Source organism: Trachurus trachurus (assembly GCF_905171665.1).
Source record: "Trachurus trachurus genome assembly, chromosome: 5".
Taxonomy (NCBI): Eukaryota; Metazoa; Chordata; class Actinopteri; order Carangiformes; family Carangidae; genus Trachurus; species Trachurus trachurus.
The window spans coordinates 25,620,856-25,681,803 of record NC_139896.1 but is presented as its reverse complement, the minus strand read 5'-3'; the positions used below and the strand labels follow the sequence as shown (position 1 = coordinate 25,681,803).

The window sequence follows — 60,948 nt, the reverse complement described above, 5'->3', positions numbered from 1 at the left end:
TGTTGCCTTCTGGCTGTTATTTTTGCTAAAGCACAATCATCTAACTCCACTGTACACGCAACTACTGTCCCAAACATGACTGTGGACACAACCCCATTTAACAGCACAACCTGGGTAAATGAAACGTTCACCGACACCACAGGACACCTCCAGACTTCTCAGTCAACAACCATCTTGACTCCCCTAACAAACAGTAGCTCACTGACAACTACCACACCACCACCACCCACTCACTCTTCATCATTTACAGCGGTGACAATTACAACGATCCAAACCACAGCAGGTTACATAAGCACACCTGATACTTCAGCAATTACAACTGCAAATTCACCTCACACTGACAATACAACTTTAGATTCAGCGGACACAATCACACAAGGTAAGTATCAGGAGACATGTTTTCACTTAAATTCTATGAATAATTACAAAATGCTCCTTTCATGATTTTACTTACCTAACCTGTGTCAATTACTCCCTTTCCCTTGTGCTAGCAGGTTTTGGACTGAACATTTCAGAAAAGAACATGACTATTGTCTTCAGTGTTGCACTGGGAGTGTTCGTGGTGGTGTTGGTTATGTTGCTGTTTTACAGATGCAAAGCGAAAATCCAATTCTTGCATCAGCCTCTCAACAACACTAACGACACGGGTAAGCTCCCCCTCCTTTTCATCATACAATCAATACAATCTGTTTTGCTTATAATTAGCAGTAAAAAAAACCCAAAAACCTATCTGATTCCAACAGATGCATTCGGGGCAGATGATGATACGCTCATAATTTCTGGAGGACTTTATGACGGCCATCCAATCTATGATAATGTACCTACACCCCCAGAGGACCAATCTCAATTTCGCCTTGAGTTCCTTCATTGAGGAGAGACACTTAACCACACTTTGAGATGTCACCTTTAATACAACAGACACGGACACAGACATTTTTCCTCATCAACCAATTAGCACAGCAGAAACACTGCAATTTCACATTGCAATTTAGGCCTTTTATGAGAGAAGCTAATGGCATTCAGGAAGAGAAAATGATGATGGAAAGAACATTCAAATGAGGGAAAAACGTATTGATTTGAACATTACCTTTATGCATATTAGTGCCAATACTAGAATAGATAAATATTGTAAGAGAATAATAAATAACAACTTCACTTTTCCAAACCCAACAATATGAACTTGTGCAAAATAAATTATATTTCATGTGCATATCAACTGAGATAAATTATTTCATTTAAGAGAATTTTATGTTACAGCACTGAGAGTGACTCCACTCAAAACCATTTCCAAATGCCATGCTTACTTGCTTAAAAGCTAAAATGTGAACACTTACATTTAACTGTAAATTTGCTTGTCATTAACATTTCTGATTAATTCAACAAGAAAATAATATATAATTACTATTATCAGTAATTACTATTACTATGGTCAATATTGGACTGAGATGAGTGTGAACTTCTTAACCTGTGTTATTATTGTTGGCAGTGTTTATCTGACCTGTAACAGCAATACTTAAGCAAAGATCTTCTCATTGTTCATCTTCTTTTTCTTGTCACTGCCAGTGACTGCAGTCCAACCCGCATCTCTCATCCTTTTCATTGCAGCTAGCTTCAACGCGTTCCCTGGTGATTTATGACTGACAGGGCTCTGGATCTGAGGAAAATGAAGATCTGGTTTAAATAAAAACTGCATGTCTTATTTCATCTATATCAGTGCATAGAATACATGACGATAACTGTTAAACAGCATCACTCCACTGTGGCACTTTGTTACCTTCTTGAGGGTGCTGCGTTTGCAGTGAGGGATGGTGGATGTAGGTGTAGTTACAAAGGTCTGACAAAAAGACAAACAAAGAAAATCACATCAGCTCTTCTGTTATTACACAAAGAATCACATAAAATTCATAAAATCAACAGGCTGACTCCTGACGAATAAACTATCAACCAATAAAAACACTTCTCACCAATAGGTCATTTTGATCAGAGCTGTCAGACTTAGGGTCAAACTCAAAAGTGCCTTTCCCCCAGCCTGCTGCTTTTTCAGTGGAAGGTGGTGTCCTTATTCTATAGGACTGGAAGTGAATTCAAAGAGTAAATGTCAGCAAAAGCCATTCATATTTTTATTCATTTGGGTAAATGTCAGAATGATACTGTATATTACTTTGATCTTTGATGTTCCGCCAGCCCGGTTTGTCATACTTGGGGTTTTCACGTCTTTTGTGTTAACATCCTATGATGTAAAGTCAGCATCAGTTTTAATGAGTATCACTGCTACAGTAAAGAGTGAGACACACTGTTGATTTAACACTGTAAACTGTAGTTCTCTTTATGAACAGATTCAAGTGTCATCTACCTTGGTCTTTGGTGTTGTTCCACATGATGTTCTGAGGGATTCAGTGTCAGACTCCTGAACCACAGATGACATAAAATGTAATGATGGTCCCAATGATAGGTGAGTTAATATACAGTGCGCATGGAAATACCAGTTACAACTTCTTAAAAATGCAAAATCTAAAAACATTTTAGGAGATTAAACTCACAGCATTCTTCATGACTGCATCACTTCCTCTGTCTTTGAGGTAGGAGGGAGTTCTCCTGGTCTTAAAGTCAAATATGTGTCTCTTTGAGGCACTCTCTTTTGGGGTATCTGAGACTCGTCTTTGTTCACACTTTGAAGCAAGTGACTAGAATAATAAAAAAAAAAGACTTTGTGGTTAAATGATAAAATGATCAGTGGTACCATATGTATAGATGTACAGATATTGTACCTGCTTGTTCTCTGCTTCTGCCAGTTGAGTTATTTTCATTGATGACATGTCTTTCTTTAAATCAGTGACCTCTTTCTGTAGTTTTTCCTAATATCAACGAAAAGTGTTCTCAAAAAATGTCTCTCAAAAGTTAAAGCACACTCTGTTTCGGTAAAGAGCCAAAAATAAAACTGTAATGGATTCAAACTAGGACATACATTCTTTGTTGTTTCAGTCTTCAGATGTTTCTTCAACTCATCATTTTCCATCTTGTGTTTTGTGAGATCCAACTCCTGATTTTATGGATTTAAATATGGCAAATAAAGGGAAATTGTGATATAACTGTTTCATTATCTAAATTGTTAACAGACTGCAATACATGTCCATCTATTTTTAAACAGCATACCAGTGATTTCTTCTGGGTTACAGCGTCCACCTCTTTCTTCTTATTCTCATCAAGCTCTGCATCCTTTTCTTCAACCATGCGGTCATACTGGCTCTGGCAAAGACAAGTTAAGCTCCTCCCTTGACTGACAAGTCATGCTATACAAAACCATTTTTGACAGAATATACATTGTAATGACCTTACCTTATGTTTCTCCATCAGTGCAACCATATCTGCTATCTTGTGCTGACACTTAAGTTCTGCATCATCCTTGTTCTTGATGGCCTCTGCTGATGATAATCTGAGCCTTTGTATCTGTGAGGCAAGATGATTTTATTATTGTATTTTATTGTAGGAGGGTAAAAATCTGACAAATAACTTTTTAACGGTAATAACTGTATTATTTATGAAACCTCATTCTCAAGCTCTGCAGCCAAGGTTGATTTGTGCTCAAAATCCTTCAGCAGTTTCTGATGGACTTCCTCACTGACTTTTTCAAGGTTTTGGGACTCATCATGAAGACAGCTTATCTAAAGATAAAGAATAGGGTATGACTTATTGAATTGACTTTTAAAGGTTTTATAATGATATTACAAAGCAAAAGATAAAATACATAGCCATACCACATTTTCAAGTCGACTGGATTTTGCAGTCTCCTTTGTTATTTGTTTCTTCAGCATTTTAATCTGAAAATATACAAGTGAACTATTGAGCTAAACAACAAATCCATCTCATCATGTATTGTATAGCTATAATTCATAGTGTCATCAAACACCTCTTTCTGGTATTTCTCTTGGGCTTCAAGTTTCATTTCAACTTTTTTCCTGAGATTGCCCAGCTGAAAACCAAGACATTTCTAGTTAGTTCCAGAAAATGGTCAAACAATAATAACAGCATTTTCCATTTTCAGCCTTTAAATCACCTTTGTTTCAAGGATTTTGATCTGTTTTTCTTTTCCTATGATTTTCTCCTGGAGATGTTGACACTAAAAAGCACAAAAAGCACAAAGAAACCATAGTAAACTACTTTCAAATGAGGCATATTTATGAAGTACTGTGTGTCTCTGGTAATTGGTTTGCTTGGCATTCCTACGTTCTTGTCAATTTTCTTCTGCAGAGTCTCAGTTTCTTGACATTTCCCTTGGACGTTGGTTTTGATGCAGTTTATTTCCTCTCTATTAAATGGAAATATACAAATCAAATCAAACTAGACACACAAACTACACACTATCAAAGATACGAACGATCTTTAAAGGGATAGTTCGGCTTTTTGAAGTGGGGTTGTATGAGCTACAAATGCTCATTAAGTACACTAGATGAAGTAGAAAGGTCTCTGCTCTCCCCCACTGAGAAAAACCAGCACATCGCGCTGCACTGTGACACAGGCAAATACACTGTTGTCAATGGGGGTCGATTAATCAGTGTATTTGGTACTGGTACTGGTGTGTTATTTTGAGACGGGACTTCTCGTAGGCGGCGGAAATAAGCTGATTAATTGTCCCTCATTGACAACAGTGTACTGCCTGTCTCAGTGAAGTGCAATGCGCCAGTGTTTCTCAGTCTGGGAAAGCAGAGACCTTTCTACTGCATATAGGACACTTAATGGGCATTTGTAGCTCATACAGTACAACCGTATTTCAAAAAAGCTGAACTATCCCTTTAAGTCCCTAACAGAAACTAACCGAAAATGTTGGTTTTCTTCTTTGAGACTTTGATTTTCTCTTGCAAGCTTCACAACTTTCTCCTCACTGACCTGGTCAAAATAGAGGTCAGAATTTGTCGTTCATATGTACAGTAAGTTAATGACTAAATGAAACAAACTGACGCAGAAGGAAAACAGCTACTATACACATTAAAATGGTGTCATGAAAATCCCATTTGATTGGGTAATTCAGACCTTAATATCTGCCTCAATAGCTTTCACATGAGAGGCTCCACTCTCAAACTGCTGTTGAATGGCCATCTTCTCAGACTGAAGTTCATTAAAGTTGGATAATAGCCCTTCATACTTTACTCTTTAAAATGACAAAAATTAAACATTAAGATATGAACACTTGAATATAATACTCCATAAGCCAATACCGTGAAATGGCCCACTATTAAGAACTCACTTATGCAACGTAATGTCTTTCCTCAGTTGCTCCATTTCAAAGGTGTGTTCTTCATTTTTCTTTATTTCAGTAAACAACTGTCCCTGCAGCTCCTGCACTTTATTCTGAGGGCAAAAAGGAACATCATATCACTGAATATTTTCCTGTATAAAACAAATTCCCCAAACAAGATTTCCACAGTAGGATAAGAGATAATGAGTTGAGCAAGAAAATAAAAACCATGTCAAAAACCTCAGTTATGGTTGACTTCTCCTTTAAATCGTCTTGTGCCTTTTCAGCAGCTTCACAAGCCTTCTTCAGTAGCTCATTTTCAGCAAAGATCATCTCTGTTTCATTCTGCAAAAAGGATACATATTGATATATGTTTTTATCAGGTCTCTGTATTGGCCCATCAAATAATGATCAAGTATTAATTTGTATCACCTTGAATACATTGACCTCTTCGGCTTTCCTTGAAAGCTTGGCTGTGAGTTCCTCTACTGTGACGTCAGTTATATCAATTTTACCCTTCATGGACTCAATGGATTTTAATTTCATATCCTGGAAACACAGCAATGTACAGAGATAAGATTACAACCAATGTGATGTTTCGATAACAATCTTTATTAAATTAAAACACTTTACCAGTTCATCCTCAAGGATTCTGATATGGTCATCTTTCTTTGCACTCTGCTCCATGGTCTCTCCTTTTTAAGTAAAACATTTTCCTTTAGCTTGACAGAGCATCAAATAAAAATATCTACATATTTCACACAGTGAGACTTACTTAAAAGTGTATCTTTCCTTTCAAGTTCCTCGTTGTTTGTAATGAGTTTATCCTCCAGTTCTTTGGTACTTGAATGGAAACAATAATCAATGAAAAGTAGAATGACAGGGAAAATATATGAAAATGAATATTCATATTAATACCTTTGTATCTGTATGGATAATGAGTTCTGTAGCTCTTTAATTGTTGTCTGAATCTGCTCCAGCTTCTCTGCTTGTTGAGTTTTTATTCTGCTGAGCTCCTGCAAGCTTAAGTCTTTGCTCTGGATGATCTGTGCATATTCTTCTTCACTTTGTTTCAGAGCTGCAGCAATAGCATCGCGATTTTTCTTTGAGGGAGTGATAATGTTTCAGTCAGAACAGATAGAACACACCAGAGCCCAGCTTCACAAAACTGATGGGAAATGTACTCACCTGAGCTTCTTCACAGCTCTGCTCACTGGTCTGCAGTTTTTTAAGAAGGGATTTTTCTTCAGCTTTAGAGCTTTGGAGAACTTCATACTGTTGATCTGTAAAGATAGTTAATATATGATATAACCTTGGTACCACTCAAAGCATGATTAAATCAGAATTAGAAAGCTTTACTTATCCCCGAAGAGCAATTCAGTTTCCACAGTCACTGACTTAACATGCACAAACATACATTCTTTGTGTATGTAGTGCAATAAGTGACAAATGGGGAGTTTCGGTAACGCAGCATGCAGGAAGAAAAGTAAAATATGCAAATAAGCTAGAATCAGCACACTATATTAAAACAAAGAGGAAAAACCACCAATTCCAAAACAGAATTTAAGGATCTTAACATGTACAAACGACCTAATTTTAAAACTAATGTGAGCTTACTTGTGGTCTCTTCGAGTTGGCTGCAATGCTTTTGGGTTTCATTGAGGTCAAGCAGGATCTTTTGTAGTTCACTGTCCTTATTCCTAAATTTCTGCTGAAGCTCTGCAACCTGTGAACACAGCACCGTGTCTAAGGTTTTGCAAAAATCTATAGTTACATGTTGCGAGTTCCCAAATAAACTGATCCTTTTACTAACCTCCTCCTCCTTCATGTTATATTCTTGAAGATATTTCCCTTTTAGTTCGTCAAGTTGCAGCAAGCCTTCTTTTACTGGAAATAGGCAAAAACAAGTTTGTCAGTCTCCTAATAACTCATCCAAGGTCATTTCAGGGCAGATGTTGCCCTTCATGTTATTTTTCATGGGTTACTGTGGCATATAGCCAAATAAACACACAGGAAAAATATACCTTTCTGCATCTCTTCTTTGTCAGATTCCACTTGGATACAAAGGCTTTCAAATGCTGCAGTCAGTTTCTACAGAAAAAACGATTCTTGTAAACTAAAAATTAAAACTCATGTCCCACACATTTAGTCGCTCCTGCCCAACAAATAATTATCACTAAAATGGATTTCATTTTGACAAATATAGGGGTGTTTTACCTGAATTGTCTCACAATTTTCCACAAAGAGGTGATGTGTTTCCTCTCTTTCAGATTCAACTACAAAATGTAAAACTTAGAAATAAAATTTGCTGCAATATTCTCTGTATTTTAATGTGGCTGACATTTAAATGTGGAGAAAAAACTGAAAGCACTTTTTACTTACACAGCTGCATTTTCTCAGCTGACCGCTCAAAAGTATCTTTGAGGATGTTACACAAATTCCTGGTTGCATTGTTTCTGCATTGAAATGTGGAATTTCACATCAGGAATATTATATAAACAAAACATGTAAATAAACAAAATGTTTATAGGAACTGTATGTAAGAAATGTACAACAATGAATCATAAAATCACTCACTATGTCACCAGAGACTACGGGGAAATACTTATCTAACTGACAACAATACTACAGCCAGAAAAATTAAACATTTTATTTGCAGCCACAAATCATGTTTATGTTTTGATTTTGTATTTTAGCCTGTTGCACCACCCACCGCTCTCTCCCAATCACAGCGTCAGTGGCATTTTTGGCCTCTTGCCAGTTAGGCAGCAGGCTACCAACTGAGCTGCAGCTACGGCTGGGAGATAAAACAATCTCCAATTCAGATTGCGATAAAACTTTTGATCGATTCTCATTATCGGCTATGGTCACATTTCCTTGATATCACACGGGAGAAATAAGCGGCTTGTCACTCTGCGGTTTGATACACCGCCTCCTGTCATGATAGTTGATAGATATTTTACTCTGATAATAGATGTACTAGCGGTGCTGTTGCTTCATGCCTCTCACTGCAGGTAGTAACTAATGCAGCCTACATATAGAGAGGCATGGTCATCTAAACTGTGAGACTGTAGAGACTGTGTGAGTGAGTCTAAAGGTATCATATAGCCACAAAGCTGAAGCAGAGCAGTGGTTAGCATGTGGCTATCTGGCAACCACGAGTCTGGGGGCGAGGGGAGGGGACAACGCGCTGCAGTGTTTTGATTTGAGTGTTTTGGCCACAGTCCTACATACAGTTCCTTTAAAATTATCTGAATGTTTAACATGATAAAACCCAATATGTCACATTCATCTAGCTGTTACAGAGCATGTCTATTGTGTCTTTCAAACAAAACCCATACTTGTTCCTCAAATCCTCATTTTCACTGATTTGTTCCTCCAGCTTAATGCTGAGACTTTCATTTCCAAACTGTAAAAAACAGAACAAACAAGAGATAACACTTAATATCAAACACTGTTGGAGTATGCAGTCCTTGATTATCCACAATCTCTGTATGTGGTTTGGGAGAGACGGGGGGGGGGGGGGGGGGGGGGGGGGGGGGACTTGCCAATGAGGTACACACCTGTAACTCTTGAATGGCTTTTCGCTGTGTTTCTATTGTCCTTTTGTTTTCATGGAGTCTTCTTTCCTTTTGCACAGTATCAGAGTCAACTCTGACCTTCCAACACTTAATTTTCTCAACTTCATCAAACAGCTTGGAACAAAGCTGTCCAGGATTGCAATTATTCTGGGGAATAGAAACAATGATGGGAAGCAAACTGAGGAACTTTACAATAAACATGCCCCAAAGGTCAAGTGCATTCTATTCATACTTCACATTTTTGTACAATGAAAATATTACCTCATATTTTTCCATTGGTGGCACAACTTTTATCTTGGAAAGGTCTATGGAGGTCAGACAATATTGAATGTATAATAGCATGTATGATAACTGCCAGTCCTTTGTGTTGAAATTATATAGCAAGGGTTATTTAATAGAAAATACCTTGACAGGTTGACTTACTTGGTGTAACCATGCTTGAAGTCGGGAAAGGCATGTTTTTCCCTTTGTCAAAACACCTACTGTAGCCCTAGGGGAAAACATCAATTACACTTAGTCATCATAGGCATTAATGATTGCTGCCTCTCAGACAACAGCTGCCTCCATTCATTAACACTTTCAGCTTACAGCATGGAAAACAATGCCCACAAGAGCACATAGTGTATGTGTAAAACTTTCATCGCTGATATAAAAAAAAAAAACTGGCTAATTATTATGCTGAAGGACTGTGTCAGTGCTGAGCTAGCATCAAAATGAGTGAGTCACTGAATTTATTCATGAATGTTTACTATTGGTTAACTATTAGCTAACATAACTTACCTGCTGCAGTGGATTCATGAAGTCACCACAGCTCTCAACGACCTCCTGAGGTCTAACAGCAGACATCTGACCGTTGCTCATCCTGGGGGGCACCCACAGTTTGAAGTTCAACTCTCGGTCTCTCTCCATCACGAAATGACCAGATTGCATCTAGACAGGTTTTATTACCTAATGTAAAGTAACGTTACAGCTGTGGTGAAAGAAGCACACCAATCCCTCACGTAGGAAACAGTTACTGTGATTGTGAATACTGATGCATCTATGGGCACACTGCTTTTCTGAACGATTGAACTTGTTATTACCGGTGCATGTTTTAATGTAAAATAACGTTAACTTAACGGTTGTCCGTTGTGTGCACATAATGCTAACGTTACTTTACACCACTAACGTTAATCACTTAAGTTAACGTTAACTTAGACTTTATCAAAGGAAAATATTTCTAACAGGTAATATCAAACAATCTTCACAATATTTAACTTAATTTCACCCAAAGACCTGACGTTACCTGAACCAAAGGCTAGGTGGACTGATTAGCTTGCAAACAATTAGCCTATTCATCTGAATTGATGTTTAACTGTTAACGTTACTCACTGTTTAACTGTTACTCACTAGCTTACTGCTAATTAGCAATGGAACAATTACAAAAAGGTACCTGAACAAAAATATTAAACAAAAAGCTATCATGGCATTATTTTCATGAAAAAAAGAGTATAATTTTACCTGTCATTGGTTAGGAGGTTTAATGTGAAAATGTTTAGTAAGAAGTTACCTGTTTTTAATTTGACGACGCCGTTCACTTGACAGTTTATGACGCCTTTCACCTGCTCGACGGTTTATTGACAGTTATTTTCAAATTTTGCTAACGGTCACTGACGGTTAGTAAACTACGCTGTCGGACAACAGCTGACGTAATCACGCGTATCATGAATGAATGCGTGTACACACACACACACACACACACACACACACACACACACACACACACACACACACACACACACACACACACACACACACACACACACACACACACACACACACACACACACACACACACACACAATACAGTAAATGTGAAGGAAAAAAGAAAAAGAGGTTCCGAAATGAATCTGACCATGGTTCCATTTAAAACGTAATGTGCTTATGAAGATCCATCCATTTTAGATGCTGAATGAAATGAAAACATGTGCAATCCAGGTACCAGAGCAGATCTTTTTTGTGTTCTTCAATGGAGAGAATACCTTTAGATTCAATTTTGAAGTGTTAGCTTGTAAATTAAAGTCCAGGATGATGCCCAGACCCATTTCACAGCACTGCAACTACTTAGTCCAGGCAATTTAGCTCATTTTTGGACCCAAAAATAGAACTAATTGTCACAGAAGGTTTTTCACCATACATCATTTCTATGAGGTGTCTAGAACAACATACTAAAAGTTTGCATCATTATTTACTGTATAAAGTCTATGGTGCCTAGCCTACAACACCCCGATGGGGCTATTTTTTTTTTCCTTTACTCCTATCACAATGAAACTTTACATGATGAAAGTATCCATGAAATGTAAAATTTTCTGTATTACAAGTTTCTTTGACAATTAATTTGAATATGCAAATGAGCCTTACACTAATCATGCCCAAAATACACTCGAATTTTACCCCTACCACAATGAAACTTTACACAATGAAAGTAGACATTAAAAGTAACATTTTTTGTATTACAAGTTTCTTGGAAAATGAATTTGAATATGCAAATGAGCAATACACTAATGGAATATGCCCAAAATACACCCGAATAGGCTTATTTTCTTCCTTTACGCCTACCACAATCACACTTCACACAATAAAAGTATACATGAAAAGTAACATTTCTGTATCTCAAGTTTCTTGGAAAATTAATTTTAAATATGTAAATGAGCTCAACACTAATTGACTTATGGTCAAGAAGCCATAAAGCCGCAGGCAGCAAAAACAGGGGCCAAATAACATAGTTCTTAGTCCCGCTCATATGTTGTTGAACATAACAGCATATTTAATATAACATCACACACAGTCGTTGAAACGACTTTGATGAATTCTGATGTTCTCTGCAAACTGGGAGGAAAGTCGTTAGGTAAGGCTTGTTCGCTAATAATAATAAAAAAAGAATTTAGAATTCAATTCAATTCAAAAAACTTTATTCATCCCCAAGGGGCAATTAAAAAGCATGCTGAGCAGTTCAGGTAAGATCACAATAAACAGCAAACACTCACACACACACACACACACACACACACACACACACACACACACACACACACACACACACACACACACACACACACACACACACACACACACACACAAGAATGAGATAAATAAATAAATAATAAATAATGCAACTTTAAAGTGCAGTGCATTCATGTCCTTCAGGCCAATCAAGTCCAGTCCAACCTTCCACACAACTTAGGAGGTGAGTGGTGGGTGGAGGGTGATGGATGGTTGGGTGGGGCTGGGTTGAAGTGACTGGATGGGGATGGGCTGGGGGCATTGGGTGGGGCTGGGATTGGGTGGGGCTCCACACAGTTCTTGGGCCAGCGATGGCTGCGAGTTGAGCAGGAGGACAGCTCTGGGCACAAAGGTCGCCCTCCTTCTCTGAGTCCTGCAGCCCGGGCATCGGAGACGACGCCCAGAGGGGAGCCACTCAAATGTGGAGAGAAAGCAACTGGAGACAAGACTGTGCAATTAATTCTTAAGGTCAATATAGGTCTTTTAAGTGTGGGAAGTGACATGTGTGTATGCATAAGTCAAGTGTGGCAAGTGACAGCACTCAGTGCATATGGTTAACTTATTGAATGGACATGAATGTGTTAGTTATTTGGCCCCTGTTGCTGCTTGTGGCTTTATGGCTTCTTGACCATAAGTCAATTAGTGTTGAGCTCATTTACATATTTAAAATTAATTTTCCAAGAAACTTGAGATACAGAAATGTTACTTTTCATGTATACTTTTATTGTGTGAAGTGTGATTGTGGTAGGAGTAAAGGAAGAAAATAAGCCTATTCGGGTGTATTTTGGGCATATTCCATTAGTGTATTGCTCATTTGCATATTCAAATTCATTTTCAAAGAAACTCGTAATACAAAAAATGTTACTTTTAATGTCTATTTTCATTGTGTAAAGTTCCATTGTGGTAGGAGTAAAGGAAAAAAAGAAGCCTATTCGGGTGTTTTTTGGGCATATTTGATTAGTGTAAGGCTCATTTGCATATTCAAATTCATTTTCAAAGAAACTTGTAATACAAAAAATGTTACATTTCATGGATTCTTTCATTGTGTAAAGTTTCATTGTGATAGGAGTAAAGGGAAAAAATAGCCCCATTGGGGTGTATTCAGCACCATAGACTTTATACAGTAAATAATGATGCGAATTAAACATATTTCCCCAACTAGGATTTCTTAGGACTTTGTTCTAGACACCTCATAGAAATGATGTATGGTGAAAAACCTTCTGTGACAATTAGTCTGTCGTAAAACGCTATTTTGCCTGGACTATACTAGGCTACTGCTAAATCCTAAAACTAAAAAGCATGTTACATCCTTATTTCATAGTAGCCTACATATTTTTTCTTTAATCTATTAAATGTGACACTGAAAAAAATCTTCTGATTCATGTGGAAAAGCTGCAGCTATAGCTATCTCAGTCAGTCTAATGAGAAAGGTCAGGGTTTGGGCTGCTGTCTGAAGGTCACCGTCTATAAAGTGCAGTAGGCCTATATTACACTCTGCAGCATTGCAAAATGAAATTGACATTGTAATGTTCAACCAACCAATGGAAATCCTGTCAAGTCTGAATGGCGAAAGCATACTTTGATGAAATGATCGACTCGAAGGCATTTATGAAGTAGGCTAACAAGTGTCACCCAATTTGAGCAGTAAAGAACCCTAAAATGTGCAGTGCTTGGAAAAAAATATGTTTGTGAGTCTCTGAACTAACATTTTTCCTAATCAAAGTTTCATGTGACGAATAGAATACAGAGAACTTTTACATTCTTTTCAGATGAAAGTTTATTTGATTTTCTGACATTTTGTATACAGTAACTTACTATTAGGCTATGTGAATACATTTGCTATGGAACATGTTTTAATGCCCTCATTATTATTGATCATTCCAGTTATTCATCAGCAGGAATGGTCTAGGAAACCATGTTCAAAACAGAAAAATTAGTATGGGTATATTTGTGTGAACATACAAAGTGACAGTAGCACCAAGAGTGTTTTCAAACCTTCAAAAACTGCACTGTGCTATCAGGTCCACATGAACAAATAAACAACAAAATATTATAAATGTGTTGAGAGGTTGTGCGATAAGTAAAGGAAGTAAATACTATGATTAAGTAGCCTACTTTCACAGAGATTGTTTGAATGCAGTCTCTTACGAAATAAAACCCTGTGCTGCACATGTTCCCAGGTGAAAAATAACATCCATTACCTCAAGGCATGTTTTAGAAAACTAGTAGGCTATACTACATGTAATGTGTTGTGGTGCAGTTACAGAAGAGGTTTAGTAATACCATGTGAGAGAAAAAAAACACATTACCCTAATATATTTTATAGTGACATTAAAGACTAACCAAACTTGCATAGTTTACCAAACACAGTCCCTATAAGAATGTTAGAGGTATTTTATGTGGATTGATCATTAGAGTTTAAAGGGCTTTAATAGATGTGTTAATATTTTACATTGAATTGCAAACAAGGCTTTAAAAACAGTGCATTGTGGAACAGACCCACCCGAGGCACATGAATAAGACAGGCAAATGTTTATCTGTACTGTTTCACACAAGCATGTTTTTCTTAAACATACACCTCACAGAAAACCAAAATAAGAACCAAAATGGGTCTCAACATAGTCCTACAGAATTTTAGACCGTGTCTTCTGTGGACCTAGCCTCTGCCACCTCCTTGGCAGCGTTGTCCCTGTTGGACTTCTGTTCTCTGCCTCCCACCCTGGCCCTCCGCTCCTCCTCTTTTTTCTCTTTGGCCAGCAGTCGATAGTTAAGTCCCATCCCTATAAACAGGATGACACTGGACACGACGAGGAGGATCCCACAGCCCTGGTATGTGTACTTGTAATCATGATAGATGTCCTTGAACTTCCCTGTGAAAACAAAAAGAGTCACATGTCAGAATTATTAACCATCCTTCACTATCATCTTTCCACTGTGGTTAACAACGCATACATAGCTAAATTAATAGTGTTGATGATCAACTTGGAAGTTTACTCACCGAGCAAAGGGGGCCCCAGCAATACAGGACCACACTCCACAATAGTGACCAGCCCAACGGCACTAGAGAAACGCTGAGCACCCACCAGGTCCATTAAGGTCTCAAAAAGCACTGAGCTCAGCCAGCCAAATGCAAACCCAAAGAACATGGCATAAATAACAAAGCCTTTGTAGTCCATGGACCTGGGAGCAAAAATGTGGCACACACCATTGTACAGCACAGAGGCAGCGAAGAAGTACTGTATTCTGGGCCGCACCCATTTGGTGTTCGCCACAATGCCCATAGAAGGCCGGGCAACCATGTCAACAAAAGCAAGCACAGACAATAAGAAGGCTGCCTTTTCCTTTGGGATATCTCTGCTCTTTGCAAAATTGCTGAGGAACACAAGTGGTGCAAAGAGACCGAAAAACATGATAACATTACCAAAGATATACAGCATAAAGCCACGGTGCTTGAACAAGGAGAGGTCAATGAAGCTGTTAATGGTCTGCGACACTGTCCTCCTCTCTGTGGTCCTCTCGACAGGTTTGGGTTTTGGCCCTATGGGCCGCATCAGAGAACCAGCTACACAGCAATTGAAGAGCAGGCCACCGAGTATCAGGAAACTCCCTCTCCAGCCAAAACGGTCATAGAGCCACGTGTTTAAAGGAGCCAGGGTGGAAAGAAAGACGGGGCTGCCAGCCATGGCAATTCCATTGGCAATGGGTCGCCTCTTGTAGAAGTACTTTCCAATCATGGTGAGGGCGGGGTTCAGGTTGAAGCTTAATCCCAAACCTAAATTAATCAATTCAAAAATAATTGCGTTAATGTTGTATGAGCAAAAAAAATAAGAAATTATTTCTTTGTGTTTTTGTTTTCTAAGAACATAAGATAGCAATGGTGCACAGGAAAACAAATAGATGAGTCGTGACCAAATTTAAGAATACAGAAAGTTAAAATTAGGTACCTCCCACCACACCAATACAAAAGTACAGTGCTTTAACAGAATTGCAGAAAGACGCAGCTATAAGGCCCAATCCAGACAGGCATCCTCCTGCCATCATAACAGGACGACTCCCATACTTGTTAACCAGGATGCTGCTGATAGGACCTGAAAAACAAAACAAAACAAAAAAATAAAACAAAAACAAAAACAAACAAAAAAACAATGCAGCAGCAGATACAGACATACAGTAAAAAAAAAAAAAAAAAAAAAAAAAAGCTCAGGGATGGTGATTTCTGTTAATTCATCAATGTACATTTGTATATTCAACCACCAGAGGGCTCTGGTGCCACAGCTGTGGCCCAGCAAATTCCAACAACTTCTGCAATCATTTTTGTCAGTGCTGCACTGCAGTAGATGTGTTCTCATGCCATTAATAATGTGATCTGTCAGAAAAAGCATGAAAGCTGTAATTAAATAATCATTTATTTGGTTCAGAGATTCATAAAAGTTGACAGAGGAATAGTTTGTTTGAATTCTTTTTAAATGGACTCTCAGTTTAGACAAGAGGGTTGTGGTCGTATTGTGTGTGCATGTGCATGTGTGTTGTGGAGTGAAGGGTGGGGGTTAATATAACAACTGAAATCTTCTTTTCTGCAGGTCTTTTTTTGTGCAGTTGTGGCACCTTGTACACTGGTTCCAAAGAAATAGTGAATCAGACTGAATCAGGCAATAGTAAATCAACTTATTAATATGTATGCACCTTGGATTCAACATCAATTCAAGAAAATCACTATGTATTTGTAAACAAATGCCTAAAATGCAGGGAGGGTTCAGGTTGCAAAACACCATCTCCATCCATGGTTTATAACAACTGGCCTAAATGAGTATGAGGATCCACATGGAAGACACTTCTGCCTCCCTGCCAAATCTCTGTACTATCCAATGAAGCTAAATAGAAACTGACAGTTTTTGTTTAGAGGTTGTCCAGACTCATTTGCCGGCACGCTGCAAGACAAAGGGTTTTTAAATTGTAATACAGGGAGTCTCCACACTAACAATGAGTTCTTTCCTTCCGCCCGTTGCAGGGAGAGTTGCGTAGGATAAAAAAGGTTGGAGACAAACCAATGTAGAATATTATGAATGTAATGAATCAAAAATTGAAGGAGTACAGAGGTACGCAACAGTAGGTTGTTAATGAACTCCCCCTGCCGATGTGCTCAGAATGTCTAATGCACAGACAGAGACACAGTCAGCTGTCGTCTACCCACAACACTTTTTCATCACTTTCACCTACCATCTATTCATCTGTGCATCTGTGTATGTTTACATCTAATCATTTGCTTTCATGTCAAACCTGAACTTTAACAGTCCACAGTAGCTCACAGCTTGTTAGGAGAGGTGTGTGTCACCTTTACAGCCAGGAACAAAAGGTGGTAAACCCACACATTGTACAGTCATTATTAACTCTAATTATACATATTACATAACACTATACAAATCGCACAGTAGCTGCATCTTCTACAGCTAGCATGCCATTGTGCGCCTTATAGGGAATGTAATGCTCAACAATAAGCAGCATTGATTACTTTACAGGGGACACGGTACTTCCTTTGTACAGTAATGAGGACTTAACTTAGGTGTAATGTTTTGCTTGCTTTTTTACAAGCAGTTGGTGAACAGTAGATTTATGAAATCGTATCTGCTTGTGCAGAATATACTGCATGTAGCAAAAATATATTATGAATGTAATTTCTGATGTAAAATGTTTACCACTATGCTGTAGATGCAGTGCCAGCCTGAAAAGAAAATACTTTTGTCCACTTTTATTTGCTTGCTTCTATACCCTGCAAATAAATTTACGACTCATGGCAGAATAGAGGATTTGATATAACCTGTTTCTATGTGGTGTTACAGTTCCCATCTCACATCACTCTGGCACACTAAAGCAACTTTCTTGGAAGTTGTCTGAGATTAGAAAAAGATGCCTGTGTCATCATTTTTACAGTTTATCACACATTAGAGCTAAGAGGAGTGCAGTGTTTTGATTTCAGCGTGGATGGTCTTGAGGGACGGGAAGAACTGCTTTGAACTCTGTTCGCTCCGTCTTGAATATCACGCGCAAGAATAGAGGCCTATCATCTGTTGGCTGCCCAGACCTGTGTGACATCACCCAGTGTCTCAGTCATTTCATCAATGCAGGAACACAACCAAACCCCTGGTGGTCTTTCACTCCCAAAGCGCAGGGGAAAACAATCAGGGGGGCACACAGGGCTAAAAACCATTCATGTGCTTCAGAGACATCTTGTATTCCACTCCTATAAACACTTCAGTACAGGAGCAACAGTGTTCAGTATGAAACAATTGATTTAAGATGAACTACACAGTAGTTCTTCAAATCTACGGTATCTTTGAGGACAAACCAAGGCTAACAGGCTGCACTGCACATATCTTTACTAGAGCTAAATGCTTTAAAGGGACAACGAGGAGTTTCTATTCGGTTATAAAAAAGTCTCACGTTAATGTGGATGAATCTCCGCTACCCACACTTGTTAATGGGCCCATTTTCGATAAATATATCGTTCTGTCTCTATCGTTATTTTGTTATTATTAGTGGTGGCGGAGATGCTGGTCGAGCCGACCAGCGTTTTTTACTTTCGGTTTCGCAACGAGTCATGAGAATAACGCAGCTGAATCGCCGTTTATGGTCGGAACTAGGACGGTATGTGAACCTCTTTGAACCTCTGACTTTAATTCTTGATGAATGAAAACACGAGTCTGTCTTGCGCCGGTCAAAAGAATTTTACGGTGCGCGCGGAGGCTCATAAATGTAGTGTGAAAATGCTTCGCTTTTCCAAAACTCCTCGTTGTCCCTTTAACTGAACAAGGCAAGAATAAACATTTTACAAATGTGATAAGAGCCAGAAACTGATTCAATCCATAAATCCTCTTGACATGATGCATTCTAGATTGTAGCTCACCTCCGCCGTACATGCATGCTAACATGATGGAGGAGATCCAGGACACCTCACTGCTGGTCACATTGAAGATCGCCTCAATCTCTTTAAAGAAGACTGTGATGGACTTCGCAAATGCATAAGAGAAGCCGATAGAGATGAAAGCTCCGGCCACAACCATCCAACCCCAGCCACCTTCAGGTGGGGTGTAACCTTGAGGACCACCGACGGCAGGCGCCATCTTTGCTCACAGGTTTCCTCTTCAACCTCGAGACCTTATATTAAGACGAGGACCTGTTCAGAAGAGAAGCAAAAAGTTAATTTTTGATTAGCTGTTGACAGGTGAGACTTTTCTGGGTTCTTTCAAATTCCTGTTTATCATTTATGAGCCAGAAGAACTTGGGAGAACATGTTGATTGACTGAGAGATGAATATTTAATAAATGCTTGAATTGTAGTAAAACAAAAAAAGTTGAATAAAAATAAAATAATAAAATCTAGTATCAAATATATCATATCATCTGCTGTTTGCTAGGTGGCACTCATTTATGGCCATTTTGACTTGAACTTGCCGTTTTATTTTCAGCTGACATCAACATCTTTGAACATTTTTGTGTGACCTCCATGGATGTAAAATGTCAGCAACACATAATCCTGTTAGAACCTTTGCATCATGGGATTTTTGAGGAAGGGTGGATTGGGGCGTTAGGGGTAGTGAGGGGCTTAACATTACTGAAGGCTCTGTGGCTGCCTGGGGATGTTTTGAAGGCCCCCCGCCCCATTTGGAAGTACAGTAACAGCTGTTATTAGGGTTAACGATCTGTTGTGTAACAGTGCATAGCCAACTTGGAAAGATATACAAAATGCATCCAAATCCATCTAAAACAGATTTCCTGCACTTTGACACCTCCTCACCTCTTAGAGAAGTCAGAAAACGCCCTGCACAGGTTAATGGTTGGCTGTTTATTTGAAATTTTATGAATACATCATGTAGTCTGAAGTTTTGTTGTTGCTCACAGACCATATTTAAGGTCAAACTATACAATATCTGTTTTGGTTGATCCGAAACAATCTGAATGAATAACACGGTCTTAAATATCTAATGCCATCTGTTGATTTTACTCACAGGCTACAGTGTTAAACTTTCACAGCTCTATTATCTGGTTTCATTGTAATGTTGCCTAAGGATTAATGATCATGATTTCAACAGCGATTTCATATTATCTCAAAATGGGGACTATTGTAACAAACTGTGATCTAATGCTCAGACTTGATTATGTGCTCAGTAAACCTGTTCAACATATCTCTTTGAGTAGCTCTGAGTCGCCATCCTTCAATTACTATTTTAATCAAAATACAAGATGATATTTTAGTACAGGGGCACATTTACATTCATGACAACCCAAAGACATGTTTCAGAACAACAGGGACACAGAGCATTGCCGTAACCATGGTTATTGGAGCAGAGTCCTTCAGCGAATCTATCGGATGGGCCTGTGAATTTGTTTTCCATGTTCCCAAAATAAGTGTATTTTTGTGTCTCAGTGCTGGGAGGAGAACATGTGTAGCTCACCATGGCAGCACTACTTAGTAACAACATACATAAAATGTCAGCTTACTCAGAAATGTAAACCATTGTCTTTGTAGAGAGGTAGGCCTACTGATGCAGATTCTTGTGCTACAGGAAGATTTAAATGATGAAATGATTTTGAGGGAGACTACATGTATCTAATTTGTCAATACAAAAGCGTATTTAAAGAGTAGGCTACATTTGTTATGAATATCCATGAATTTTATGACATTTTTGACATGAAGTAATTGATACAAGTTTCAAAAAAGAAATAGGCGGTGTGTGGATGTTCTCTGTTGCTCTGAGACTGTGACTTCATATCTCCTTAACACCTGCATGCTCATCTTTGAACTTTCAAAAAATGTTATAAATGAACTCAGGCTGTGATGTACTGCTCAGAAGCCTGTTTGTCAAATTGACTTTCAGACTTTTTATGAGGCTTTTACTTCATTTTAAACCATTTATGAAGGTGGGAATGTGGGAAGATGCAGTTGAACTGTTGCTGCAGGTTTTCAATTGCAAATTTGCTACAGCCCTGTTCAGAGCAGAGGCGTGCATCAAAGCTAAGGACAAAATACTCAGCTCATGTCAAATAGACTATGGGAGACACAATGTGCATAAAATTTGTTACAGCGAAAGTGCAAGCCTTATCAGCTATTAATTACACAATTATGGCCATGTTTCAGATCTTTTTAACTAGCAGTAAGTGCTTGTCACGTCTGAAGTGTTTATGCTTCCTGATTCAATAATGGTTTATGATTAAGGATTCAATTTCTGGCCTTGCTTTGCTTTGAATGGCTCTCTGCATGTAGGGTGAATTCAGGTATATTGGGACAATTTTTGTAAATTCATTTTCTGAGCCATTTTTTGTCATCAAGATTAATAAATAACCCAACAAATGAGATATGTCTGTATTCCTCTAGGTGTCTACATTCTTTATGTGAAACAATTATGTGCTAAAATTCTTTTGTGAGAGCACAGCACTCTATTTTAAAGGTTTTGACACAAAACTATTTTTTCGCAACTTGTTTGGTAAATTGGGACAGTAGGTTTGGTAATTTGGGACACAGGCTTGTGCAATGGGATTTTGCATGGAGCTGCAATTACATTAAAAAAGACATGAATAGATTGCTTATTTATGTATATTAGGCATATAGCCTATTATTTTTATGTTGTGTATTGTTTATAATCGCGTGATTTGTAACCAAATCAACCAAATATACTAATTATTTCAACAAACAGCAGATTTAATAGCCTAAAACATATTGTGAGCAGACTATTGACCTCAGGAGAAGCAAGCATGTTTTTAAAAATACATTTATTTTTATATTTTGTTAAATATAAATATATAAAATAAAGATAACTCATGACATAATAAGAGATAAAACAATCTGACCTATTTTTGAACGTCACGTCACATATTCAACATTAACCGCTGATTTGATATTCTGAAATGTACAAAGGTACTTGTTTTCCCTATATGTGTAAGAATTTCTCACTTTTAAGCATGTAAGATATGACTACACTATTGAAATATTTCAATATAAACCCAGAAACACTGTCCCAAATAACCTGAACATGCTGTCCCAAATTACCATACCACTATTGGTAATTTGGGACAGCAAGAAAATGTCCAAATTAAGAAAATGTTACATCCTCACAAACCAATGTTTGTTTATTTTAGTGCACCAATGCATCACACATCTTAATATAACTTTCATACCTACAGTAAATTAGTCATACAAATGTAATAGCCTTATATTAAATTCCAACAAAAGCACATGCCGTTTTGCTTACCTCCTGATATTTGGGGTCAGCGTCCTGTTTGATGCTGACCACACACCCCTGTGTGATGTCACCCAAAATATTTAATGTGACTTTTAATGTAGACATCCAAAGGAATGTATCAGCACCTTTAACTTTGCCATAGCCCATTCAAGGCAAGTGGAAGCATTGTTTTTCCTTATCTGTCCCAAATTACCTGATGTCCCAATATACCTGAATTCACCCTATTCGCTGAGCTCCCACCTGCCAATCTTGCACAGTCTCACTTTAAAGGTGATGAATATGAGTCCATCTATAGAGTCAAACAACTTACTGTATTGTTTACACAGGGGGAGAATATCCGCAGAGAACATCGAAGCCCATGAATACAGGTTGAATTTACACTACTCAATAGCTTAGGGCCGAGATTGCAACTGGTTGATGATATAGTGTTTTTCAGCCAAGGTGGACTTGATTTGGTTGATGAATTGGATTAGAGCTCTTATTGGATAAGCCATTTGGGTACAGCAGGTAGTGAATATTTAATGTGTTAAAGAACTTTTGTTATTGAGCTGGGATTTTAGCTGCTGCTACGCAGCTATAAAATTACCTCCTGCATTATTCTACAAATACAATAGGTAATGGAAACAGGAATTTGTGTCTGTTTTTTTTCAATTCATTCTGACATTATGGGTAAGACTACTTGGAATAATAAGATAGTACCTGCTTGGCTGCAACAACAATATATTTACATATGGGAAATAGTAAAACAAGTTAAAATTATAACTGCTGCACAGCAATGGTCGGGCCGGCCAATTTTAGGCAAAATTAGGCAATTTGAAAGTGAAAGTTCCAAAGCTTGTAGCACATATGGTTGATCTGAAGTTTTGAAATTTAATGGTCTTGCTGTAGCACCACCATCAGGACTATTGTCTTGTGTTTCCAGTTGAGGACATCGGGCATGGGATTGGACCTTTGTGAAAAGTTTGGATAGATTTCTCATATGGAAATGTGCACAAGCTGAGGCTTGAACTCACAATTTTCAACACCAACAACCATCCATAATTGGCAAGGGGCAATGTCACATGTAGCTTCACAAATTGACTAAGTCAGTCAGACACCAGACAGCAGTGTGTAAAGGCAGATTTCAAACAGCTGTCCGAAAATACACAAATTGCATCTAGACAGCATGGAGATGTTGGAAATGTGATTTTAACAATGATTTATTGGCTCCATAAATTAAAAACCTATGTTTAAAATGCCATTTTTGCATTGACTCCTATTGTTTGCATTAGAGCGAAACAAAAAAAAAATGCTGTAAAAAATTCAGTTTTTCAGATAAAATTCTGATATTTTCCAAATATTTTCCATCTACCATTGACAAAATGTTGTCCTTTTTTAAATGAAGTTTGAAAATGTGTTTCGCAAGAATTTGCAAGTATACAGTATGTCTACTCTACAATACCGTTTATAGTCAAACATTTTGATGCACTGTACGCTCAATTTTCCATTAATCAAAAATATGTGGATCGTTTGTGTAGAACAGTCTGAAGATGCGTGATGTGTGTTTTCTACATTGAATTTATCAGCGATGTGAATTAAGGGGGTCGAAATGGCTGATGGTAAGGTGTACGAGTAAAGAAAGGTAAAAATATCAGCAACAATGGGCTGTCATGGTGATGGTTAAAGGCATATTGGAGGAACATACCTAAACAATAGTGATTTTTGAGACAGCACATCACGTAACAACTGACAGGATTATGTAATCATTTTATGTATTTTGGAGTTTTCATTTAAACCAACAGATAGGGACGTTTACTATATTGAGAAAATAAGATCAGTACTAATCTCTGTGATACAGGGCTGTCTAGTTAACCTAGCCTAGCATTTATAGACTGGAAAAAACAAGCGGTCTGACTCTATTTAAGTTAAAAATTACAACATACAGCAACAGTTAATTTATCATTATGGGATGGTATGTAAGCGATTTCTTAGCAGTGTCCCAGTGCTAATTCCACTGACGCCGCAGACACACTATTCTTGTAGATCTCAGAAAACGAGGTGTGTATTTCCTACACTGAACTACAATCATTTATTTTGTCAGTCAACTTTTTTCATGTGTTCAGTCTAGTTTTATTATCGCTGTTTTAACTTTGCTTGGAGTTTAAACTTAAGATTTTCATGCAATGTAATGTTTGTATTCAACTTTATTAGACTGGTTAGATTTGTCTCTTCTGCTGTAGTACCATAATCAGTGCAGCCCAGACAGTGGCTGCAGTGCGGCATTAGGTCTTACAAATCACCAGTGTCTATAGGCTGGAGACCTCATTCGCCTAATTAATGTGGCTTTAGCTTTTATTGTTTTTATCCTGTCTGATATTTGGAATTCATCCTTCTTGAAGACTAGAGGAACTTTTTTTTTTTTTTTTTTTTTTTTAACAGTAGGTACTTTTAATTGATTGCAGTGTTGTTAAATGTAGACTACGTGTGTATGGTAAACGTGGTATTTGCAGGACACAGTTATGGACCTGTTGCCACGTTTGATCAATAGAAGGTGAATACTCTGGATTTCACTTTCACCAATTCCACTTTCAAAATGTTTGCACAAATTCAAAAGGTGTGCACAGTTATGAGTAAGGTCAGTTGAAAGAGTTTCATTATCCTAAAATAGTCACCACACATCCACAAGGTGGCCTCTCAAATAGGACAGTATGCTGGGGAAATGTACTGTACTGTACTGGCAGCACAGACATCGTTGACAGTATTTTACAGGCTGAAAAATTCAGTGGGTGACATTAGATGATGAATGCACGAACCGGTTAAGACAGACAGGACTCCAGATAAAATGACAGAAGTACATAAGTAATGAATATAACACATAATTTCATAGTAAGGATTGATTGCTTGGCTCGAAGATGGTGTGAAAAATATCAAATGAAAAGTGCAGAGCTGATTCTCTGAAACCAAGTAGGAGAATGACATAAGTGGACAACGCTGACCCTCACCTCTGACTGACACTGTACAGGTCTAAATAAAAATGGTCCAAGTGGGCGGCCTCAAAGTGCCACTTGACGGCCACACACACAGCAGCAGTAGCAGGGTGGGCTCAGTATAGGGACAATTGGATTTAAAGTCAATGCATAAAGTATAAAGGCTGAATCTTCCTCAGAATGAATTTGACTAATGTGGGTCACCATCAAGGACCTGGGTTTGTTTGGCCGTTGTTGGACTTGATGAACATTAGAAGAGGGGGGCTAAACAGCTGGACAGGTATGCTGCGTTCAAGGGTCCCATCTACACAGGTTTTCTAGAAAACAATCCTTCTTAAATGTATTCCTATTTCTATTAAAATATTGGTTAAATTCTCACAACATACCAAACTACGTAGCTTATATTTTACATAATTTTTTCTTTTTTTTTCCTGCTTCTGGCAAAAGTGTTTCCATTCTGCTCTGAGCCTCTCATGACCTCAGGTTGCTAATACCACTTACAAGATCTGGTGAATTTGTCTGATTAATTATAGATTCAAATACTGTGTTAAATATTTGCTCAGGGAAATTGCACACTCACATAATAAGTACTGAAAAAGCAATACATCTTTCATGAACATCCAGCATGGCTTGTGCAGGCAATTAGTTTTAAAGTGATGTCTGGCAAATGTTGAATGTGAATAGTATCTTTGTCAAGCATCTTACCTTGGCAGGAGCTCTCGAACAAGGCCAGATGAGCTCTGCAGATAAACGATGGTTTCTGAGGCACGTTAACACACAGCTGACATCACTGAATAGAGCCACTCAATATGCATGAAATAAAAGAAAAATCACTGCTTATGTTTCACAGATACTCCAGAAGTGATCTGTGGGTCTATATCCACTGTGACAGTCCAGACGTTGCTAGTGGCCCCTCCGCTTCAGACCTCATCTGTTCCCCGTGACTAAAGCAAAGTTGAAAAGTTGAGTTCATTCAGTGCCAGGATCAAACTGCTGGACGATCTGGACACTATGGAGCTAAATGGTGAGGTCAGGCAAGTTCTTATTGGCTGTGGGAGGCTTAGTGCCGTGCCCCTACAATACTTTCTCCACCCCTCTGTCATGTGCTGAGAGCCACAGGGTTACAGTTTCACTCCTAGGCCCTTAAGTATGAGTGACCTAAAAGGATATCAAATAATATCTGCACTCTAAGAGATAAGATGCTTTCTGGGATGCTGATATCCTGTATTGGCTGATTTATCTGTGTTATTCAATTGAATATTGAAGTTGCAGCTATAAGAAATCCGGTTTGCTTTAGACAACAGGCATTGTCTACTTCAACAACCTGGAGGAAAGATTTTTGAAGCCTTCAGGGGTCAGTCCCAGTTGAGCCTTTCTCCTAAACTCCCCGAGGAGCTATAAATGATTCTGTGTATGGGCTTGGGACAGGAAAGGTCTGAGTACAGGAGGTTATTGAAACAGTGTGTACTTGCAAAGTGCCTTCAAATTCTTGACATGCTTGATACATTATTTCTCTTTGTTACGCTGTTTTATGCTGTTCCTCTCATTTCTTCACAGCAATAAGAACTTTTATTGCTTCTCAAACGGAGGATGTAATAAAGCAACACCTACGATTCATTGTTTTCTCCTGGGCTTGCATTTTTATACAAGTGTGAAGAATGGAAATGGATTTTTTTGGGGAAAAAAAGCTTTCATATTTGCAGATACACACTCACTCAAACACTCACACGCACATGTACAGTTTATAGAAACATGAATACAACTCTACACCCCTATGCGCCTTCCTTATTTTTTTAGCAACATTGGAGACATGCAGAGTCCACCATCACTGTTCAGACTTAAACATCTCAACAGCTACTGGATGGATTAGATGGTACTAAGGATCAAAGATATTTACACTCTTTACACAAATATAATGACTTTGTGGATTCTCTGAGTGGTGCCACCACCAGGTCAAATATTTCACTTATTCAAAAATGAGATGTCATATCTTCAAGATCAACTGGCACAAAAATGTCTTTAGACAGTTATGATTCCAAACCAATTTAATCTAACGACTCTGGTGATCCCCTGACTTTTCACTACCACCATGAGTTTAACATTTTTATCTCAACAACTCCTGGATGGATTGCCATGAAGTCTGGTGCAGACATTCACGGCTCACAGGAGGAAGACTTGTGATAACTTTGGTCAATTATACTGCAGGTTTCTGCTAGACTAGAGACTTCACAAAGTCAGGCACAATAATAGATAAATAGGTTAAACTACTCCAAGGCAAGTCTAATAAAGACGGAGCTTGACCTGCATTCTATATCTGAAGTTCAGGGGCAATACAGTTGTTGACTTCTTGAGTTACTGTGACATTTGTGCTTTAAAGCTGGAGAGGACTCCAGTTTCGCTGTCAGATTAAACCACATCACTGCAGCACGCCTCTCTCTTGTTTCTCTGATTGTATCTTTTGTGTGAGCTGCCAGGGTTTGTACAGCCTGAGCCTTGCTGTTTCTATCTTTGTCCTCCTATGAAATCCCTCTGAAGAAATAACACTTGCGGGTCATGCAGCCTACCGGCGGAGGTGTACGTACATTCCTGCTTTATCGGTGTAATCACTCTGAGAGAGCCAAACCCCAAATCAACGACTCAGGAACTATGACATCATCCCCTCTCCTATCCCATCCCATGATGTCTGGGTGTCTGTGGCCTACGTGTCAGACCTCGCGCTGCCCTGGGAGTTAATTGTTCTAATCCTATTGTATGAGCACAGGAACCAGAAAGGTTTCTGACCATGCAGGGGGGCCATGCTTAGTAAGGGGTAGGTGTCTAGTAATCAGGCAGCAGGGTCTCTAAAAGCATTCATGTAAAAAACAACCACGCCACATCTCAGTATGAGCAGCGTACACTTTCATACACTGCTTAATGACAAATATTTGTTCATGTTTGTTTCTCTGAGTTTAGCTTGTTGTGTGTCAATGTAATGGTGAACGTAAAAGTGCACTGGGAGCTACTGATGTCCTGAATTCATATCTCCATGTGGAGATACTTGACCCAAAAAAAAGGTTATTCTATTGGCTTAGTAAAAGAAAGAAGTCCCATCATTGAAACTTTGGCTCTTGGTACTGGTGGAAACTGGTGAAAGAATATGTTGTACTATTCAGGAAAAAATTGCAGATTTTGGCAACTCTTGATTTCTCTTCTGGCAGGTGGGACCTGTTCTTGGTGCAGTCCTGGGTGGGATTGGAGGAGGGATGAGGAGGGTGGTAGAATTTTCTATGTGTTTCTGGTTCATTATTTAGGTTAGGCCCAATATAGGTGATGCTCTGAATACATCCGTATGTTGCACATGTATGCACAATTATCTTTAATGAGTCATCACATGTTTCTTTAGGTAAAAAAACAAGTTAATATGATTATGTGTGCGAAAAAGAATGATAAAATACATTGATTTCAGAGACATAGCATTGAAACACTCCCCCATAATAAAACCAGCTAGCTGTTGACATATTCTAGCTGTTGACCACAATAGAATATAAAATAAAATAAGGATGTATTATGATCAAAAACAAGTTCATTGAGGAATACCTGCAATACTATGAAATACATTTTTTGCAAAGAGCACAACTCAGTCAGATCACTTTAGATTGTGCATCAAAGGGTTAATATCCACAGTTATTTACTAATAACCCTCTTTTTTATGTCTTGTTGATCTGATTAATGTTTTTGTCTGATTTAGATGGAGTTTTTTTTTTTTTTTTTGCTCTGCTTGACGGAGTTATTGTTTGACTGTACATATGAAGTTTAAGCTTAAAGCAGAAGTGAGTGATATATAAGTCTTAAATAGTTATATCTTCCGACAGCAATCACTTACATAGAGTGTTTGGACTGAAACACGGGTCTCTCAGTCCCTCTGCTCTGCTCTGAGCCGAAGAGAAAACATTTATCGTATCCTACAGTTTTTATCCAATGAGGAGAGAGAACGGCATGCAGGGCTGTGTGTGCAGCCAAGGAACGCCGTGAATGTGGTGACGTAGCGACGAGGACTGTTATGGTGCGTTCAAGGAAACTCGTATTTTTCCGACCGTGAAGTGGTACCAGTTCGATCTGGTACGAGTTCACCGGTCGGAAGTTACGAGTGGCCGTTATAGTGACTTTCACCGGTAAAACAGGTCGGAAAAACACGAGTGGGTTGCCTGGAACGCTACAAAGTCGTAAGTTGTGACTTGAAGCTGTAATTTACGATTTCAAAAGCCTGCCTGGAACGCAGCATTAGCGAAAACGACCGGATCACTCACTTCTGCTTTAATACAAGTGATGCTCCATAATGGAATTATGTGAATCATTGGATACATTTTTCAAATTCAGATCTTATTCTTATCTGTACATGTGACAATATCCTTGCAAAAAGGCCATTAGGATTGCAGAACGTCAGGCACGTTACTTCTTCATTTTCAAAAGACACACTTACATCAGTGTTTGTTACAGTTCACCTACACACCCAGAGCTGGGCTCAAAAGACAGTCGTAAAAGACAGGGAGAAGATGCGATGATGGTGGTTAGTATGTGGTAAATAATGGTCATGTTTTTTGTTGATGGTGTTTGAACTGTTGCAGCTGTGTGTGTGCAGCAAAAAATCAACAGAAATAGTTGCGTAAACAATGAAAAGCAGTGTTTGAGAGAGGAGTTTAAGCTCTGTTTGCTGTTTTACCCCTGTACACCTGCTGCGCCAAGTGAGCAAGATTGTCAAATTGTTGGCTCAGGAAAGTAACAGAAATTGTCAGAAGCAAGAGGTGAAGCCCTGGAAAAGTGTGTGTGTGTGTGACTGTGTGTTTGTGGTGGCTTAGATACTTCAGATTCAATCAACTGACAAGCATTTGGTCTGGAGTTTATCTTGGAGGACGCAACATTTCAACATTTCAAGTATGTAAGTGACGACGATGACCACATGTAACTAGACTGTTATGTTAGAGAGTTATGATTCAGCTTTTTCTTTATGAATCATGGTATTTTCTCTACCACCAAATACTCAGGGCTGAGTAGTGGTCTGCAGCTCAGTAGCTGGGAACTGCTGCTGTGAAGGACCTTATGGCATTGACAGAGGGATTAAAATTGATAGGCTCAGTTATGGGAAACACAGCTTCTGTACTATATAATAAGCTGTGGTAAGAGCGCCACAAATTCTCACTCAACACATCCAGTGTTCTTTGTTGATTACTGTGAGTGATTTACCATGTTTTCAGATGCTATACAGTGATGTAGGCTACTTCTACTATTTACTCAAATATCATATTATATATAATTAGAGCATCACCAAGTTTACAATAACAGTATGAGCAGTGCCGCCAGGACTTGGGTAAACATTGCACCACCCCCAGCTGACGTCTTGACTGGATGAACAGTAATGGCACTGTGGCCCATAGAATTGACACTCACAGGTCAAAAGTCAGTGGCAATTAACTTTTGCTGCAGATGGAAGTGGAGAAAATCCTGGCTAGCTGAACTGTGAGAGAGAGAGCATGATCTTCAAAAGGGTCAGAGTGATGGCAAAGTGTTGCAAAAGCCAATTAGCTCACACATAAAAGCAGGAAAACATCTATTTCATTTAGTGGCGGCACAGACAGGAGAATGTTCACCTGGTACAATGTGTAAAAAGGGCCCGCACCGCACCTCCCGCTCAATCACACAGAAACCCTTTGTGTGTTTGTCTCTGGTCCTCTCAGGACAGACAAGGCAAGCCAGCTTTGGCAGACATTTTCTCCTGTGGAGCGAGGCCAGAGACACCGAGTGACTGAGAGCATGTCTCACGCTGGCTTCAACAGCAATGCATAAATTGCTCAGTAAAAGCAGTTCAGGGGACATTAGTCTGTTGAATGGCTTACTAAAGGATATAAAGCTCTCATTGGATCCTTGAGACTTCAGGCAACACACTTATCACACGGGGGATACAACGCACTTTTTGGATCCCAGAAGCATGGTCTGTTTTTTCTCTGGAGAGCCAAACAAGACTCATACATGGAGCTGTGGCTGTGAATCGAGCTTCAATACTTACTTAAGTACCAATTGATTGAACGCCACCAAGTACCAAAAGTTAGCACTGATTACTTTGTCAGGTGTTGTTTACACGTTGCGCTACTTCCTGATTAAAGAAAATGGGCTGCATCCTCTTGTACGTAGACACTGGGGACACTTGTGGACAAAAATAGCGACTGCCTGTTTCTACTTTTACTTTTGGCTGAAAGACAATGAGAGCGTGTGTGTGGGGAGCCTAATAAAATCATGAATGATTTATGTACAATTTAAACCAGCAATAATGCAGGAGATTTCTGGCGAACTTGAATGCAAGTTCAATATATACTGTGTTTTTTAATCTCCGTCTCTGGTCCCTATGGGAAAAAGCTCTTTAACTGCTAAATGCTCCACTATCTTCACTAACTTTGCCTCATTGACAGTGATGCACTGTTGCATAGATGTAGGTTTATCACTGAAAACAGTTGCATCCTCACACGAAGAGAGGTAAGAGTCAAACAAAACAGTAAAGTCACAGGCTGAAAACCTGAAACAATGAGCTAAAAAGCAAGGTTGGGTGATACTTCTAAATCTGTGCTTCCTAGCAGTAGCTTTATTGTCAACATACTGCGGGTCAGGCAATGATATAACGATATTTAAGTTTAAATAACACTCCATGAAGCATACAAACTATAAAAATATTATATTATATTTTATTATATTATATTATATTATATTATATTATATTATATTATATTATATTATATTATATATACTGTAGATAGCCTATTATATATTTTCAAAATAACTCAAACATTCACTCCAGAACAACTCTGCAATCTAAGCATATTCCACTGTCGTACCACTAGAGCACAGTTTTCCATCAAAGGTGTAACTTTATGGAACAAGTACAGTATATTCACCTGACAAACAGCTCTCCCTCCCTACCCGTTTATAAAAGGAAATTAAAAGATCATCTGTACTCTATGGGATTGTCTTAATACTTTTTCTTTTCTTTCTTTTTTTTATAAGTTATTCTCTTGATTCATTTCAATTTATCTCTTGATTCATTGCTTAATTACTGATTTTGCTTTTGTTTTAATTCTGTATTTTTTTCTCTCATTAATTCATTTGTTATTTTATTCTGATAAGATACATTGGATTTTACTTATTTATTTTAATGGTGAGGTTCTCGCTAAGCCCTCCCAGGGTTTCTAACCTCTCCAGCACCGATTCATTGTAGTTTATCATATATTATCTATTGTATATTTTCTTTCTCTTATGTGATATACTTTTTGTTTGTAAAGTATAACAATTAGTAGTCTTCCAGTGAGTTGTGTGTGAATGAGCGGGGTGGGAGGGTGAGGGTGTGGGGCTCAGGCCTCAGACCAAAATAAAAACAAGTTTAGATTGTTTGGAAAGCTGTAGGGGGGCTCGTACTGCTTCCTGTAACGTGACGGCCACAACTGAGAGAAAACGACCAAGTTGAGAAAAACTGCTTCTGTTTGCATTCTTCACAGTGAATTTACTGGTACTGGTATGAGTCCAAATTATTCATAGTTGACTTTAAATTTCATGTTAAGATTAAAAACCTGGCAGCCATGGCGATTTAAAAAAAATTAACCTGATCATGTATCATAAGTGCCAGCTGTGTCTACATTCAGCGGGGTGCATCCTGGATAATGATTACAGCAGCTACAACACTAAGTTATTTTCTAGATACACCTGAGTGCAGTAATGCCATTACACAATTTAATCTCTCTAATTTGTACCGTGTTGCGTGGCTAAACACAAGGGTGACTGTGCATCCTAATGTGAACACACAGACCAGTGTACAGGTCTGTGCCTGCATCACACTTGCATTTTATGAAATTACAAAGGATATTTTTTCTTCTTCAAAGGAGCGGGTGTTTGAATGCATTGTTACATGTCAGAGCACATTTCAATGTTATCGTCCAGATTTTGAGGCACACATGGTACGCAGTGATACACACTGGTGGGCGCCGCACAAAGTGGTCAGTGAAAGGATCGGAAACCACAACTTGAGAGTTTCCTGATAAATAACCTCGGCCACACAAGCTTTGTTTTGATCCTCTGTTTGTTTACAAGCCCCTTCCCCTTCCATCACACACACACACACACACACAGGCACACACGCACACGCACAGTATTTTCTCTTATGGAGCAGCAAGTCAAGCACTTCTTTGTGGTGACAGGCATCTGGCCACACAATACTTCCTGCTTCAATGGTAGCCCACTATAAGTTGTGTTGAGGGCACCGTGTAGGAGCAACCCTGAGCTTGTTTTTCTCCTCCTCTACTCTCTCTCTATGTTCACTTGCCCCTACTTGCGAAATTTCTCTGCACCATCAATAGGAGCTGGTGTGTTCCGTGTATTAGGATACTTCCGTCTTAAAACACTGTAAGACAATGCACTTCTTTCATGTTATAGACAGAAAACGTTTCTGTTTACATTCATTGTTCCTCACCAAAACACACACACACCTCCTCATAGAATTATGATACTTTGAATTGAATTATAAATCTAAGCTTTATTTTCAATGCTTGCTAGCTTGCAGCTCAACTCCTTTATGGATGCGTTTCTATGTTTCTTTTTCAGAGTAGTGTAAAACCAATGGTGAAAATGTATGGAGTAGTGTATGTAGCAGCTTATCAGACGCACAGAAAAATGGGAATCAGAACAGCTCCATCTACTGAGGAAGATCCTGTGACACAAGCCAAATCCCTAAATTATACAAACCTTACAGTATATAGTGAGGTTCCTTCCTAAACTATTCCCGCAGTCCAGATCAAACTTTGAATCTCAGGAAAGTTGCTTTTAAAAAAAAAATCTATTTATTTTTTTCAAATGTTTACATTTTGAAGCAATTTCCCTCCAACAGCAAAATGTCACCTGAGAGAAAGATAATATGAATAGCTTGCAGTACAGACTTGCCTGAATGAAATCAAATGCGTTTATGTATTATAAAATGCAATTATCTGTGTCAAGGAAAACCTCCAGCAGCACAAGTCTGCAGGTTTATTTATGTTTTCTTTTTTTCCCCATGCATACAGTATATAAACACAAGAGGGAGTTTTTCTTATGGAAACATTTCTATAGTTGTTAATATCTAATTTTGTCAAATGCAATAGTTATTTTCTTATCTACATCTGCAACATTTGTGTCTTTATTCAGGTAGTAGCGTTTTATTATCTTTAGTATTTTCTTTTCTTGTTTTGCTGTATTATCTTCCATATTCTCTGTTCTTGCTCCAGTCTTATCTATAACTGGTTTCCTGCTGCACCAACGGCATCATTTTCCTACGGGGATCATTACAGATTAAGATAATCAAAAAAAAAAAAATCTAATCTAAATTTAACACACACGCTGCACAAAGCACATATTTGTCTACTGGGGGGGAAAAAATGAAGATAAGTTAAAAAACTGTATCTAACATGTCTTTCTTCATACAGCCTGGTGGAGACTTGTCACACATCAAACACTGTGTGGAGTAGATTCCTGTGTAAACAGATAACGCACCTATGGTGGGGAATGTTCCGTCATCACAGGGGTCCCATTGTTTGATGAACAGGCATTTTAGGAAATGATGTGAGGACCCTGACCTTGACTTGTAGCCATCATCTACAAAGATACATAGATTCTCTTTTAAAGTGAACAAAAGGCCATAGTGGACACTGCCCTCAGTGGAAAAACAACACCATTATTTGTTTAGTCAAACACTCCCAACTACAAGGGAACCCTCCCCTGAGAAATCATTTTAGAGCAGCAGCCGTTTCATTTTCTGTTGATTGAGCAATCAACCAATATTTTTTTCTGTAGGCCCAATCATAAATTCTAACGCTTTAGTCTGTCTGTGGATTTTTCCGAAGTGGAAATTCTGGGATAAAGTACAAAGGAATGAAATACCTCCAATATTAATCTTTGTTTTCTTCCTGTCATCTTGTCTCTTGTTCTTTTTTCTTTATCTAATTGGTTTCTTCATGTTTGCGCTCTTGATGTTAACATCAAAACAGAAGCCTACAATTGTGGATGAGAGATATATTTACCATACCGTAGTGTATGTTTTGTCTGATGTGTCAAAGTCTCTTTGAATAAAAAATACAAGTTAACCAAGGAAAACAACACAAATCTTCCTTTGAGGATTTCTTTGTGAGTGGTGGTGGTGTAGTGTGTCAGAGGCGAAGGTGGCACAACAGTACCACGATGTTATGACAGTGTATAATCTCATAGGGAGGTGGTCACGCTACAGTGGATGGCCGAGTGCACAGAGTGTCCGTCAATATTGTTTTTTGACCATTATCTGTCTCTGGAGCCAAATAGTTTTTGTTGCCTGAACCTCTGTAACAGCAGTGCAGCAGGCATTTTGGAAAGTGCTGATGAACAACCTGCTGTGTCACTTTGGCTGCAGACTATTCAACCTGAAACAAATAAGCAGCTGGTAAAAACTGAGAAAAATGAGATTGAACAATTGATCAGTAATGGAAATAATCATTGTTGGCAGCCTTTTTGGATCTTAACAGCAACTGATCGATTTAATGTGTTTTTTTTCTCACTGCATTCTGGAGATAACTGGATGTCTTTAGGGCTTTAATAGTATTCCTTATTCTGAAACCTTGTATTCCCTTGATTTGGAGCCATTTTGTGTTGTCAACATGTTCTTTCCCCTCTAACCCCCGTGGTGCTGTGGGAAGGTGGTTGTAGTCATTAACGTATTTGAAATGTGATTGGACCACTGGGGGCGGAGGGGTGGAGACAGCGGGGCCGGAGAGCTGGATGTGAGGTAGGCAGGCAATAACAAGAGAGCTGTTCTGCTACTTTGTCCAACAGCACGGAGAGCTGACCTTGAGGGGAAGGGAAAATTGACAGAGGGGAGAGCGGTAACAAGGGCCAGCTATATATCAGGGAGGCAATTTGGAGCGGTTTATCCGATGAGGGTCAATTCCTGCTGCAGTACCATAGATCAGAGTTTTCAAAGCCTGCGCGTGCCTTCATGGGGAGAGGTTAGGATAGATACATTTTTGAATGACTGAGCCACTGATCAAGCCCCGGCAAATCATTCACATAAAACACAGAAGAGTGGCATAATCATGAGGATTTGTGATGCAGGAAAACATGCATCAGCAGATTTATCTGCAGCTATTTGTGGCCTTGTCGCTCTGGCTGGGGTCCAACTCAAACCTCCTTTAAGAGGCAATTACACAATGTTCCCTTCAATTATTTTACATATCAAGGACATGGAACAGGTTATTATCCAGAGGATACAGGCATTAATGTTATTATTATTACCGGTGATAAAAATGAATATATCCTCATCTGTGACCACAGCATATTCCTTCTCGGTATAGAGAAGACATCAAAGATCTGCACTAAATCTGTCACTTTGTTACGGTGTGATGCCAAGAGAGAGTAATTTTACAGATGCCTTTACTCTGTGTCTGACCTTTTCTATTACTGCTTCTATTTTGGATCACTGTCTCTTTGCACCTCTGAGACTGGCCAGATGGCAGGTCTATTGAGTGATAAAATTTGAGAGACAAGAGCACTGTTACAGCGTGAGACTCTTTGGCTCGGGCCCCAGCTACGGTCGAAGCTGCAATGAGCACATAACTCCAGCACAACATTTGAATTCCCCTTCATTATCTCCCCCCCCCTGCGTGGCCAGCAGACTGAGCCTGGTTCAGATGCTCTGCAGTTTTTACAGAGTGGCAAGACAGCATAATGAAGATGGTGAGTTATATGGGACATTCACAGGCAAACAGTTTCAAACTGTATGGACTTTTGTGCCAAAGCCAAGATGTTCATAAAATAACTTCCTCTTTGTAAAGCACAGTACTGGACTCATAAACTTAAATAATACATTAATGACTGAGGACACCTTGTGGACAAAGGTTATTTTGCACTGTGTTGATGATCAAATGCAAAACTAAGTGAGGCCAACACCGGTTTTAAAGTTCCACATTAAATGTAATTTTAATATTTGTTACTCTATTCAATGTTTATCTGTACTCTCTATTACACACAACACTACATGTTTTATATGAGTGGTCGGGCACAGTGAGGCCCCATTAAACCATACAGCAAAGTAAGTAGCTCCTCCTTAAAATAGGTTCTGGTTTCTCATCCTCCAACAGATCCCCTGGTCCAGGAACACCTTATTTCACTTGATAAAATGAATGAATGGATTTAGAACCTTTATACAGTAGTATGATGATATTATTTCTGGATGTTTTGATGATATTCTGTCTCTTTCTGCTAAAATAAACTTACTATAAAAACTATAGACCATCCATTTCTTTGTGAAGGAGCAAACTTACAAAATCAGCAGGGGATCAAATACTTATTTTCCCCCACTGTATAATCTATAGACTGACATTGAAATAAACTATATTTGAGTCTCCTTATTGTTCATTTTCTTCTAAAAACATACAGCGGTGTCCAAAGGTAGACAGTAATTATAGTCTGGGAAATTGATTTGTGACTATTTCTATTCTGTTAAATTCATTCCCATAATGCAACAGTGTTATTAACTACTAAATGATAACACTGGTTTGGTGTCGGTGGCTGTCACAGCACTCAGGAGGCAGGGATCCATTTCTTGAATTGAAAAAGCAAAGCAGCTAAAAATCTGTAACAGCCTGCACTGATGGAGATCAGCTCATGCCTCCCTCCTCCTGATCCCTCCAGTGGTGGTGGGACGCAGCTACTGTAGCAGATCAAAGGAGACCTGCCTCTGACCCAACGGTCTGCAACCCAAGTGTGCGACTGTAGTTAGGCACAGCAGTGCTTTGAGCTAAGTGCTACCGTCACTTTGATGTTTACCTTACCATATTCATCATCTTTGTTTGGTTTAGCTCACAAACAGTAATTAATGCTCAACACAAATTACAACCAACCAGCAACCTCTGAGGCTGGAAACTTAAAGCAGAAGTAAGCGATCCAGTCGTTTCGGCTAACTTCCTGTCAGCGGATGGAGTTAGCAGTCCCCGCCCTCGTCCCTACGTCACCACATTCACGCGCATCCCTTGGCTGCACACACAGAGAGGACCGCCCCTTTATGCCGTTCTCTCTCCTCATTGGATAAAGGTTGTAGGATACAGGATTGGACCAAACACTCTAGATAAGTGGTTGCCGTCTGAAGATATAACTATTTAATGCTGCGTTTACATGGAGTCCGGTAAATGGCAGACGGTAAACGGCAAATGCCGCTGGACGGAACGGTAAAAACAAACAAACTGTCGGACGGCACGGCACAATGGCAAGACGCGTCAACATGTTGCTATGGCAACGTCAACATACTCGTATTCACACGTCACGTTCGGTTGAGTTTACCGTCGCGGCAGACGGCAAAAGTTAAAATATTTGAACTCGGGACGGCATTGCCATTTGCCATTGCCGTCCACGGTATTTTTTGCCATGCTCCCCCAAGTTTTACCGTCGTCCTCTAGTCCACTAACATGGAGTCCAGCATGCTGTCTGCCGTTTACCGGACTCCATGTGAACGCAGCATAAGACTTATATTAACACAAACATTCCGCTTACTTCTGCTTTAAGTCAATACTAAGGAACCAAAAACTGCACTTCTTCAAATGACCACTAGAGTCAAGCTCCAACATAGACTCTCCAGTTATTTCTCTAGTGAAATAAACTTGACACCATGTTTCAAGAGAAATTGTCATGACATGGGATTAAAACATAAAAACAGAAACAGTAGATGAAAGGTCAGGGTACCATGAGCACCTATGCAAAATTTCAAGGCACCACCAAGCCACCCCACCAATATTATAACACTTCAGCCCTGTTGATAGTGAGGTTATGAAAATATAATAGATTGGAACATCTTTCTGAAGCTATTTTAGTGCTGAAGTGTCTATCCAAGTGCTGCACAGTTTTATACATTTTCTATCGTATTATAATTCAAATCGCATCATTGTGTGACTGCTTGGGTCAATGACTCATTCATTCTAGTTGTGTTGGTTTTAACGGCATTCATTAGTGTCTTTGCAATGCCATGGCTGCATCACAGGCATTTATCCCAGGTTTAGTAAATCCATTTATCCATGAATCCACAACTATATAGCTTTGTCAGCTTGAGGAGTGAAGAATATATAATGGCTAACACCTAATGAAAGCATAACAAAATAGAATCACAGTCAGAAATGGTCGGATGAGCTGGGCACATTACCGTGGAGAGACCATGGGAGAATATTTATGCAATATGATTTGAGTTACAGTTGGTTCCCTGCTGATAGTCTACAGGATTTTCACTGTATGCCATCATAAAGCAGATATACTACACAGTCGACAATGCACTTTCACACCTTATCTGTGCTCTGCTCATTTTCCGCTTGAGGAAGTTGGGAAAATTGACTTAGAATTGCTCCATGCAAAGTAGCTGCACTTTCCACTCACATGGTTAGACACAGGGCATCAGAGTGTGGCGCAGGTATGCATGGTTTTCAACAGCTCGAGAGACCTTGAGCGTCCATGCTGCAAATAAAAACCATCAGCACTTGCACTTTCATTAATGTACCGAGGTGTGTAGAGGAATTTAGGATGCAGCTTCTTCCCCATGGAGGCACATAAAATAAAATAAAAATGCTGTGTATGCTCGAGTAAAATAATGGATTATGCAGCCAGAGCGTTACCTTGGTCTCTTTCTGAAATCAGGTTTGTCGACTATTTAGGGAGGATGACACAGTTATTTACGTGATTCTCCTTTCCTTGTACATGTCGGTGTAATTCTTTTGATATAAAACCTGTATATTCAATAAATTCCCATGTTGCACTTTATTTGAGGAGCCCACTCTTTTTATCCTAGACTGCAGCGGTCAGCATATGAATTTAATTAAAACCCTGAATGCATCAAGACACTCCAGTATCAAATGCACCAGTTTTACGTGAAATCTGTGCGCACTTGTTCTGTCTAGCTTAAGAGTGGTAGCATGCAATATGTAATGATTTCCTTCTTTTCACTGAATAAAAATTCCAGGACAAACATGGGCTAAACAAAGTTCCGAGGAAGTGGAGAGACCTCTAATACGATTGAATTTGCATATCATACATCTGCTTCCATGACAGGTACATACAACCCTTTACTCCCGCCTTAAGCCTGCCACACACATAAAGATAATCGGGCTGATTTTGCCCCGATTTTCCCCCTTCCGACCACGGACAGACACCGCCCGATTATCTTAAGGTCTTAAGATTATCTTATAAGATTCTCTTGTAGTGTGTGGTGTGTTAAGAGTCAAAATTCCCCCGACAATCGGCTCGGAAAACGTTCGGCGCCGATAATCGTAAGTATTAAACATGTTCAATATTTACGATTATCGGGGCCGACTTCGGTGGCCGTTTCAATCAAAAGTCATCTTGTGTGTGGAGAGCCGGTGTTGTGCGGAGAAGCGCCTGCTTGCCGAGCTCTGCTCACCGAGCTCTGCATGCTGCTCGCGGCAACAAGCCACTTCTCCACACTGCACCGGCAACCTCACAGAGAGCCACGGTGCAGCCCTGGTGTTACATGAGGTTCACACAGACATTCACGCACACGGGAGGTTTCCTGATAGCTGATAGCAAAGACGGTAGCGCTCGTAGCCGGCAACAGCCGGCAATACAGCAGCCATGTTTAAATGATCATGTGACCGCCGCTCACAGCCCGTCATGTGACAGCACGGGTCCCTATTGGACAGCCGCTTGACTGCTCGGCGTCCGGAGCCACAGACACACACAGATGGGATCGTTGTAAAGGCTGAAGTGTCCCGCTTTCATTAAAAAAAAAATTACGTCGCTCTCATTGTCCATTCCGGAAATAGACCCGAAAGAGTAGCTACAACGACACCCCTGGTATCGCTGCTGATGCCGGATTGTTTTCTGACCAGAGGGTCAAGATTCTGAAAAATCTTAATGTGTGTGGTGTGTTGTGTTTGGAATATCGCAGCACACCACACACAATACGATCAAAACTGTTCAATCACAGATTTTTTATCTTCATGTGTGGGGTCTCTCACAGATAATAAATCGGTTGAGATTTATAAAATCTTTATGTGTGTGGCAGGCATTACAGAACATTGTCTGAATGCTAATTCTACCTTGGCATCAGAGGCTTTGTCAGTAAAGGTATGTAGGTCTGGACTGTTTGAAAAGCTCCTAATGAATAATTAATTGGTGCCACTGCAGTTAGGGCATAATTTACCTCATCGTTTCACAGCAATTTTATTAAGAACCGTGGCTGGCTGGCCGGTCAAGTCGGAATCCATGCAATATTCATCAGCGGAAAGATGCATGGGACATCGCCTCATAGCCTGAGGATTTATTTGGAAAAAAACAATAATGACATCAACAAATCCCACCCTGTTGTAAAAGCCTGGCATGCTTCATGGCTTCTTCCAGCCGGCGCGTGGTGGATTTGCAGCAACCTTTCTGCAGGAGGCCAAATGGCTTGAGAGGAGCTGTTCTCATACCTCATAATGCCACAGTGGCCTCCAAGGAATAAGGCAGCAGAACGGTGGTGCAGGGTAGGGGAGCAGTGAAAACACTACCATGCTGTCCTGTATGTGCACTACATACTGTATGAGCCAAAAAAATATTCACTTAGGACATGTTTATACATTCAGGGCCGGAGAGCTGCTACTGCTGCTTCTGCTATTAGAGATAATTTGTCATTAAACTCTCTAATCACAAGTACTCAAAAAATAACTTTATTTGCATAGCTCTTAGCTCAAGGTGGTTTGCAAACATTTTATAAAAAAAAAACATTCCAGACACTCTGGTTGTAGACAAACAACTACGATAAACGTGATAAACAAGATTGAGAGGAAGCTGTCTCTGTCCTTTTTTTGTCTCGACTCTCGGTGCCTTGCATTCAATGACCTACAATAGGTCCAGAGAACATATCTAAATCTCTATCGTCCCACATTAACACACAGATGTCTTCTCACTGGTTCCAAATCATGGAGCTTGTTTGTATATGCTGTCACTCAAAAATAAAAAAATAAAAAATCGCACACAGGTCTGATGAAGCAGATTAGTCTTAACTGCTTACATCTGCAATAACGGATTGTTTTGGCCACTTGGGGGCAGTGAAAAATGCTGTGGACAGAAAACAGCTAATTTATGGAGCGAACAGCTCAACAACTAACTGTGGCTCACTATAAAGCTGCATAATGCTGCAGATTGCAGATTTACATGGAGGTAATTTTGCGAAGTTTCATTATTAAAAGCAAACTGTCAAATTGCCCTCAATTTGTTGTGTTGTAGACTTAGATTTCCATTTCCATTTTTCAATAACCAGAAATGTTCAATTTCAAGTTCTAGTAAAAGTTAGCAGGCTTCCATCCCTGTATATTTGTGAAAGACAACAATCAAGTTCACACAACAAAAACCAACAGGGAGAAAACACATCTTCAACCTCATCTTTTATTTTGACAGCAAATGTCACTAAATGCCAGCATCTCACTGCAACTGTTAAAATGCTAAAACAATATGTGATATTCATAATTCATATTCACATTTAGCCACACTATAGTGGAAGGTGTCAGTCAGACACCAAATCTGTAGATCATGTGCCACAGTCATGAGGCAGGCAGGGGGTGTGGGCTGTTGGGCCGGGAGTTTTCTATTACGGTGGCTTTGGTAACGCAGCACACACCCCACACACAGAAGCTTGTAGTAATTCAAAACTTTTATTTCCCTAAAAAGCTCATGCAAACTTTATACTGTCACCAGACTCATCACACTATAACAGGTCTAACGGATGTATGTAGATTTTTATTTTGCTTTTCCGTATTTCTTTTATTTTGTGAGACCAAGGGCCAAATGCAGCTTAACAACCAACCCTGGCAGGGGAACAATGCAAACCCTCGATACAGGAAACTCCATGGGCCACAACACTGTTTTAATGCTGTGAACATCTGTAAGCAGCCAGGAGAGGTTCAGTAGGCAGGGGGGGGATGAAATATTTATCAGTTGCTGTCTTTTGACAATGAAGCTACACGACAATGGTCTCACTTTCAAACGCCTCAAAAGGGAACTTACCTTACATAATTTCTGGTTGTTTAATTCAGCGCTGGAGTGCTGAAGCGAAGTAGACACTTGAATTTCAACAGCACAATTAAATGAGAGGTTAGTGAATCACAGTGATAAAAACACTGCCCTTGAAAAAGGCTCACCTACAGAGGAAAAAACACAATGTATGTAAATATGGGGAAAGGAGCCCATGAATATTTAATTTTCTGGCAATGTAGCACAGAAGATAAAAATAATGCTGCCTTCAAGTGGGGACCTCTTTATGAAATCAGGGTAAAAGCTATTCCGTGTTATCAGATTTTCTATGAAGCTTGGCGTTTCTTTTGAATTGCATCATCTTTTATTTAAATGTCAGGATCCTTCTGCTGCTGGTGTCAGATGATGACTCCTGCTTTTCACAGCTTGCTGAGATCATGTGGATGAAGACTTGGAGATTGGATTTGATTGAACTTAGAACACAAAAGGTCACTGTAAAACTTCAGATTTTACGCATTTGGCAAATTATTATTTTTCTCCTTTCAAAGATGTTACCTTTACTACAAGTGTAATCTCTGCTTGCATCCAAATTTCCAAAAACACTATACAGCCTATCCATTCATTATGTGATGTCTGCAAACAGGAACCACAGTGACAAGTAGGCTACGTGTCCTATGTCAACCCAGTGCCCGATGTATTATTAACTTAACAATAACTTTACTAAACAATAGTATAGTTACATCCAGTTTCGCCCAGGAAGATAGGAGCAATATTGTTTAGACTGAGCAGATAAAATGCAAGTTAGTTAACTGGACTCCAAAAACAACAATGAAACATGCAAACACTATATATACGTATATGTACATGAGCCGTGGAAAGAGCTCGGTGTGAATATTGTTTTTTCAGAATTTGGGGAAAAATCTGAATATTTTGTGCAGGTAAATACAGGTTAACAAGTGTAAGTCAAATTAATTATTGAGAAAAAACGCCACAACTACCACAATAACTTGAACCATACAATTCTTTTCTCTACTTCTCTTCTCTTTCTACAAACGCAAAAAAAGAAATGTACTACATTTTAGCTTTTGAAACCAATTCAAGATTGAAAATCATCCGGTGGCCTGTGCTTGGAAAGGTCACCATGAGTCAATGACTCAGTGGTTTACCTGAGAAGAGTCCACAGGACATAAAGGATTTCTGCCTTGACTACACAACTTCATCCCGTCTGAGATATTTTTGTTGAAAATGCTCTTTTTGATGTCAACAATTGTGTTCAATTGGAGAAGAAAAACAAAGACGTGTGTTATCTTTGCAGAGAAACAGAGAAGTCCTGCGGATCCCTGTGCTTTTGAGTCTTGTGATAAATTCAACATGATCTATGGCTTTGGTTTAGGAGCAAAGACGCGGTAATTGAAAGGTCATGCACTGATGGCCGGATATGTCAGTGCTGATGCAAATCTTGCATATGGTCTTGTAACTGCAATTCAGATAAAACTGGAATGGTACTCAGCAGAGTGCAATATTTCTGCCAAGGCCAAACAAACCTACACATGGACCTACACAAAGACAATCATCAGGATTACATTATCATATTACTGTTAATAATATTGTTGGTGCCACCCACACCGATGACCTGTTGCTGCTATAATTGTGCAGTAATACGTCTACATTTTATTTTCCTATACATTTTAATGATTCAAATCTTTATTTATGCTGCCAAGGGGATTATTCCAAACTTAATATTGTGGTTTATCGTTTGCTGTTTTAAATGCAATGACAGTAAAAAAAAGTGCATGTATCATGAGATACAGAGGCTAATGATGAGGGGATCCACGGCATATACGGAAGACTACAAGAGGCAATAAAATAGAATCACTTTTCTTTGCTTATGCCTGTAACATATTTTTATTAGTCACTGCTACACTAACAACAATGGCAACAATAATGCTTTTAAATCTAAAAATAGAACAATTTGCACCCCCTGAACTATCAGTTATGAGCTGACAACATGATGAACACTCTGCTATCAGGATGTGATGCATGTAACCAGTGCATGCACGGTATTATGCACCATCCTTGATTTGACGTCTACGTAGGTGTAACTTTGAGTTGCAGCTTCAAAATGTCTCAAAAAAGGATGAAATAATCAGGCACACAGGACAGGGAGCTCGACTCAAACATCTCATCTAGGAGTGTCAACGTTGCCAAGGCAGGCCCTGGACAAAATGTCAAAAACAACTGGGATATAACATCTGCCCCTTTAACTGGATTGGCACCAATATTTAATGGGTTCTCCCCTCCTCAGTACCAACACCCTTCCACCAAGTTTGATGCAAATCGATCCAGTGCCTTCTGCGTAACCATGCTGACAAACAACCAAACCAACAAACAGACACAGGTGAAAACACATCCCCCTTTGCATAGGTAACAGATTTGACTTGTTAGCTTGTTGCCACAAAAAACTTTTCTCTCTCTCAAAAAAAAAAGATCACAGATATTGACAAGTGAACAACACCTGCAGCATTCCGTGACAAGCATAACTGTCAAGAGCATACATCAAGTACTTTATGGACGAATACGCTGTGTAACGTTAATGTGGTGCTCATCATAGAGGTCAGCACGTATGAGGTGTTCCCGTGTTTGCACTTTGTGATTTTACTACAGAGACATCAACAACTCAACAAAGTCAATATTCTATCACTGAACACATGCAGGGATTCGACAACATACAGCACCTTTGTCACCTGTCCTCACATTGATGCTTTGCTGGAAAACAAGTTGTGTAATTGCCATTTTAAAGGGATAGTTCAATATTTTGGCAAATTGGCCCATTGCCATAATCCCTAGAGTCATAGCAGTAGGATCATTACCTTTATTTGTCGGTGCAAGCTGTTTTTAGAACTGCCGAGCCAAGCGGCGAGCTGCTCAGAGCTACGCTACGGAGGCTAATGGAATTTCTTGGTTTCCCTCATCAAACTCATCAAATACACAATCCAGGAACTCCAAAACGCTCTGGTGGACAAGTTGTGACCTGCACATTCACCACGCTATGAGATAATAACGGAACGTTACGAGACATAGCTGTTTTAGATGTAAATTCATTTTCATTTTGTTGTCTTCGGGGACAGTTTTTCAGCAAGCAGTCTCTGTATGTACCTCAATTTGCCAAAATGTTGAACTATCCCTTTAAACATGATCTTGTTTCATACTCCATTTTTCCATAATAAGCTCATAATCAAGGTAATGTATACACAATGTTAAGGTGTGTGGTGGCCCAGCCTGGTCAGTAAAACCGAACATTATTACCTTTGTGAAGGTTGAATTAGCTGAGAAGTGTCATGACTGGCTCAAGAAGTCATGACAAAATACGATAAGACGCGGATAAACGTAAAGATGAACAATATTTATTTAAAAAAGATGCAAAAATCATAATAATGCCATGAGGTGTGAACGTGTGGTTATCAGTGTGTCTGCCGGTGGATGCATGTGGATGTGAGTGATGTGTGCGAACCAGGCCGAAGCCAACAAAACACAAAAAACCACAATGGAGCCGGAGGAAAAGGTCCTATGGGGAGAGAGAGAGAGAGAGAGAGAGAGAGAGAGAGAGAGAGAGAGAGAGAGAGAGAGAGAGAGAGAGAGAGAGAGAGAGAGAGAGAGAGAACGACTGAGATGGCCTACACTTCAAACTTCCAGGGCCCAGTTGTTCAAAAGTACAGTAATCTGATTGGATTTTGGATCACGGATTGGATCAAATCTTGAAAATGTGTCGTTCAAAACCAAAAATTGATTCTGAGATCGGATTAGATCACGTAATCCAGTCTTGGTTTTACCAAAACTTTTTAGTATGATCAGAAAAACTTTGATCCAAAAACATCAGGATTATTCTGATCCTTGCACCTGATTTTTGCGGGGGGGTTATTATGTTATATAAATATGAGCATTGTGATCCTTCTGTATGTTTATCTATGTACAATATTGTTGATGCTCAATAAAAAGAAAATGAAAAAAAAAAAAAAAAAAAGTATGTCGTCATCGTGTTAAGCCCGCCCAACGACTCTCTAAACAGATTCAAAAAGTTCCTATGGCTCGTTTCTAGACCCACCTACGGAGCAAATATATTTTCTGCCGCTAGGGTGCGTCTAGATTTCTAGGCTACCTGGACATTTGAATTTGAAACAAATTGGAAAATATTCACAATATATTCGAGTAATGTACATATACAGTATTTACTTGTGGCTGTTTAGAAGACATTTTGGTCATCTTGAAAAGTTTGTATCTTGATCAGACTGATTTAGTCCAGTTTTCCTGGAGTAAACCTAAAATGGATTTCGTGATCATGGATGGCAAAACAACAGAATTTCAAAATCTGGATAATCTAGATCCAGACTGCACCTTTTGAACAACTGGGCACTGGAGACTGGCCAGGTGCTCCTGATTTCAAGCCCCGCCCACTGGGATACCTGCAGAACAAGGAATACACAAAGCAGCCCTAGAACCCTAGAACGGCAGCTGGGCCGCCACAGCAGCTGTATTGCATTTCATTAGGTTTTACAGCTGTACCTAATGAAGTGGCCACTGAGTGTATGTGACGGTAATATCACCAGAGTGGGATTTTACAGGAAGAGTGATGATAGTGACACTGATGGTGAAGGTGGTTATGTTGGCATGAGCGGTTGTTGTCATAGCGACATCTCATTAGGCCACAGGCAGAAGCAGACAAAGGCAGTCGAGGTGCGACACATTTTTAGGGACAAGTGATTCAGCCTGTGAGGTGGTTATTGGCAAAAGCCAGTGTAGTCTGAATTGGATATTGATCCTCTCGGGGTAACAGTGTGGAGCGAGCAGTAAACCGCTGACCTGTGCCTCATTTCATTGAGAGCGAGTACCAGGGCAGCCTTCGTGAAATTCACACAGGCGTTTGAGTCCTTAAACTGGGACACTGCTCAAATCACAGCACGCTGGCACAGGACAGCAGCTTTATACTGACTGACCTGTAAAAAAAACTTCCATGTCAGTATCTATACAGCACTAACTCAAAAATCAAGAAGAAAAGATTCATTTTAAAGACTTTAGACTCTTACCTGAGAATCTCAGGCTGTGATGTGTAAAGTAGTGGATTAGGGTCAGGGGGTTAGGGTTAATCAATTACAGCAAATAGTAAATTACAATAGCAAAAAGAGTATTTTATTCTGCTGTGTAAACAAATATAAGAAATATTATGAATGGAAATCAGTGTGTACTGTAGGAGCATATTCCGCAGTAAGATTGCAGAGGAAGTTGACTGATAGAAATGAATGAAAAATATCATAATGAAATATCATAGGCTAATGTTATTAAATTTATCGCTAGAGTCATTTATGTTTTTTTCTACAGTAGGCATGCAGGGTGCTGCAAAACGATGACCTGCTGCTGCTGTAACTTGCAGCTTATGAGTCATGTTTTATATTGTGAAAAGTTTTGCCATGTTAGCACTGTTACCGCACAGCAAGAAGGTTCTGGGTTCAATTTCCTGGCCTGAGTCCTTTTTGTGTAAAGTTTTTGCATGTTCTCCCTGTACCTGTGTGGGTTCTTCTCCAGGTCCTTCCACAGTCCAAAGACATGCAACCTAGGTTAAGTAATGACTCTAAATTGCCTGTAGGAGTGAACATAAATGTGTGAGGCTGTTTGTCTCTTTATGTCTCGGCCCTGTGATTGACTGAAGTCCTGTCCAGGTTGTCCCCCACCCTCACCCTGTCCTCAGGGATTGGCTCCTGCCTCCCTGCTGCTGGATGGATGGAAGTTTTATCATGTATGTCCCATGTCTTGAATAATACATGGAGTAGGCTACATCATCATGCTGTATGCTAGTTAGCAACATTGACTGCTAACCATGCTGCTAACACAACCTGAGGACTGCAGACTGGAGTGTAGCTTCCTCCCTCCAGTTGCCACCTCTGTCCTGTTACATTTTAGTAGGTTGTTTATTATTTTCCTGCTCATTTGATTACAGCTCAAATTGAATTTTGTTTGTCAAAAAACAGCAAAGAACCGACACTGGAACCTTGATGAGCATCTAAAGGAAACAGGAGGTGAATACGAATTGACTGTGGCAGAGACCTGCCAGTGAGGTACACATGAACACCGGTGTTAACTCATTTAAAATGGAGCAATCGTCTGTATCAAAGGCAACGCTAAGATCAAGAGAGATTAAAATAGAGCAAACTTCAACCCTGGCAGCATTGGTAGATCATTAGTGAGTTTATGGGTAACTCTTTAGGTTCTGTGAAGTGCAATTCTGTTGTTTCTCTTTCATTTAAAGCATAGATACTCATACGAACCTTTAAAATCCCAGGATTTTCGCTTTAATCAGAATGTATATCAAAATTATTATTTGAATTTGATGTTTTTGTGAAAACACTAATGGTCCTTATGCTCACGTGGTCACTTAAGGATAAAGAACAGAAGGCTTAACATCCACTAATAAAGAGTTCATTGCATACCTCCTTTCCCCCCCAAACACAGTAGTAGGTGATATATTATGTATGAGTCAAAGAACAAAAAAAGTTCCACTATTACATATTCATGAACGTAGGACTATGTGACAAATGTTAGAGGCATTCGTAGTCTGAGCAATAACGGAAAATTAACAGAAGAAGAATCAAAACATTATATTGTTAAATAGCTTACGTCTGTAGTGCTAGCACCCGTTTGAACATGCATGCTAACTGTACGAACTGTACATTTATAGCCTGTTTAATACGTATAATATGTATGCAATTATGTGTGGTAGTAATTATTACAGTAATTTAAGTACTTGCAGGTCTCTCATTTCTGTGTAACAGTTTTATCCTGTACCAATATTGATCTTTTATTATATAAATTGAAAATATGAATCTGCTTGACAATCTAATTTTACAAGGATTAAAAAAAAAAAAAAAAAAAAAAGATAGAACTTTGAAATTTGCAGTTACAAAAAGGGAAAAAAATATCATGTATCACAATGTGCCATTACAAAACTCGGTATCGTAAATTGTTTAAAAACACAATATACTGACATTGTGACTGAAGCATTGTGATAATATTTTACCGTGGGGCCTCTGGTGCCTCCCACTCCTATTGATGTGTGTCTTGATTGACTTGTGATCGGATCTTGATTCCCCGCATTGTATGCAAATAAACTATTGTCAGTGTGCTTGTGTGTGTGAGAGCGAAAGGGTGGGTGAGAGAGAGAGCAGGAGGGGTTGAGCAAATCAATGCACTGTGCAATAAAATAAAGTTTCACCCATTTAAAATAGTAATATTGAGATGAGATGAGATGAGATGAGATGAGATGAGATGAGATGAGACGAGACGATTAGTTACTGTGAGTCATTCTGACTTATAGAGAGGAAAACCCAGTGGATCAGTAAACAGAATAGATCATCTGGGTGTCATTTGTCTGTACAAAAATGACATGTACAAACTGTATTATCATTTTGGAGTTGGTTTGTTGTGGACTGACTGACTGACTGACTGACTGACTGATATTACCATCATCAGAGCCTTGCTGTGAAATGTAATCATATAAGAATAAAAGCACATTGGCAGAAAGCATCGACTGCTCTGTAATAACAGTTTGTTTTTTATTCTGGATAAATCGAAAACCTCAGCTGCACTGAGGGTCTATCAAGGAGGTCTTTCATGGCCTGTCACGCAGGACTTTCTCAACAGACCTGTGTGACTGAGATACAGCACAATCCAGCCGACTACAGCTCCTTGGTCCTGGTAAGTTTATAAGACATGCTGCCAACAGATAGAGATTGATGATAGCATCTGATGCAATTTACTCCATGTCCAGGGTTGCTGGTTCACATTCTGTGGTTAATGGTGAAAGCACAGGTTACAAAGAAAATCTCCTCTGAATCTGTCAGCTGGAATTGCACTCTGAGCTTAAACAGCAAAGCCTGTGGATTGGATTTCTTGTTTATCTACAAATGCAGATGGGAAAATTTGTGGGATTTTGTGCGGTGTGTAAAAGACAACTGTACAGAGTTCAGGCCCTGAACTCTTAACTCCAGGGACACTTCAAATAATTATGCTCACTGCTTAGAAAACGACAAATATGAATAGGCAATATGTGCATGTGGCACATTCTACAATTTGAAATAATGAGCTGCTTTTTCTAGTTCACACTTAGAAAAACAACGAGAGCAACAGCACAACACAATCTGTGTGGCTGGCTCTCCCATAGACTGTGTTGAGGAAATGAATCATTAAAATCTGAAAAATTACCATGTTAACTAGATTAGGCAGGGCAACTTATCAAGTAATCTCTTGATAGGCCATCTGAACACTGTGATGGATTGTGCGCTGTCTCCTTTCCCTGAAATGTATGCTTAATTGCTCATTGCAATTAGGTATTGCCACAGATAAGACATATGTCCTGTTTCCCCACAGATACTTTTAGTTGAATTTGTACCACAGTTGTGTGTGCTGCTCTTTACATTTTTCTTTACATCTCATAAAAAAAACATACGCTCCAGACCCTGATCGAACATTTCCCTCTTAAGTGCCAAACCTAAACCTAACGGCTTGATATTCGCTAAACGCAAGTACATTGGATTAAGCTTAAGGGCTCCTTATCAGAAATGTTTGTTTATGTCATGTGTTAGTGTGGGGAAAAAAAGCACATCAGTCGATACATTATTGGATTTTTTTCCCCCAACTCTCAAATATTGATATCTTGCCACAAATACCCAGAATCACATGGCCGTACAGGATTATAGTTTGCATGACTGTGTAAGCTGCTGACTTTTTCAGATAACTCATAATATTGAATCTACTGTATCCTCTGGAGATTGCATTTGATATAAATGCCAAAGGTTGTAACTGAGCGGTCAGGAGATGTAGTTCGAGGAGAAACAAGTGGAAAATCTAGTAAAGCTCTCCCACAAGATGCTGCCCATGTGTTGACATGTGTGTTGGACAGAGATGGGATCTTTGTTCTGAGGGGAAATTAGATTTCAAACACAACCTGTGAGAAATCTAAAGATTCAGTGTGTGTGTGTGAGTGCGAGTGTGTATGGGTTTATGTGTGTGTATGTGTGTAACAGAGTATAATTGTACCAAGACAAGTCTGTGCGTGTGTGAGAGAGAGAAAGAGAGTGAAAGTGTGAGTTTGAGTGTGAGTGTATGTGAGAAAGAGAGTGCGAGTGCATGTGTGTGTGTGTGTGTGTGTGTGTGTGTGTGTGCCTGTGGCTGCCTCTGTGACTGGAAGTCTCTGCTTCTTAAATGCCACTTATTTTAGGTGCATTAATTTAATGTCAGTCCCAGTTTCTGAAAATGAGAATGAATTACACTGACCTCCCCCTAAGTGAATTAACATGGGTGATTGTGGATGTAATTGCTAATTAGCATGACTCACTGATTCTACAGACTCACAGGTGGATCATTTTCAGTCTCAGGAGGTTTTTTAAGAAGCGAGAAAACCTCATGAACAAAAGCCATTAGATTAAAACCAACTTTTCCTGTGAAGAGACACCACTCGTATTTTGTCGGGACATAGCTTCCTCTCAGTGAGATGACAAGTTACTCATGATTTAGCGCTGGACACGGGACTAAAGTAGCTCTGCACCTGACAGAGCCAAAGATTCAATTCATATCACCAAAGGTTAAAGGGGTCATTTTTCTTCTGACGGTGCGACTTGTAACCCTATTTTTCTTAACATTTGTCAGCACACGCCACCGTCTCTCAGGCCATCAAATACTTCTGAGACAATATCATAATGGGAGACACAACAACACTCTTGCTCCTTGACCTCATGATCTCATAAAAAAGCCAAAAGCCAAAATCTCCAAGCTCCACTGCTCTCACTGTCATTCCTTCCGGGTGTTGAAGTAGGTGAACACCTTTGTTTACTTAAATCAAAATCCAATACACTGCTCTGGCAGTTTCTCTCTGTTTTTTTTTCCTTTTCTTTTTTGCTTCCCTAGCATTCAGCTGTGGCACAGCTCAAACACATGCCCTTGACTTTTCATTAGGTTATTAACCTTTCAGGGGGTGAGCTATGATTCAGAGGTGAGCACCGAGTCCCTGGAGGCTGCGCTGCGACACTATCAGATGAGTCAGGCGGAGAGAGGAACGGGGGAGATGTAGCGGGGAGGAGGGTGGATGAGACGAGAGCAGGTGGGGCAGCTGTTTCTGACAAATGGAAAACAACAGATGTTTAAAAAAGTCTTGTTGTGTTGAGTCCCTGTATCACTGCCTGAATGCAAAAAAAGCCTACAACTATTGTTCACAGAGGAATGAAAAACAACAAATGTGCCTCTTTGTCTGGATAGATACTCGTCGTCGTCGTATATATCACCGGCTGAATACTGTTTCTGCTGGGGAGATTCCAATTGTTCACTGCACCCGGAGGTTTAGCTGTGCTGCATCTACATCCAAAAAATAAAGTGCTAAATGCCAATGCAACAGGTCACTTCACATACTGAATAAAAAGCCTGGTGTCACCTGCGTGGGCTCCCAGCTGCACTGATTGGGAGTTGGACTGGGGGCCCCTGCAGTGTGGCCCCTCCACGCCTTCACTACTTGGTTATTTTTAGAAATGCCTATTCATTTATTTATTATCTGATGTATACATATTTACAAACTGATTATTATTGTCACTGTCATTTTCATTATCATTGTTATCATTTTTATTAACATTAATGGTCCATAATATTATATGTTAGTTAATTAAAAAAAGTAAAGTTAGTGAATTCTTCTGACAGCCATAGTAGAACATTGAGTGATCTTAACTTTACTCAAAGCTTCACCTCCATTTGTGCATACTAAAGAAGAATGGATTAAAACATAAAGTTTCACTTTGAAAAAGGATTAGTAATTTCCAAACACTAGTTTTCGGCAAGTGTTTCGACAAATTTTCACTGTTCAGCATCTTGTAACTCTGCTTTCGAACAGTGCGCTATAAAAAATAAAGCTTTATCTATTGCTCACAATTAGCTGCTCTGCAGAACATTTACCACTTTGTATGTCACAATATCACTCTGCTCTGACAATAACAAACTGTTTGTGGCCACACATGCAATGATTCCAGCAGTCGTCCTTGGCCTGATGAGATACCGCACATCCTCATCCTCTTGTTACATGCAGGTAATTTAACCACCCTAATTAAATCCCCTTGAACTAACTCGACAATGTAAGTAAGAGCATGTGACTGATTCTGAATGTACAAGAGGATGAAGGAAAACTGTACGCCACATTCTGTATGTGTGTGTAATGCTATGACTCAATTATACCCTGAGGTATCTTTGTCAGTCCTTGAGAGAGAAAAAAACAGATTGAAAATGCAGCCCAAACTCATTACCAACCCCTGCTTTACACATTCAGCATGTGATGACAAACAACAGAGAAAGCCAGCAGTGATCCATAAATCCATAACAAAAGACTATTCATAATCATTTAACCTTCATGCCCACTTTCATGCATATATAAAATAAGAACTTGACTCTCTTCTTTTGACTCTACACCTGTACTATGTGCACACTGGCTCCTGTGGAGCTTCAGGGAGCAACAAAGGAGAGTTCCACATTAAATAAAAAATGAGCAAAGCGAGGGAAGTTTCATTATTCATCTCACACTGGCATGCCCAACTCCCCAGCTTCCCGAAGGGAACACTATGAAATTTCAATTGGCATCATTCTATGTGTTGAGTTTTAATGTCAATATTGCAGACAGTCTTCAACAGCCTCGCAGCCTCCCTTCTGACTCCAACAAGAAACTTCAAAGGAGCACTTCTCTGAATCCCTCAGTCTTGCATTAAAAATGTTAACCTTGGAGACATGCTAACTACCCGGCCGTGTATGTTGCCGAATTCCAATGAAGATTTTGATCATTCAAGACAAGGAAGAAAAGAGGAGTCAACCATGCCCCATGACTGTCGATCTGTCCATCTTTCCCTCTGACCATCCTCCTGCTTCTTCCCCTCCAATGTGCAGCTTGAACTATCGCTGCTCGCTCCAGTCTTTTTGCTGAATCAACGGTGCCTCTTGGAAATGGAAAAGCCTAAGATGAAACGCAGCTGATATTTATTGTAAGAAATCAGGGGAGACATACACAAAGCTCTTTGTTCTGCAACACTCATGTTTACACACTGTGGCGTACATAAACAAACCCCTCATTCAATGTGGTCTGAAGGTAAAGGAAAAAAAAGAGACCAAACACAGCAACAGAGCAAAGCTGAGCTGGTTCTTCTGGGGCTTGTGACGGCTGTTCACTTAGCCTCAGGTGTGGAGCTCTAATGGTTGGCAGCAAGGACTCCACCTGAGTGCCAACATGCCCATAATGTTGCCAGAGCTTTGGAGGTAGTATCAGAGGTACACTGGCAGGAATATTTGTGCAGGTGCTGTAGTTACACTTTGGTGTATTACAGAGAAAATGACATGATATCCTCCAGCAACACTGTCAAAAGATATGAAACCCCAGAAGACAGAAAAAAAATGCAGTAGGTGCAGTATTTTCAAGACTGTTTCAAACCTCCCTAACATATAGGGTCCAATAGCCCCTGATTCGATGTGAACATGCATCATTGGTATATGGAATAACATAAACAAAGTGATTGGAAATTCTGCAGGATCTGCCCCCAGAAAGAAAAGGCTTTCCAGGTTCTTATTATGAACGTGATGTCCTCAGGGTGTTTTTTTTAATTCTTAATAGCTGAATGAATAATGGAATTATTATTCATTTTAAAATACAGTATTTTTTTCCTCTATTCAAGGAAAAAGTAAGTTGTAATGACAATATGAAAAAGTTAAACTTTATTTCGATTTCACAAAAAATACTAAATATATTGGATGAGGTGGTTCAATTATGCTAGAAAGCAATATTACTGCTTTATTATTTTTTTTAAAAGGTTGTGTCTACAGAGACCAGCGTAGAACCGGCAGACTTTACCCCATCTGCCTCGGCTGATGAAGGGCCCAGTAGTTGTCTGGATGTCAATCTGTCTTCATTTCATTTGAATTAAAATCCTTGTGAAGTGAAAAAAAAATACTTTCCTCTCTTGACTTCACTTAATATATGGAGGAGTTCAGATAATCCTTATAAAGTTCAAATCATGCAACTGGGAATCCCAAGAAAAGCATTTCTACATAATGCGAGCTGTCCGTCTGATAGACCTGTAAGGAATAGATAGTCATCACCATCCCGGCACATTTGGAACACCCACACACTCTCTCAATCGTCTCATTTAGAGAGGGCATGAATGGGAAGGAAAATGTCATTAGCGAGATAGGTAATCTGTTTCTGGAGAGGAATCAAAGATCATAATTGGATTTTCTTCAAGGCTGCTCAAAGCTTTTCAGAGTCTCAGCCCACTATCATATTAATGATTGTAAGCCGGCTGAGCTTGAGAGTGAGCTTGGTGAAAAATGGCCTCGTCTACAGGTACCCGCCTATAACTTAAGCCAGATTGCAGAGAAGAAAAAAAAACCTCCTCTGAGTTTTTACAATTTAAATAGGTTTGTGATATGTAAACCGATTATATGTGAAAGAGGACAAAGGAGAAGGGAGGAGTAGGAGGAGAGGGAAAATAATTTGACCACAAAGTGAGAAGTCTATAACGAAATTACCTTATTTAGCCTGGAAGCGGGACCAATCAGTGAGCGGATGGTTATTTGCTCTTGTCGATGGGCCCAGCCCCCCTGCCGTTCAGACACATCTCCATTCCTCCTCAGGCTGATCAGGCCAATCACCACCACTTATCTGAAATGGGGCTTGTTGGATCCAATCAACCAAGATGGCGCCCAGTAATGTAGAGGGGTTTGTTGAATCCACTATTGCTTTAATATTAAATAAAGTGGATGGTGCATTTTCTCTACAAGAAGAACTGCAGACATAGTTTTTTTTTTATAAGACAGATATTTTTTACCACTGGTCCAACAACATTAGTCATTTAAATTTACTAACTGACCCTTGTTATGCGTTTTGCTCCGATTAAGTTATAGGTCTGTCCAATATGTCCTGCAGCATTTTGGTCTTAAACCATTGGAAAGTGAAATACACTGTGAGCTTGAAGCACTTCAGTAAAGGAAAGCATATTTTTTTAATTTCTTCCCCAAATCAATCTTATCTTGTCTTAATTTAGGAGCCACTGAGTCACAGCAGTACATGGTGGGAACTGTGTGTATGGCACTGAAGAGAATATCCTGCACCTAATTGAACACAATCTCATTAGTCCTTTCAGTCCAAGTGAAAGTTTCCACCAAATTTGAAGAAATACCCTCAAGATGCTAGTAAGATACTACGTTCACCATACCAAAACTGTGTTTTTTGAGGACACACTTATTTGACCTTGGACCTCAGACTTCCGGCCACTTAAATCTACTGTAACCAGCTTGTCGTTGAGACCAGATGAAGATTTATATAAATTAAGATATTAAATCAAGGTATATATTCCATTCCCATACAAAAAAACACTGAGGTCAAAATTACTTTACTAATTATTTTCTTTTTCTTTCTTACACTTGGAGGAGTTAACACTCATCAACTCAGCCAACATTGTATGAGATATATTAGCAAAATTACTCAGATGGCAGAGGCCATCATTGTTAAAGTATATCATCCTTAAAGGGGAACTATAAAGTCTGGTCCTTCTTCACATGGTCTCCTTTTTCTTGGTGGAGCTTGTGGTGGCCACACATGGTGACCACCTTTAAGTTGAGTTTGCTTTGCTTTTTCTTTGAAATAATGACACACATTTAGTTATTTCTTTTCAAAATCACGTTTATTGGCAGGTGAGTGCACGCATTTTGATTGACATTCTTTTGATTTACATTCTCTTTGTTTGAGTTCGCTCACCTCACCATGTGTGTGTCTTGTTGCAGCTCCCCAGACCTGAAAGGAGGCGGCTCTGTCCAAGGTGGCCTCTTATGGAAGCGGGGGCAGTGATTGGAAGAGGCCAACTTGGAGGTGCCAGCGGGGAGGCTGCCTTTTCTTTGAGATTTAGTTAAATTATGACATAAACTTAAGAACTCTAAATCTTCTCAATTTGAGTGTTTATATTTAGTATGTTTAGGTTACTTCTTTGTAGTCTTTGTTTATATTATGTTTTGATGGTATTATGAGTGTGATAGGTTGTTTGTCTTCCTCCACCTATTGTCTGTCGGCTAGCCATTGTCTATATAAGCCCTACCTAGTGTGTCATTTGTCAGGTCAGTTATGTTGAGTTAAGTTGCTGTTTGTTTAAGTTGACCTCAGTTTAAGTTATTAGGGCCCTCATTTAGAGTGATTATTTTCCTCATTTTTTTTTTTTTCATTATTATACTTTTGATGTTCTTTTGAATTGAGTTTGTTAATAAATTAACATCTTTTTGGACATTTACACCTTGAGTTCTCTAGTCTTTGCTGTTTGGTCCTTGACAGAGCTCCCACTACAGTTTCAGAGTGCATATTTTCACTGTCATAAAAACTTATCGCTAACCCTCCTCCCTCCTCCCCAGCCATGCGATTTGTTTTCAACGAAGCAGGCGAGAAGGCAATCCATGGAGCGATGTCTACCGAGGGTGGTAACGTTCACAAGAGATTACAGATTACTGGGCGAGTTTGTCATAGTGCTGTAAAGCAGTGCATGTTTCTCACAAGACAAGATCTGGGTCACTGGGTCGGAGGTGCTGATCTGGTGTTTCTAGCACCATCTGAATGACAGACAGTAGCCAAGGGGCTAAGGCTAAGCAAACTGTCAGAAACAGAAAAGTGCTGTACAGTTCCACAAAGCAAAAACAAGAGGACTGAAAAACACAGCGTTGGCAGATTGATGAGCTGTATCACACATGAAGACCCTGAGAAGTTAACACCTATAGTATATAGGAAGCTGACACTTGAGATCCCACTCAGAATATATCCTGCTTAATGAGCCCCACTTCACTTCTAATATGTGTTGAAAGGCTCACAGCTGGAGCGCTTCACAGAACATCCAGTTTGAGTATAAAGAATAATTTAGTGATCTGGCTACATACTGACACTGACAGCCATTTTAATCAAGCTCATCGATGACAAGAAAATGTACAGTATTCGTGCAATATGCAGATTTTAGGATAAATGCCCTCCTGTACAATGTACACATTTTGAATATTTTGCCTTATTCCTGTGTGGTACAGCATTAATGAACAGTTCGTCCCACACCTGTGATGAATAATTCATCACAGGACTCATTTTCTGCATTGTAGCTCTGTGAACTATAAATTGCTGAATTTCACAAATATGTAAGTATGTTCAGGAATTTAGCGCTATGTGCGTATTAATGGAATAATAGTTATTTCATCTCATTATTTTTAATATGCTGATTTTAATCTAACCTTAACAACCTTAAGTTTCTTCAAAATCATTCAGCTCATTAATGCTGGATTCCACTGCAGATGTTGTTCAAATAAATTTTTCACCACGTAGGTTTGCTAAAAAAAAGTCTGATGAACGTCCATGTCTTTGCTAGCTGTTGCAGAGCTCTAAGCAGATGGTAGTTCCACAGTTACGGAAGAAGCTGTATAATCTAAAGTACTACCAATCTAAAGTACCTTGAGAAGTGCTCTAATGGTGCAATAAATGGGACACTATTACACTTATGGTATTTCTCACACAGCTGGGGTCTGTCAAACGTGTGTTTTGTTACATAGACAAACATTTAGCTTAAGCTACATGTCTGTCAAGTTGGAAAACTGCTTTTTTTTTTTTTTTTTTGCTCTGTTTACCTGCAGCTCACTGCAAAGCATTATGAAATTCATTTGTTTTTTCCGTCTTGGTCATTTTAGATTCCTAATCTTTGACTTTTTAACTTCCTTCGTTTTAACAGATTTTTTCATTACACGATAGTAAGATTGTATCTATCTACTCAACATCAGTGTAAATGAGAGCTTTACCCCAAGCGATCCTCCAGTTTAAATAAGGACTTGTGCCTTTACACTGGGCATCTGGACGAGGCTTCATGTTGCAGATGGAGCAGCAGTGGTGTAAATTTAGAAGATAACAGGCAAAGACATTAAACTTTGATACCTCTGCCATTAGTGAACATGTTTTTCCCTTCTGTTTTTCCTTCTGAATAAAACCAACATCAAGAGTGGAGCAGATGGATTTGGCAACTGTTTCTGCTGTGGAATTGCTGAGTGGGAAGTTGTTAAAAACGACTTTTCTTCCAGTTCATTGTCTTTTTCTCTGACTTCTTCCATTGGCTTTTTGCACCAGAGAATTTTGATTTTTGAGTTTGCCAAATCTTGGAAAGCTTCACCAGCTTGCACTGCCAGACTGGACAAAATCAGACAAGTCTAAAAAGTTTTACTTCCGCTGTGACTGGTGTCATCTGGCTCGGGGATAAGCCTCGGTCTGAGAAGGAAACTGGGAATAAGATCCAGATCAAAGACAAACTATGGAGAATCAAGAAATTTGCTGGACAGAAGGTTCATACTAAAGCACGTCTAGTGTCAAAAACAAGAAGCAGATTTTACAGTGGTCTCTTTCTGAATGGTTTGATATGTGAAAATCTAATGCTGCATTTCCACTACGTGGCGCCAGCTCAACTCGACTCAACTCTACTCGCCCTTTTTGCATTTCCATTAGGTAAAAGTACCTGGAATCTGGAACCTGGTACTACTTCTCTGATACCACCTTGGTCGATTGTCCAAAATGGATAGAGAGGTACTAAAAGGTGACCTGCAAACACTGCAGATCAATGATTGGTCGACAATTGTCACTACGCCGTCATCAATGCACAGCATGCATGAATATCCTGCATGGCTAAAGGCTGTTTTGATTAGGGCTGTTCATGTGACACAAGTTTTAATATTTTTTCATGCGAGAAAGTAACTGTTTAGATACCCAACATTTGGCCAGTTTATCCAAATGACGCCTTTTTGCTCTAATGTTTTCGC

General features: G+C 39.3%; 2 protein-coding genes across 2 annotated transcripts; both read right to left on the bottom strand.

The window, feature by feature from the left end:
- Positions 1–745: 745 nt before the first annotated feature.
- On the bottom strand, positions 746–9,723 carry sycp1 (synaptonemal complex protein 1; the record flags this gene model as incomplete). Its single annotated transcript, XM_083972147.1, has 30 exons — positions 746–1,687; positions 1,775–1,834; positions 1,965–2,072; positions 2,162–2,230; positions 2,541–2,595; positions 2,838–3,040; positions 3,154–3,246; positions 3,337–3,447; positions 3,546–3,662; positions 4,055–4,117; positions 4,225–4,306; positions 4,814–4,884; positions 5,029–5,146; positions 5,243–5,346; positions 5,474–5,578; positions 5,666–5,782; positions 5,867–5,925; positions 6,009–6,076; positions 6,152–6,336; positions 6,422–6,516; positions 6,851–6,959; positions 7,047–7,120; positions 7,258–7,324; positions 7,451–7,509; positions 7,616–7,689; positions 8,575–8,642; positions 8,797–8,961; positions 9,076–9,119; positions 9,220–9,304; positions 9,595–9,723. The coding sequence occupies 30 exons, from the start codon at positions 9,721–9,723 to the stop codon at positions 1,514–1,516; spliced, it is 2,931 nt and encodes a 976-aa protein (XP_083828273.1). The 3' UTR covers positions 746–1,513.
- A 4,192-nt stretch (positions 9,724–13,915) lies between these two features.
- LOC310986567 (monocarboxylate transporter 1-like) lies at positions 13,916–26,159 on the bottom strand. Its single transcript, XM_083972520.1, has 5 exons — positions 25,762–26,159; positions 18,758–19,027; positions 15,801–15,944; positions 14,855–15,628; positions 13,916–14,726 (listed from the first exon to the last, which is right to left on the bottom strand). The coding sequence occupies exons 2-5, from the start codon at positions 18,972–18,974 to the stop codon at positions 14,491–14,493; spliced, it is 1,371 nt and encodes a 456-aa protein (XP_083828646.1). The 5' UTR covers positions 18,975–19,027; positions 25,762–26,159; the 3' UTR covers positions 13,916–14,490.
- Positions 26,160–60,948: the final 34,789 nt, after the last annotated feature.

Bases quoted from the DNA above. Each gene is read 5' to 3' on its own strand.
- LOC310986567 (XM_083972520.1), bottom strand. From the start codon at position 18,974: ATGGCGCCTGCCGTCGGTGGTCCTCAAGGTTACACCCCACCTGAAGGT. The intron at 15,945-18,757 runs GTGAGCTACAAT...TTTGTTTTTCAG, and splicing joins AGCATGCATGTACGGCGGAG to GTCCTATCAGCAGCATCCTG. The intron at 14,727-14,854 runs GTGAGTAAACTT...TTGTTTTCACAG, and splicing joins GCTGGGGCCCCCTTTGCTCG to GGAAGTTCAAGGACATCTAT.